Below are 65444 nucleotides of genomic sequence, written 5' to 3'. Positions count from 1 at the left end.
AGCAGCAGTTCGCAATCAAAATGTGGAAGTACCCATGTCCGAGCCCATGACCCAAAAGAGAAAAATTGTTCCACAGAGAAGGCTATTTTCTACGAAGAAGAGAAAAACGTCCCATCGCATACCTCTTGCCAAACCAGAAGCAGCGAAAACTCACGACACCGCCGTGTCTTTGTTGCAAGAGAGAGAACCAGCAGCTAGCTGCTCTGTGGATTGTGAATATCCGACGTGAAAGCGTGTACTATTTAAGTATTAATAATGATTATATCTGTACGATTATCTATGTGTTTGTGTGTTTATGCAAAAATTTATAATAACGTGGTAATTTATTCTAAATGCCACCTCGTCAAATTATTTTTTGGAACTCTGCGTTCTCCGCTGAGTAGGAAAATCTCAATTCACTACACTGGCGGGGGGAAACCTAGCTGACTTGGAGGCCAATTTTCCTCCAAGCCAGAGGAGAAACCCCCTCTTGGCGGTTAATTTGGAATAAAATGAATGTAAATTTAATAAAAGTGAAGAGGAAGAAGCTTTCCTTATGAAACGGCTAATTTCAGGGTAGAATTTTGAGTCATTTAGTAAATTGTGGTTCTATAATTTGGAATAAGCCGAAATTGTAATTTTAGACCAGGTCATAAGTGAGCCGCTGCCATTATTCCGTTAATTGTGCACACTGACCAATCCAGTCAGCGCGTCAGATTAGGGATCTAATAGCTTGACTACAATGATGAACCAGCGGGTTACATACCAGCAGTATCAGAAAATGTATGAGCCAGAAGAATGGTATGATAGAGAAAAAAGTTATCTAACTCCCCTGTTATTTCGCGCCAATATTCAGGCAAGCTGTTATACTCGGTACGCATCTGTAATCCCATCTATCGGAGATGAGTGGCAGCATAAGAGACAAAGAACATCGCATCAAACAATGGTGAACGTAATGTTATCGTTGATCAATTTTATAAGCCTTCGATATTGTAGGCCTTCACATTTAGTTTTCTTCCGACTCTCAAATACCACGCTTATTTGGATGACTGAAGCCGCAGGATTACGTCTGTCTATGATTAATTCATATTAATTGAAGCTCTCAAGCTGATAGACGTATTGGACATGAAAGTATGTAGCCTACAGTTTTCGTGTAATTTATTTAAATGTGTATAACATTGTTCAGTGACCAATTGGACTACGATTATATTAACAGAACGTGAATGTGATTAACAGAATATCATTCATCATAGCTCAAAAACTATATAATGGCGTATGGCCTCCGGAGAGGCCCGGTGCAAGTCTTTTTCTGTTAGATGGCCTATTAGGCGACCTGCATGTCTGTGAGGATGATTTCTAATGTTGAATACGCCACACACACCCAACCCCAATTAAGGTTAAAATCCCCGACCCGGCCGTGAATTGAACCCGGGACCCTCTGAACCGAAGGCCAGTACGCAGACCATTCAGCCGACGAGTCGGACAGCTCACAAACTTATAGCCGTACGATTCTAAAGGCGCTGCCTCTTTCATCATTATCTGGATTTCGACTTCCCCGTTGCTGTTCGGGAAATCGAAGTCACAGGACGACATTCGGCTTCCTCCACTGCTATTCGGGGACTTGCAGCCAAAGGACGGCTGCTCTCTGTAAGGGTAAGTCGAGGCTTCATGCGAACCGAGACGGGTATTCGGAGTCGATGGAGTCACAAGAGGCTAGCTCCCGAGGGAGCAACTGTTTCGTGTTTTGCCACATAGCGCTGTAAGAAAATAATCGGAACACTTAAAATCCTTCGGTGAGGGAGCTTTAGTTTCAAGCTGTAGCACTTCGTCGAGAGCGCGCTGGTGCAGTGGATCTTGTGAACCAGCTGTGAACCTGGTCGTTGTCTACGAGATAAGCAAAGGCCTCAGCTTTCGCGGTCTTTTCAAGTAGGCCTACTAAATTGACAGAGGTGCAGCAGTTAAAATAGTGCCGCTAAATATAAGACTATCGCTCCATTCCTCAGCACGATTCCAATTGGCATTACAAGAATGACTTGCACACAAAAGCAAATTCTTTTTCATCACCATCATCGTTATTACCGTCATTTCAATAGATTCTTCGAAGATGCAGGCGAGTATGAATGCCTGTGTTGCTGTAGAGACGAAGTATCGGTTCACTCCAACGTCCCAAGAATCCCCATAAAAGCACTTTAGAAAGATTTTGAAAAATGCGTTTTGATTAGAAAAGTGATATTCTTATAACGATTAATAAAGAAGAGTAAATGAATCACACAATAATTCAAGAAGAGATCATACGAGTCAGATCGTTGCGACTGGAAAGTTCACGTCCTTGTAGATATGAAAATACTCCATAGTGTATATATATTTACAATTGGCTTTACGTCACACCGATACAGATCTAAGACGATGGGATAGGGAAGGGCTAGGAGTGAGAAGGAGGTGGTAGTGGCCTTAATTAAGGTACAGCCCCGGGTGGTGGTAGTGATAATTGTTTTAAGAGGAAGTACAGCTAGGCAACCATCCTCTATATAACACTAAAAATAAAGAAAAATGGAAGGAATCCGACACTTCAAAAATGAAGGTATCGGCCAAAGGAAGATAAGGGCCACGAAGGGCGTGGAAATGAAAGACACCCTAGGCCTCGATTGCTCTAATACCGCCTAGGTCGGAAAAGAACAAGAGTTGACCAAGTCAGATGGGATAGATAAATGTGAGGAGCCTGGCACAAGTATGGTAGGACTCTGCCCTGGGCCCCGTGGTCGCCAATACACGCTCCGAAGTTATGAGCCCCTGTGGTCCCTTTTAGTCGCCTCTTACGGCAGGCAGGGGATACCGTGAGTGTTATTCTTAAGCCCCACAGTATTAACCAGGTGCGTAAAAGGGAAACAACGCAAAACCATCTTCCGGGCTGTCGACAGTGGAATTCGAACCTCCGAATGCAAGCTCATAGCTGCGCACCCCTAACCACATTGTTCTCACAACCAATTACTTTTTCTTCTTGGTCGCTATTGGAATCCGCATATACGGCATAGCCGCCGTCCAGCCACTGAACCTCTTTTATGTTATACTAGCTGATGTACCCGTGCTTCACTACGGAATTCTACATTGTATACGGAATTCTAGTGTACACGTTCTGAGCAAGATTGTCTTGAATTGTATAGCTCTTAACGTTACCCTAGAAACGCAACGGGAGGTCACCAAATATCTTTTCTCATATGAAGACTGAGGGAATTTTCACTGTAATGGTAGACCCAATTTCATACCACCAGTCACAATCAGGTTGGGATGTTTTCATTATAATGCCTTTTTACATACCCAGAAAGACTGTGTTAATGGTTTTCCCAACTGAAATGAACATACAATGACGTCAATAGGAATGGCGCGATTAAAAGCAATGCTTTCGTATTACGAAATACCCGTTCAAATGAAACACCACACATTTTCTCACTTTTAACGAACAGGACTACGCTGCCGATCTTACAGCCCAAAGTTCCAGAGCTGGAATGACCAAGCCGCAGGACAGCCGTGATTCGTGAACACTCTTCGTCTTTTTCCGGCGGGGAGAGGGTCGAATAGTGGAGACTCCCAGGTCAAAAAGTATGCCCTTTTAGTAATCTGTTTCCTAGGAGTACCCTATGAGTCGGAAAATATCAGTTCACTACACTGGCGGCGGAAAAATCTATCCGACTTGGAGGCAAATTTTCCCTCGAAGCCAGAGGAGAAACCCCTTCTTCACTGATAATTTGGAATACAATTAATATAGAATTTAATAAAAGTGAGGCGGAAGAAGCTTTTCTCAAGAAACGACTCTTTTCAGGGTTGAATTTCGAGTCATTTCGAGAATTGTGGTGCTATAATTTGGAATAGGCCTAAATTGTTATTCTAGACCAAGCCATACTACTACGAAATCAGCCTCTGCCTTAAGTATGCACACTGCTCATTCAAAACAGCGCGTCAGAGTAGGGATAGAATAACTGGAATACTATGGAGAAGAAGAAATGTGTTACGTACCAGCTGTATCAGAAAATATATGAACCAGAGGAATGGCATGCTAAAGAAGAAAGTTTTCTAACTTCCCGGCTATTTCCCGCCAATATTCAGCCAGGCTATTATACTCGGTACGCAGCAGTAATCCCATTTATCGGAGTTGAGAGGCAGCATAAGAGAAAAATAACATTACAACAAACAATGATCAATGTAATGTCATTGTTGAACAATGTTACGCGCTTTCGATATTGTAGGCCTTCACATTTAGTTTTCTTCCTACTCTGAAATGTCACTCTTATCATAGTCGGTACGGTAAAACTGAATAAAACATACATGATCAGAAATTGTATTCTCTGTAACTTTTGTTATGTAGTACTTTTCGATAGGACCAAATGCATAGGCATTTAAAAATTAAATTGTACGCACCTTCCCTTGAACTACAATTTCATCCAGGGTGAATTAAACTGTTTATGTATCTTACACTGTAGTTTCTTATACCTCGACTATATATACCGATTTTCATTAAATTCTGTTAACCCATTTTCTCGTGGCTCGGATTTGATATGGACTTGGCAACAAAAATACAAATTCATGAATATCTGTGTTATCATAACCGGTACGGTAAAAATGTATAAGATATAAATGGTCGGAAATATAATTCTATATAACTTCGTTTATGTAGTATTTATCAATACGACCACTAATATTATAAATATTTGAGAAGAAATTTTAGGCTTTCCCCTGAACTACCAATTCATTCAGCGTAAATAAAATAATTTATAGCCTAAATTGTAGTGACTCATTCTCCGATTTTGTATACCAGTTTTCAATGAGATAGGACCACTCATGACGTAAATATTTAAGAATTAAATTTATGGCCTTCCCCTAAACTACCATTTCACTCAGCGTGTATAAAATTATTTATAAGGTAGATTGTAGCGACTTATTTCCCGACTCCGCATACCACTTTGAAGTATAAACTTCGTCCACTTCCGCCCCCACTTTTCTACACTTTTACAGTTCTCGACTGTACCGTACTGGGAGCGGAGGGACGCTAGTTCTTTTTCGATGCACTCGCGGGAACAATTTTAGATTATTTCGAGTTCCTGGAAACTGTCGGCTTTCTTCGCTTTATCTCTGTATTCCTTTGATGAGACATCCCACAAAAAAGGCCTTTCTCTTATATCATTAATTAAGTCCAAAGTAATCTTGCTCCACTCCATTTCTGACTATACATTTTAGTAGGTACCGGTATAGTGCAGAGAGGACGACATACGTGCGTGTACTGTATTTGTAGCTTATAGCAAAGAGAATGAGTATTGCGGAGTGCTGTAACTATAATCCTGCTTCACGAGAAGTACGTCGTTTGTGTCGTTTAGGCTATCTGTTGGAATGGAAATAGCACGGAAGTTGGCGAAGCTGTGCCGACATCTCACGAACAACGAATTAACTTGACATGTTTTCTACTTGGAAACACGCCAACATGTTAAAAGTGTTAATCTTGGTAAAGGCCGGTCTCCACTGATTAACATGTAATACCAACATGTTAAATTTTACACGTTACAACTGACATGTATATTGTGAATGTGTCTTCCAATTGACTTTGCATGTTAACTCAGAATGTTGAGGTTAACACTTTTAATATGTTGGCGTGTTTTCCGCTCCATGTGGAAAACATGTCAAGTCAATTCGTTGTTCGTGAGATGTCGACACAGCTTCGGCAACTTCCATGCAGTTTCCATGTCAACAGATAGCCAGACGACACAAACGACGTGCTTCTCGTGAAGTAGGTTTATAGTTACAATATTCCACAACACTCATTATCTTTGTTATAAGCTACAAATACAATACCGGTACCGGAACGCGCACGTATGTCGTTCTCTCTGCACTATACTAAAATTTATAGTCAGAAATGGAGTGGAGCAAGATTACTTTGGACTTAATTAATGATGCAATAGAAAGGCCTTGTTTGTGGTATGTCTCATCAAAGGAATACAGAAATAAAGCGAAGAAAGCCGGCAGTTTCCAGGAACTCTAAATTATCTATAATTGTTCCCGCGAGTGCATTGAAAAAAACCTAGCGTCACTGCGCTCCCAGTACAGTCGAGTATTGCAAGAAAATCAGAAGTCGGGTGCGGGAGCGGACGAAGTTTATAGTTCAAAGTGGTTTGCTTTTGAAGCAATGAGCAGGATGAGGTGAGGAAATGTGTCTAATAAAACTGCATTTCTAAGTCATAACAAGAAGCAACAGTGGCAATAACAAAGGGCCAAATCCTCTTTATCTGAGTCCATTGGCCTTATTTCAAAATACTAGACACCACCTAAATGTATTACCACAAATTGATATGGTGAACTACTTAGGGCCTATATATAAACAAAGAAAGTCAAGTTTAACATGTTTACTAAGTGTGGACACAATGTTAAATGAAACAGTATTCAACATTTAACATTGAACATGTTGATGGTGTCACCAGTTAACATTTAACACTTTTAACATTTAACATGTTGTTAAATGTTAATCAGTGGAGACCGGCTTTTAACGTTCTGAGTTAACATGCAAAGTCAATTGGAAGACACGATCACAATATACATACCAATTGTAACATGTTAAATTTAACGTGTTGGTGTTAAATGTTAATCAGTGGAGACCGGCCTTTACCAGGGCCGTCCGTTCATTGGGTTAACATAATCATTTCGGGTGTACTTGGGCTGAGTGACTCAAGGCCGGTCTCAACTGATTAACATTTAACAACAACATGTTAAATGTTAAAAATGTTAAATGTTAACTGGTGACACCATCAACATGTTAAATGTTAAATGTTGAATACTGTTTCATTTAAAATCGTGTCCACACTTAATAAACATGTTAAACTTGACTTCCTTTTTCTATATACATGTAGTTCATTGTATCAATTTGTGGTAATACATTTAGGTGGTTTCTAGTATGTTCAAACAAGGACAATGGACTCAGATGAAGAGGATTACTGGGCGAGCTGGTCGTGCGGTTAGGGGCGCGCGGCTGTGAACTTGCATCCGGGAGATAGTGGGTTTGAATCCCACTGTCAGCAGCCCTGAAGATGGTTTACCGTGGTTTCCAATTTCACACTAGGTAAATGCTGGGGCTTACCTTAATTAAGGCCACGGTCGCTTCCTTCCAAATCCTAGGCCTTTCCTATCCCATCGTCGCCATAAGACCTATCTGTGTCGGTGCGACCAAAGCCACTCGCAAAAGAAACAGATGAAGAGGATTTGGCCTTCCTTATTGCCACGGTTTCTTCTTGTTGATTTAGAAATGCAGTTTTATTAGGCACATTTCCTCCCCTCATCCTGCTCATTGCTTCAAAAGCACACCCCTTTGAAGTATAAAGTTTGTCCGCACCCGCCCCCGACTTTTCTGAACGTTTTACAATTCTCGACTGTACTGAGAGCGGAGGGACGCTAGTTTTCTTTCGATGCACTCGCGGGAACAATTATAGATAATTTTGAGTTCCTAGAAACTGCCGGATTTCTTCGCTTTATATCTGTATTCCTTTGATTAGACAATCCACAGATAAGTCCTTTCTATTATATCATTAATTAATTAAGTCCAGAATAATCTCCTTGCTCCACTCCATTTCTGACTATAAATTTTAATATAGTGCAAAGAGAACGACACATGTGCGCGTACTATATTTGAGCTTATAACAAAGAGAATGAGTATTGCGGAGTGTTGTAACTATAAACCTACTTCACGAGAAGCACGTCGTTTGTGTCGTCTGGCTATCTGTTGACATGGAAACTGCATAGAAGTTGCTGAAGTTGTGTCGACATCTCACGAACAACGAATTGACTTGACATGTTTTCCACTTGGAGCGGAAAACACGCCAACATGTTAAAAGTATTAACCTTAACATTCTGAATTAACACACAAAGTCAATTGGAAGACACAATCACAATATACGTGTCAATTGTAACATGTTAAATTTAACATGTTGGTTTTAAATGTTAATCAGTGGAGACCGGCCTTCAGATGGCTAAGGCGCTGGCCTTCTGACTCCATGTTGGCAGATTCGATCCTGGCTCAGTCCGGTGTTATTTGAAGATGCTCAGATACGTCAGCCTCGTGCCGGTAGGTTTACTGGCACGTAAAAGAACTACTTCAGGACTAAATTTCGTCACTTCGACGCCTCCAAAAACCGTAACAAATGGAGTAAGTGGGACGTAAAGCTAATAACATTATTATTTCGGGTGTACTTTCCCATTCTTTGTGTGTTGAATTTAAGAAATTGTCCACCGTTTCAAATCTAAGGCAAGAAATTATGTTTCACAGTTGTCATGAGGGTGAATAAATTGAGGAATTTCGCACCTTAATTTACTTTGAAACATTCAAAATGATGTTAGAAATATCATGTTAACAGTTTTATCATGTATGTTTATCTATGCAGCGAAGTGAAATCTAAGAGAAGACGTTATTTGACTAATTGAAATTTCTAAATAATCAGCTTGTTTGTCTCTTTTCTAGTAGAATATATATGATTCTAGTTGATTATATGTGGTGCGTACTTGCTGACGAAGTGTTTTCATACGTGTAAAAGTGATTTTTTTTTCTATGATGTTACATTTATCATGTTAAATTACCGCTGTTTGTGTAATATGTACGTGATATTTTCGTGTTAGCCAATACCAGCAATTCGACTACTTCAGCCGCCATGCTCTTTAATATTACCGTCTGAGCAACGAGCTAGAATAACATAGAGGGGCTGTATGCCTGTCATCAGCGCTCCCTGCTTGAAGCAAGTTGATAAGAGGCAGCCATGTTAACGGTTGTCAAAACAAAGTGAATTGGCTCGAGAGCATATGTTGAGGTGACAGGGAGATCGTGCATGCCAATTTAATTCCCTAAGTTTTAAGAAGTGAAAACATAGATTCTGGCTTTCAAGAATGCCAGCCGTAAGCTCAGTGTATGGTTGTACTAATCGGAGTAATAGAACCAAGGATATATCGTACTTTAAGTATTACTGAATTATAGCCGAGATTCCTTTTTGTAATTTCTGTTTATAATTAAATCCATTTTATTGTTTACTTAGTGAAAGTACGGATAGCCACGGTAATTGTTTATCGAATTTTGTTTCATATTTCGTTTAAAGAACAAGGAATTAACGGAACAATGCGTTGTGAGAGCGAAAAGAGATAAATGGTATCCCACTCAATTCAGTTGCTTATGCTCTGTACATTTCCAGCCCTATTTAATTTTCATTCACGTTTACAAATAAAGGAAATGGAGCGCCCACCTCCAAGAAAATGTAACCACAAAAAAAAACTTATTTCGTTCAAACGTACACCAAGTATGGTAAATACAGTATTTTACTGCTATTTTTGAAATGTATACAGCCTTTATTGTAGATGTCTGTTGCCTTGGTTTTTAAAACTATGCCACAATTCATAATGGACAACTTTCAAGCTTACCTTTCAGCTAGTAATCCCAGTATGATATGGTAATGGGAGAAACATGATATCCCCCCTATATTATAATAAATAATTACACTAAACGATTATTGTGGTAAAGTATTCATGGGCCACCTCTGTGGTGTACTGGTTAGCGTGAGCAGCTGCCACCCCTGGAAGCCCGGGTTCGATTCCTGGCTCCGTCACGAAATTTGAAAAGGGGCACGAGGGCTGGAACGGGATTCTCTCAGCCTGAGGAGGTCAACTGAGTAGAAGTGGGTTCGACTCCCACCTCAGCCATCCTCGAAGTGATTTTCCGTGGTTTTCCACTTCTCCTCCAGGCAAATACCTAACTTAAGGCCACGGTCGCTTCCTTCTCCCACCCACAAGGTCCCTGTTCAGCATAGCAGGTGTAGCCCTCCCTCACAGTTGTATCCCCCGACCCAATGTCTCACGCTCCAGAACTCTGTCCTTGAGGTGGTAGAGGTGGGATCCGTCGCTGAGTCCGTAGGAAAAACCAAGGATAAACAGGGTAAACAGATTAAGAAAGGAACACAGTACTCATGAGGATGCAATAATTTTAAAAATATGAACAGAATGAGGTTGTAACCTATTGTAGGTCCCTATGATTTTAAGGCTTCCTGTCATAAATATTTATGTCCATCGTTTTTATTCTAATTTACGCTTAACCACAACAGCCAAGCAGGGTAACGCTCTTGTTCCGATTTCGAGGCCTATTCGTATGTCACTGTGCGATGTTTTCGAACTACCCTACAATCAACTGATCGTGATGTTGGCCTCGTGCCGCAATATGATGAAGTGGCGGTATTCGCTTTAATGCTTCAAGCTTTCGGCAACGGTCTTTAATTCTCCCCCAGTGATTCTAAAATGCGTATTTTCTACACTTTTCGTCATTTAAAGGCCATGCCCCCTTGCTTGTGTGACAACAGGAAACATGGCGGACGTTCGTTCTATTAGCTTCACCCAGGCAGCGCTTCCGCCTCTCTATGTTATTCTAGCTCGTTGCGTCTGAGGATTGGAGTCGGTCTTGCTTGCGCCCTTGCTACTCATTCTCTTTGCGCCCTTGCGGCTTCAGTCGCGCCCAACCCTCGTCCACGGAGCATATGGAAGTTCTATTCTCTCCTCTTGGGCTCTTTGGTTCATAGGTTCATAATCATAAGGCATAAGCAGTGTGTGATAGTTTTTGCGGTGATTACAACCGTACGTTATCGCAACTGATGAGAGGAACTTTTATTTGTCATACCATTCTCATATTATGAATTAGAGCTTACAGTCTTTTCTTATTTTGCCATTCGATTTATTCGTTTGCGATTGAAAATTATAAATATGGCATTTCGCCTTATAAGGTTATGTGCAATTTATGTATTCTGATAGATATTTTATTTTGCTTTTCCATGTAACTACAGTATAACAGAATTATTCATTCTTTTTTGCAGATTCGGAGCAAAGGTTGGAATTGCATATGGTGTAGTCTACTATACGGCTCAGGAAGGGATCTGGAGCGGCAGTGAAGGTTCATTACAAGCCTACAAGAAGTTATATGATGTAGCAGCGCCATACGTGATTGAATCTCCCCTTAAGGTAACATAATAATAATAATAATAATAATAATAATAATAATAATAATAATAATAATAATAATAATAATAATAATATTTGAGTCATCAGTCCATAGACTGGTTTGATGCAGCCCTCCATGTCACCCTATCCTGTGCTGACCTTTTCATTTCTACATAACTGCTGCATCCTACATCTGCTCTAATCTGCTTGTCATATTTATAATTTAGTCTACCCCTACCATTCTTGCCTCCTACACTTCCCTCAAAAACCAAATGCATAAGTCCTGCATGTCTTAAGATTTGTCCTATCATTCTATCTCTTCTTCTCATAAAATTTAGTCACAACGATCTCTTCTCACCAATTCGATTCAGTATCTCTTCATTCGTGATTCGATCTATCCCATCTCACCTTCAGTATTCTTCTGTAACACCACATTTCAAAAGCTTCTATTCTCTTTCTTGGTATAATTTTTCCTTCCGCAGCCCAGAGTTTATAACATTATAAGGAAGCAAAAATAATGCAAATCTCACTTGGAATTCCTTTTAGAGGAGAGATGTGTTCATTGCGATGTCTAGGAACCCACTATCCCACCCCCAGAAGTACATTTACTCTTATAACCTAATAAGAGCAGCACCCGCCATTGCCATGGCTAAAGTAACTACGTGAATTCTCATTGGTCAACGCGAACAGAATGTGATATCATTGCCATCACTGCTGACAAATACATTGCATTACCAACCCCGGCTGAATAAAAGCACAAAGAAAAACACCATGTAAAGGAAACAATGTGAAATACACAACAGCAGTAATTTAATTTAATACTTACGTTAATGTAGAGCCTCCTAAACAGTCCAGACCAATGGTCTTGTCCAGGTTCTATCCTAACCATCCGCACGTCCAGACCAATCGTGTTTCCACATGAAACTAGAGGTCTTGGGCCGCTTCGTGGCTTCCAACCGTCCAGACCAATGGTCTTGCCCACGGTAAGAATCCTAACCATCCAGGACAATAGTCTTGTCCATGGCAAGAATCCTAACCTTTCAGACCAATCGTGTTTCCTCACGAAACTAGGGGCCTAGGGCCACTTCATGGCTTCTAACCATCCAGACCAATGATCTTGTCCAGATCCTATCCTAACCGTCCGCACGGCAAGAACCAATCCAGACCAAAGGTCTAACCAATGTAACAATAATCACCGCCACCAGCTATCGAAGTACAACCCATTACTTCCTAAGTACACAGGTTGGCAGCAATGAGCGCCTCTTGACAACATCCTTCCTGAGCGTGTAAACAAACGACAGCTGAATGTAGCGAGTGCTGGGCTGCAGAAGGTAAAATTATAATTTCTTTTCTTTCTTTTTGTTCGAGTTATCATCCTTGTTTCACTTCCATACATTGCCATGCTCCAAACGAAAGTCTCAGAAACATAATAATGTTGATTTTATGTCCCCACTAACTACTTTTACGGTTTTTGGAGACGCCGAGGTGCCGAACTTTTCCTCGAAGCAGTTCTTTTAGTGCCGAGTAATATACCGACATGAGACTGACTGATTTGAGCACCAGACTGAGCCAGGTTCGAACCTGCCAACAACAGGTGCTAAATCATGCTACCATATTTAGAGAGATAGGAATGTGGAAAGGAATGAATAATATGATAAACACAATGCGCCCGCCATGGCAATTGAAAACTGTGCGGTTTCCTTCTTTTCTTTTCAATGAAGGTGGTAGTCTTGTGGACATGCATGATGCAAGGTCTATTGGGGCAGTAGAAAACTACTGTAATTTTCATGACAGCTGACGTAAGCCAGCCAGTAGGAACACAGAAAATTGTGGCAAATCTGAGATTTACAGTTCGTCCATTTTAATTCTTCTATATAGGTAATAATACTTCTAGGGGCAGGTTGGTGGGTCCCTAGCAACCAGAAAGAATCTCTCCTCTGTGCTACTTCAGATATTGCTTCATGTCATTTTAGTATTTTTTCCACCTATTTAATGTGTGAAGGGTCTACAGAACTTCCAACAGGCCTAAGCTTAAATGAATTTATAAAATTGAAAATTGAAATTGGGTACAAATAAATTCAGGACAATAAAATAAAATATTTTCATACTATCGTGCTTTTCAGGGTTCAGTTTGCAAACCTCTGTGAATTATATAAGTACCTTCAAAATTGTCTATTTGCAGCTATCACTGTGGCTTTGTTTGATTTCACAATTCCTATCTTTAAATAATTAAAAACAAAGTCCAACCAATGTTGCTTTGGTCTCCCCCATGCTTCTCTTATACTCCGTGGCCTCGTCCACTGTTCTCCTAAATAACCACCCTCTCCACCATTCGTGTTGCATTACCCCTCAACTGAACCTGAATTGTACAAACACCTTCTACCGTAGTGTTCATTATTAACGTAGCCTCTACCTTCCCATTGCGAGTGCCCACTTATGCCTACCACCTATATGTCAGCAGTCTTTTTCATTACTTTCATCTAAGTTACTTCCCACGATTTAAATAAGATAACCTGAGTCCACTCAGCCTTCTCTCCTGTATATCAAAAGCTGGGCTGAGTAGCTCAGGGAGTCGAGTGCTGGCTTCCTGAGCCCAAGTTGGCAGATTCAATCCCTGCTCAGTCCGGTGGTATTTGAAGGTGCTCAAATACATCAGCCTCATGTCATTGGATTTACCGGCACGTAAAATAACTACTGCGGAACAAAAATCTGGGACTTTATGGCATCTCCAAAAACTATAAAAGTAATTAGTCGAACATTAAACCAATATCATATTAAAGTTCAGGGGAGAAGTGTTAAAATGTTTCAGAATAAAAACTGGCAAGGTTTTGGATTACACTGATCATCATCATCATTTTACAGTTCCAGTTTCCCGGATACTGTTGGTGAGCCTCTTCCATTCTGTCATATTGAGATACATTCTGTTGTTAATGACGTCCTCCAGTGTCCTTCCCTGATCTGCAATGTCCATCCAGTGGGTTCTTGGTCTTCCCACCATCAGTTTCCCTGCCACATGTCACTCCAAGTTAATATATGCTGTTCTTGTTGGCTCCATCCTCATTACATGCCCAAACCACCTCAGTCTGGACATGCTGACTCGATCTAACAATGATGTAACAATCCCAGCTTCTTTCCTAACCACATCATTCCTCAACTTGTCCAGTTTGATTTCTTGAATTGTGGACCTAAGGAACTTCATCTCGAATGCCTGCAACCTTGATGAGTCTTTCTTAGTGAGGGTGCAGGTTTCAATATCATAGGTTAAGATTGGTATGAAGTACTAATTGAACATCACCAGCTTTGATTTTGTTGATACTTTGGGATCTGAGAGGAGGGTTCGTACTTGCTGGTAAAAGGAAGAGCTCTTCGGCACTCTAGTTGCCGCCTCTTTTGTGGCTACTTTATTTCGAGATATTACACTGCCGAGGTATGTAAAACTTTCCACACTTTCTAGTGGATGGTTTCCTAGCACGATGTTCGCTGGTCGTCCCTCTCTGTTTATTGCCATCACTACTGTTTTGAGTTCGCTTATCTTGAGATTGAACTCCTGGAACTTAACGTTCCATTCATTGGGTCTCGACTGTACTTATTCCTCAGTTTCTCCCCAGATCATAACATCATCAGCAAAGGCCGTTGCATTTAGTTCACCAAAAATTTTCTCTATGTTCTTCATTATGTCATCCATAATGGCGATAAACAATAATGGGGATAGTGCACTGCTTTGGTGGACTCCACTTTCGGTCTTGAACCTGGATGAATGTCCGTCACCCAGTCGCACACAGCTTGTACAGTTCTCATTCAGCATCTGAACTTTCCTCACCAGTCCCTCTGGCACATTCCTTTTTCTCAGGCATACCCATATCTTCTCTCTTGCAATGCTGTCATATGCCTTCTCAGTGTCAAGGAAAACCATAAACAGATCTTTCCCTTTTTCTCAATATTTTTCCATGAACTTACCAACACCAAAGATTAGGTCTGTTGTGGACCTGTTAGGCCTGAAGCCATTCTGTTCCTCTTCAAACTGTGGCTCTAAGATGACTTGCAATTTGTTCTCTAAGATTTTCTCAAGAATCTTAAGCCCATGAGAAAGGAGTGTTATTCCCCGGTAGTTGGAACATTTTCTGCGATTTCCTTTCTTAAACAGGGGGATATTGACACCCTTGCTCCAATCAGTAGGTTTCTTGCCATCTTTCCAAACTGCATTGAGCACTCTGTGTAGCCACTGTAAACTGTGGACACCTGCTGCTTTAATCATGTCCGTGCTGACTTCGATTCCCGGGGATTTCCCTTGCGGCATCTTCTTAAGGGCTGCTTCTGTTTCTGCCCATGTAGTGGGAGGTACCTCTGTGCAGTTTTCAACAGCTGGTTCTTTTGTTCTCTGATCTGCTTCTGTCCTGTTCAGTAGGTGATCAAAATGATTCCTCAGAACCTCTCTGATGTCCTCTTCTTTCCTGGCCAGGTTTCCATTAGGATCCTCAATTGCTTTGATGGTTTCAACTGATATGCATTTTAATTCTTTTCTGCCATAAGCAAAAATATTACTGATTCTTGTTTTAACTAAAGTGCCCTGAATCCATATGTGTTCAGATTTTCTGTATCGCATTAGTTTTTTTGTAATTTTGAAAAGAAAATCAAAAAAACATAAAAATTCACAAAGATCCTTGTTAAAAAGAATACGTAGAATTTAATAAGGCAATATATCTGAAATGACTGCTTAGGTATTGAGGGATGTAGAATCCATGTCTGTATTCAGATTTTCTCTCTTATGCTCCGTTTTATGTAATTTATAGATATAAGAATGAAATACTTCAAAAATTTGAACAAAAATGTCAATAACGTCAATTAGGTATATTGTTTTAAACGTGTTTGAACACTGCAGTATTAAATTCAAGTGTATAACTAACTATAAAACATTGAATTATATTATTAAAAAGTATATACAGCCATTCATATGATCAATTTGTTGGTCGAAATGTTGCACCGTTTTGATGTCCTGCTGTGACTTTAAGATGAACTCCTCTTTAAGCACCGGCAATAATCCGCTAACATTGCTTCATTCCACTTGTCCTGGGATCTTATTTCCATTGTTTTAATATCTTGATTAAATCTTTCACCCTGCTCCTCACTCATTGCTCCAAGATTTTGGGGGAAGTAGTCAATATGATTGTTTAGAAAATGAAGTTTCACACTCATGTTACAAACTACAGATTTGAAGTTAGCTAACATTTCCTTGGCAGTTTCCTTGTAATTTTCAGATTTTTTGTTACCTAGGAAATTTTGTCAAGCTTTTAAATGAACGCGATGCAGGTTTTTCTGTTTCATTCATTGGCTGAAAATTTAGATCCCTAATTAGATTGCGTATCTCTGGTCTATCAAATATATCCGCTTTAATTTTTGCTTAACTTTTTTCTGGAAATTCCCGTTTTAGAAATGGAATTACAGTAGTTTCACTGCTAAGGCCAGTAATAAATTGCTTCATAACCCCAAGCTTAAAATGGAGTGGGGGCAAAAGTACTTTGTCTTTTAGGGATAAGTGGCTCATACAACACACTTCTTACCTCAAGTGTCCTTGCAGTATTAAGCTAGAAAAAAATAATTATAGGATACTTTATTCATAATTTTTAATTTCAGTTGTTTTATGAGATTTTTGTGATTCCATTATGTCTAAGTGTACCAGCTTTAACACAATAATAATAGTATAATTGATGTAAAGATATATGTTAATTTCTGTATTTAGACATTTTCATGAATTTCTGAAAAAGTTGTTTAAAAAAAATTGGATGTGATGAAATGAAACTACGTATGGGCTTTGTAACTACCTATAGGGGGGAACTGAAAAACATAAAGTTTCTCTGTAGCAAAATGGCTGCATGTCAATGTTATCTCCACTGCTTCTCAATATGGCTCTCGATTACATCATGAAAATTTAGCAAAAGGAAAACCCACCTACAATTAAAATTGGAGTAAAACCCTCAATAAGAACAAATTGCCTGGTATTTGCAGATGATTTAGTTCTCTTAGCCCTTGATGTGGGAAAAGTTCGTACCCAGATCACCAGTCTCCAAAAAATCACCCTAAAAATATCACAAATATCCTTAGAGAAAACTGATATCATGCCAATGAAACCCCTGAGTATAAATGAAGTCTTCATAAATGATCAAAAAATTACCACAGTTCTACAATCTAAATATCTTGTAGTAATCATAATGTTTAACTAAATGAGAAACAGAACTAACAAAATGAAAAAAGCCCAAAAATCTTGTCAATGTATAATAATAAATGCCTGTCAATAGACACTAAGATCCAAGACTATAAAACTGTAACTCTCCCAGAAGCCACTTATGCCTGTGAAACACTGATCCAAATTAAAAACGAAAGAAGAACTGATCAGCTCCTCAATACTGAAAGAAGAATCATCCAAACTTACATAAATAAAAAATACCAGGTCAAGGGTGTCTGCAAAATTCTTCCTAATGAAACTCTCTATCGAGAGATTGACCCAATCAGCAGCACAATGAAGGAGAATAATAATAATAATAATAATAATAATAGAATCTCGTATTTCTTTCACAACTTGCAACTGCCAGGAAATCATCTTCTTCGACAACTAGTCATGATTAATCTTGGAAAGAAGACAAGAGGGCAATGGATGTATGAAATTCAGCAAGATCTCAAAGCAGTTGGACTCAAGGTTAATAGAGAACAGTAAGGTTAGTCATTCTGCGTTACGGGCTGCCATTGGCTGTCGCTGTGACATCACCATGGAACATCGCTGGTAGCCGCTAACGACAGATTGTATTAGCACGCGAGTAATGTTTCTCAATTTAATAATATACCAAAGTGATATTTTAGAATTTTTGAACGTCATCCAATGTATTCTATAGAAACATATATTCTGTACAAGGTAAAGTATAACATCGCAGCGCTACAAAATAAGAGATACTTCGAAATGCACGACATTTTAGGTTTAAGTCAACAGATTCGGGGCAAATAAATAAGGCTATATTAACTGTTATTCACTTCTACTTTAGTGAAGATGATGTTGACGAAATGCATGGAATCTGCACCTCACTGTGACTGACAGATGGGGTTTGTTTTATATCACAAACACTGTTAATTTGTTCAACACTTCACGGTGAAAACTTACAGGACACATTGTGATGTGTAATAAATTCAAGTCTTGGAACACTAGCATCAAATAAATGGTTTGTCTTTCTTTCCGTTCACATAAGTCAAGAAGAGTATCACAGTCTAGTATATTCACTACCTACTCGATTTTCATCAAAAGGGCTACAGTTCAAATCGTAGTCGATGAAAGCGAGGCAGGGTATGAAATAAGTTATTTTCCGAGTTCTGTGCAAAAAGCAAAGGTCTCATGGCTTTGCATATGAAGTTTAAAACAACAAATGCAATGGTCACGAACATTTCTTGACCTTGAAAACACTTACTTTGTTGATAAATGCCACATTTTCGCTTACGGGCAGCCTCTATTTTTTTTATTTCTGTTTTGCAGCCAACCAGCGCAAACGGAATAAGGTTCGGATCTTAGCATATGATTTCAAGACTTGTGGATGGACGTCAGGAAAGCGGCTTTTCAGCTTCACAAACATATTGTTCACAACTTCTGGTTCCCTGTTCAAATCTGTTCGTCCATGAACTTCAGCAAATATGAGTTTGAATTCAGTGATCATTTCCATGAAATCATCAGAAGGGACGAGCAAACCTCCCCGAGACAGCCAGTGTACCCACCCCAGACTTGGGTCATCAGGCGGTGTCAACAACTCTCCTCTAGGCGTGCACAAGGACCTGTCAAATTTTCGGCAGCGATATGCAATGAACCCCACAACGTATTTGAATCCTTCCACACTACAGTCAGTATCTTCCTGTAAGGATAGATCATCACTATCAACAGCTGGCAATTCAATGTCATTAATATCCTTGTCACCCTCAGTCATCGCCAGAGCTTCAGTCATGTCCGGGAGGATGCTGCCAAACATAGCCGACGTAACAAATTCCTCTCCTTCGGCAGGAGCTACAGGTGATACATTGGAAACAGGAATATAGCTGGAATTGGCTCCTAATAACAACAGTCTGATCCTATTTTTGACATCAGGTGGAGATGGGTGATCGTAAAAATGTACAAGACCTGTTAGACGCAAAAAGAAATTTTCCATGCAGTCTTGATTCAAACGTGATGTGAGAATGTATTTAATGCCGAAAGATTCCATGTCTTTGAAAAGGCCAAGCAGGTAATGGATACTTTTCAAAAATCCTTTTTGAAAGGGAAGCATAGCCTATGTTTCGCAGAGCCAACACGCATGTTCTCATAACATTCATAAAATTATGTGAGGCATTTCTCCTGTTCATAGTGATGAATGCCAAACCACATGCAAGTGGCTTGTCTCTCTCAGGTATTCTAGAATTCAAAACGTCAAGTGTCTCATCGGCAAGCTGTATGAATGCATTAACATGTTTTCGTCTGGCATCAAGTACCAGATAGCATGTGCTGTTGTGTTAGAAAACAACTCAGCTGCTAATCGTACACGCTGTCGCTGCCTGTCTGTCACATTAATATGATGCTGAGAAAGCTTAGGACACATTTTAAATTCACCACTATCCAGAACCAATAATTTTTCAATCACACTTTTTGTTGCTGGTTTTTTTGCAAGGTAGTACAATACCTTTGTCCAAGAAGTGATTTCATACATACATACATACATACATTATCATTATAGACTGTTATGCCTTTCAGCGTTCAGTCTCCAAGTCTCTGTGAATTTACTGAACGATGCCACAATCCACGATTTGCAACTAGTGTTGTGGCCTCATTTAGTTCTATACCTCTTATCTTTAAATCGTTAGAAACCGAATCTAACAATCGTCGTCTTGGTCTACCTCTACTTCTCTTACCCTCCATAACAAGGTCCATTATTCTCCTAGGAAACCTATCCTCCTCCATTCGCCTCACATGACCCCACCACCGAAGCTGGTTTATGCATACAGCTTCATCCATCGAGTTCATTCCTAAATTAGCCTTTATCTCCTCGTTCTGAGCACCCTCCTGCCATTGTTCCCACCTGTTTGTACCAACAATCATTCTTGCTACTTTCATGTCTGTTACTTCTAACTTATGAATAAGATATCCTGAGTCCACCCAGCTTTCGCTCCCGTAAAGCAAAGTTGGTCTGAAAACAGACCGGTGTAAAGATAGTTTTGTCTGGGAGCTGACTTCCTTCTTACAGAATACTGTTGATCGCAACTGCGAGCTCACTGCATTAGCTTTACGACACCTTGATTCAATCTCACTTACTATAATACCAACCTGGGAGAACACACAACCTAAATACTTGAAATTATCGACCTGTTCTAGCTTTGTATCACCAATCTGACATTCAATTCTGTTGAATTTCTTACCTACTGACATCAATTTAGTCTTCGAGAGGCTGATTTTCATACCATACTCATTGCACCTATTTTCAAGTTCCAAGATATTAGACTGCAGGCTTTCGGCACAATCTGCCATTAGGACCAAGTCGTCAGCATAGGCCAGACTGCTTACTACATTTCCACCTAACTGAATCCCTCCCTGCCATTTTATACCCTTCAGCAGATGATCCATGTAAACTACGAACAGTAAAGGTGAAAGATTACAGCCTTGTCTAACCCCTGTAAGTACCCTGAAACAAGAACTCATTCTACCATCAATTCTCACTGAAGCCCAATTGTCAACATAAATGCCTTTGATTTTAATAATCTACCTTTAATACCATAGTCCCCCAGTATAGCGAACATCTTTTCCCTTGGTACCCTGTCATATGCTTTTTCTAGATCTACGAAACATAAACAAAACTGCCTATTCCTCTCATAGCATTTTTCAATTACCTGGCGCATACTGAAAATCTGATCCTGACAGCCTCTCTGTGGTCTGAAACTACACTGGTTTTCATCCAACTTCCTCTCAACTACTGATCGCACCCTCCCTTCCAAGACGCCAGTGAATACCTTGCCTGGTACACTTATCAATGAGATACCTCGACAGTTGTTGCAATCCTTCCCATTCCCTTGCTTATAGATTACTGCTTTTGTCCAATCTGAAGGTACCTTACCAACACTCCATGCTAATTTTACTACTCTATGAAGCCATTTCATCCCTGCCTTCCCACTATACTTCACCATTTCAGGTCTAATTTCATCTATCCCTGCTGCTTTATGACAGTGGAGTTTATTTACCATTCTTTCCACTTCCTCAAGCGTAATTTCACCAACAACATTTTCCTCCTCCCCATGAGCTTGGCTGTTCGCAACACCACCAGGATGATTTCCTTTTACATTGAGAAGATGTTCAAAATATTCCCTCCACCTCTCCAGTGATTCCCTGGGATCTATTATGAGTTCACCTGAATTACTCAAAACACTGTTCATTTCCTTTTTCCCTCCCTTTCTAAGGTTCTTTATTACTGTCCAGAAAATTTTCCCTGCTGCTTGACCTAGCCTTTCCAGGTTATTACCAAAATCTTCCCACGACTTCTTTTTGGATTCAACAACTATTTGTTTCGCTCTGTTTCTTTCGTCTGAATACAAATCCCTGTCTGCCTCGGTCCTTGTTCGGAGCCATTTCTGATAAGCCTTCTTTTTACGTTTACAAGCTGCTCTCACTTCATCATTCCACCAAGATGTTCGCCTTTTCCCATCTTTACACACATCTGTTCCTAGGCATTTCCTTGCTGTTTCTATTACTGCATCCCTGTATGCCACCCATTCACTTTCTATATCCTGAACCTGCTTACGGTCTACTGTTCGAAACTTCTCACTAATCATATCCATGTACTTCTGTCTAATTTCTTCGTCCTGGAGATTTTCTCCCCTTATTCGTTTCCAGACAGATTTCACTTTCTCTACCCTAGGCCTAGAGATATAGTTCACTACAGATCAGATAGTGGTCTGTATCATCAAAAAATCCCCGGAAAACTCGTACATTCCTAACAGATTTCCTGAATTCGAAGTCTGTTAAGATATAGTCTATTATGGATCTGGTACCCCTAGCCTCCCATGTGTAGCGGTGAATAGCCTTATGCTTGAAGAATGTAATTCGTAACAGCTAAACCCATATTAGCACAGAAGTCCAGCAAACGCTTCCCATTCCCATTAGCTTCCATATCTTCCCCACATTTACCAAACACCCTTTCGTATCCTTCAGTTCTATTCCCAACTCTCGCATTGAAATCGCCCATTAGCACTATTCTATCCTTGCTGTTGACCCTGACCACGATGTCACTCAATGCTTCATAAAACTTGTCAACTTCATCCTCATCTGCACCCTCACATGGAGACAAATCTAGTCCTAATTCCTCCAACTGACAAATCTACCCACATCATTCGCTCATTTACGTGCCTAACAGAAACTATGTTGCGTGCAATGGTATTCCTGATAAACGGCCCTACCCCAGACTCTGCCCTTCCCTTTCTAACACCCGTCAAGTACACTTTATAATCTCCTATTTCTTCCTCGTTATCTCCCCTTACCTGAACATCACTTACTCCTAGCACATCCAGATCATCCTCTTAGCTGACTCAGCCAGTTCTACTTTCTTCCATAAGCCCCATTAATATTGATAGCTCCCCATCGAATTCCATTTCGTTCGCCAAGTTGTTTCCAAGGAGTCCCTCGCCTGTCAAATGGGAGTGGGACTCTGTTAGTCCCATAGGTCCGAGGCCTGCTTAAAATGTTCTGAGCTCGGTAAATTCATGAAGCAGGATGCTACCCTACTTGCACATAGTCCAAGTGAGGATCTCTCCTCTAACGGGTTATGGACCACCGGTGAATTGTATAGTCATAGCCGCCTGAGCACAAGGAGGGCCATGACTCAGAATATGTCCGAGATGCCCCCTCCGATTCCATAGCAACTGGTATCCCGACTCTCAGGACCACTTACTAGGCCACTCAGCCGTTGCTCATGGTTCACGAACTAGGACGTGGCTGCAGTAACCCACACCATGAACCCCTTGTACCATAACAACGAGAAAATTGCTATGTGGGCCTACTATTCTGTCTTCTTCTTGGTCATAAATTCTGCTATCGATGTTCTTTTCATCGAATAATACAACGCAGATTCGTTCTTTGTTGCTCAGTCTTTCAGCTTGCATTTTCATCAGAAGTAGAACTTCTTGCAATATCCCTGGCCGACAGCTAAAGAAGCGGTTTATCCAGGTTCTTGGCGTTGAAACTGCAGGCAGTAGGTATTCCATTTTTTCTCGCAAGTAAATGTAGGATTTCTGCGAAACAGCACGTAGAGTAATCGCTTTACAAATGTCCTTATTCCATTAAACTCGTTTAGAACCATTTAGCAGACATCTTATTTGGCAGGGTGAAAATATTTTCCTCAATATTCGTTTAACTTCATCAGACACTAAAGTACTCGTGTTCTTCTTTAGTTTGTGAACATGTCTTTATGAAAGTGACAGCTTATTCGCAAGTCCTTTGTTTCGTAATTTTAATTTCATATTCACATCAGACAACCAAGCGTTTCTTGCTTCAAGAGATGCAATAGTTCTTAATAGGTTGTCCTTTTCTGAAGTGGCAGTAGGATTACCTTGTGTGTCAGTACATTTGTCAGCTGTTCTCTTAATGGGTGATAATCAGGGGTAGAAGAAAATAGAAATAATTCAGTAGCCAGCCCCTTTTCATCAGGAGCCAGCACATTTTTCACAAATATACATTATGAACACCACAGGTTAGACTAGGATAAAGCTACGTATTATTTTTGAAATATGACCTTAAGTAGTATAGTCTCATTTCATATAAGAATGTAAATTTATATTTTAAGATATACTAACCCAAATAATCACCAGTCACCTTCAAGGGCAGCATCTTTTAAAATTACACTACATGTGCCTGTTTGATTTCCCACCAGTAACATTCAACATGCTTAACAATGCAAACAAACCTTCAAAATCAGTGTAGGGTCTGTTTTTTTTTTTTAGCATTCATTTTCTTGACGCACCTCGCTAAAAGTGCACATTCAGGATTTTTCATGAAACTTTCAGCCTCCTGCCGACCCCGCGGTGTAGTGGTAGCGTGCCTGCCTCTTACCTGGAGGCCCCGGGTTCGATTTCCGGCCAGGTTACGGATTTTGACCTGGATCTGAGGGCTGGTTCGAGGTCCACTCAGCCTACATGATTACAGTTGAGGAGCTATCTGACGGTGAGATGGCGACCCCGGTCAAGAAAACCAAGGATAACGGCCGAGAGGATTCGTCGTGCTAACCGCACGATACCTCATAATCTCCAGGCCTCCGGGCTGAGCAGCGGTCGCTTGGTAGGCCAAGGCACTTTGGGGCTGTTACGCCAATTTTTCAACCTCCTAACATTTCGAGTGAGGATAGAATTTTTCGTTTGCTTTAAACATTTCCAGTTTAAATGGTCCTGAAAATCCGGATACACCTTTAGAATGTTTGTCGGCAATACTACGAAAGTTAATGCATAATTTACACTTCGCAATTCCTTCTTCATAGCACAGCCACGGTAGTCATTCAAGCTACAATTCTCTGCATTGTGTATCATTCTCATACTTCTCTGAATCAGTAACATTCAGATTGCTTAACAATGTAACCAAACCTTCAATATCAGTGTAGGATCTGTTATTTTTTGCAATATAATAAGATGCCATGAACAATGCATTCATATGCTGTAACATTAGCATTCATTTTCTTTACGCACTTCGCTGAAAGTGCTGAAATTTCCGTTTGCCTGAAAATTAAAATTTTGACGTATTTTTGATGTTTGACCTATCATTGTCTTGAACACCATAAATTTCACGCTGGTCATTGTCGTCCTGAACTCTACAGTCGGCATTTCCATCAAGTGTTTTCTCACATTCACGCCCTTTCGTACCACTTAGTGTTACATTTACGGGCCCTACTTATGAAGAAATCTGAAAGAAGACACTGTTACTCACATCAGTCAATTTGTGCGGTTTTGTTCGTTTCATTTTGCCGATTTTCTCAAGTATAGCATAGAAACGTAAAATACACCAGCGGTAAATGGCTTCCGAGTTCGCAAGCTTCGATATCTGATGCTCCGTTGCAAATTTTCCGTAAACGCACAGGAATAAACACAACCGTATTTATAAAGTGCAAACCGTTCAATACTAAGATGCTGTAATTAAATTAAAAGTATAAATATTGTTCGGTGAAAATACAAGAACTGATAAACACGTCATTCCATATGTTCTAAATGCAAAGAATGAATTCCACGGGAATTTATCAGCACTGCTTAGGCGGCAATAGTTGAGGAACGGCTAGTCACGGGAAGGATGGCGGTAATGTAGTGTTTGTGGAATTGTTTCACTTAGTAGTTCTTTGCATTTCTCCACAACTCTGGTCTGATCTTTGTAATTGGCTACCGATAGCTGATCATCTGTAATGGAACTCGATGTCCACATGTAAGGATACTTGTTGGACGGGGACCGCTAGGCAGCTCCCGCGCATAACTGAAACGTCCAGTTCCAAGGTACGAAGAGCAATTACAGAATTCAAGACTGCCAGAAGCACAGAAAATGTTTATTGCACATATTAAAATATATGAGGTACAGAAAACAACGTGAAACACCACACGCCTTGTTACTTTATAAAGTGATGGGAACGTACATGTAAGGGAACTCCGGATTTCAAAAAAATAAATTTTCAAAACCGAATTTGAAAATTTAGGCGCCAGGTAAAAATTTTCAGGCGCCATGGCGACTGGGCGCCCGGTATTTTTCGACCCCTGGTGATAATTGTTTCAAAGTCTCAAGAGCTCATTTCTGCACTAGTCTTTTGTCGTACCGCTCCTTCCTTTCTTCTGCAGTAGCCAAAATCAAGCAGGCACTAACTACAGGCATGTTATCCTTCCTATTCACTGAAACAGCATTCGTGTTAATGCATGGCAACATAAGTGAGGGAACAGCCCCGGGTTTGAGCACCTACTTCCTAGGCAAATTCAACAATTCAGACCTCAAGTCTCTTACGTTGTCTGGCTGCTGAAAATAAAGAGAGCATATTCGAGCATTTTAAATATTTACCGAATCTTTTCTGCAGCACTTTGATACCCACACCTTTTGTAGTTTAATATCATGCGGGAAAGCATGCTAAACTATTTCACTTTCTTTGGTGTTTCGGATTATTATTATTATTATTATTATTATTATTATTATTATTATTATTATCATCATCATCATCCTCTCTGAGAATACTCATCCTGGGAAGTACTTGAAAAGATAAAGCTCATTCTATTTCAATTCAATATGCCCTATTGTACCAGACATTTGTTCCCCTTACATTTCTTCCTTACTTACAACTCTAAATTTAATTGGAAATATCATCCTCACTGCACATTGCTTTTAGATATTCACTCACTCCCTTTTCATGGCACTTCTAGGTGTTCAAGACACAAGAACTTCTTTTCTAAAATGGTATTTTGTTTTCCTGATTTACATCTAATTACACATTTGCCATTATCCAAAAACATGTACCTACAGGCTGACCATGCGTAAACTATGATGGAACTTAAAAAAGACAAACTGGGACCATTACAGATCAGAAGTAGATAGTAACCTGCGACAGGTTCCCCCAGAGGCAGAAAATGATGAGAGGTTTATAGGCATTGTCATCGGTGCAGATCAAGTTACTAATACAATATAATTAAAAAACTACTTCCATATAGCCTTCTCTATGTATAATACTAATAGCCATAATTTTTGTAATCATAACTCAATATTATCCCTAAAAGTAACAATTTCTTAACTCAGGAATATACAAACTGAAATGCTATTTGCTTTACGTCCTACCGACACAGATAGGTCTCATGGCGATGATGGGACAGGAAAGGCCTGGGAATGGAAAGCTAGCGGCCGTGGCCTTAAGGTACAGTCCCAGCATTTGCCTGGTGTTAAAATGGGAAACGACGGAATACCATCTTCAGGGCTGCCGACAGTGGGGTTCGAACCCACTATCTCATGGATGTGAGCTCACAGCTGCGCGCTCCTAACCGCACGGCCAACTCGCCTGGTCAAACTGAAATGTTCAAAATGTGAAACAACCTGTATCGATCAAACAGGGAGAAATTATTTCAGTAGATAACAAGAACACATAAGTGCAAAATGATATACAGTAGAACCCCGTTTATCCGAAATAAAGGGGGCGGAGCCACTTGGGTTGACACGTTTTTTCGGATGACACGTGGTAAATATTTTTGGAAGTTAAATGTCGAAGTAAAAATGCATAAACTCCGTTAAGCAAAGGTGCATACTGTATATTAACATTAAAATGTTTACATAATGTCACTTATTGTATAAAATCAATGATTTCCTTCTGAATTTTTTTTTGTGCAGCGCTTTCGTGCAGCGTGTCACATCACCGTTTAATCAACAGTACATGAGCTGGTGTAGATTCATTACTTTGTTCAACGAAGAGCCAAGCAATCTGAAATAATGAAACAATTTATTTTGCAATGGGTAAGAAAAGCATTGTAACTACAGTCGCAAGGCTAGTGGAACGACCTTGGGTGAAAGAAAAACATGAATGGAGAAGGGTCGCTGGACTTCTGATTTCCTAACAGAAGCTGCAGTACCGTCCAAGCAGTAAACAAGATGAAACTCCTTCAACTGAAGCAATGTTAACCACAGTCTACATAATCTTAATGACGAATAATACAGTAATAATAATAATAATAATAATAATAATTCCTGCTTGTTCAAGAACGAGAGGGTAAAAACAAAATATTAAAATTCAGTTTTGCCAGAGGGTTTCGGTTAAGCGGGGTTCTACTGTATAGTTTGTATGTTGGGTATTCAGCCCGAAGGCTGGTTTGATCCTCCACAGCTCCACCAAAAGCTATCATAGTCAGCATAGGCGTCACTGAAGAGGCATACTAGAGAAATGAGGAGTGAGATAGTTTCCCATTGCTTTCCTCAACTGTATAGTAAAACTTCTTTAAAAAACATTTCTGTAGGTAACAAGGGAAAAAAACGTGTTGAGCGAGAAAATGCACTACTGAATATACAAACTATCCAACAGTGATATGAAAATGCTAGATACAATTTTTTTCCAATATGAGGGCATTTGCATACTATAAACTTCTTTTTTGGGTCCGTATTTTGAGGATTGTCCTCACTCCAGACATGGCTGTTGAAAACACCATAACGGGGTGAATGCGGGACTCAAAATCTGTTGGTCCCAGTGCTAGCACACGTTCTTTATGATAGGGGTGTATATCTGTTCTGTCAGTACTCTTCACACTGTACCCTTTGAAGTGTGCGTTTCACGGACAAGTTGACTGTTGCTTATTGCTGGGTGGTCGGCCACATGATCCAACACCATCTCTTCAAAGTCTGGTTTTCGGACATGTCTGGTGGGAACCTTGGCCGGCCCTCTGTGGTGTGAACAACCCCATATCTCATAAGTTGGTATCCACAGTGATAAACTTCTTCCAATTAGGATGACGTCTGTTGGGAAAGGGCTCTCTGTACATTCATGCTGCTTTACCGCCACTACATCCTGCTGCACGATACTTTAAATGCACGTCTGCCAACTCTCATGGCGAGTAATGTTCCATCTTTGATTACGCGTCATGCACTGTACACAGTAACACACCTCACCATGGACACATCACAAGCTGTCTGATGCAGTGGACAACTGACACCAGGGATAGAGGGTGTGGGGGGGGGGGGGTCACAGGGTAATGCACCGGTGCGATGCATGCGGTCGTCACATGATACACATGCTATGAGCTAAGTTGTGTACAGTATGTCTGTTTGGTGGTCAGGGGTGTACGCTGTTTATCACCTGCTGCAGTGTACAGGAGACATCCGGAATCTTTGCGGGAGTGCAGCAGAACTGCTTGTGCCATTGCAATACATGCATTGAGACTGGCAGTTGTCATTTTGAACAATTACTATGAGTTAAGTTATCGTTATGTGGTGTGTGCTGTGTATGTCAATAACACAATAAATATGCATTTCTGACCATTGGTTCCCTATCTCAGTATAATCGGTTGTGGACCCACTATCACCCGAAAGGTTTGAGACACCCTGTAGATCACAAGTTTGATGCACATGATACTGTTAAAACTAAAACTTTAACCATTTAAAAATTATATTTGCAAAAATAATTTTAAGTGATATCCTTTTCATTTATTCTAAGTCCTATAAGGAACTGATGATATCTCCATAGGAGAATCACCATTCTATTTTAACTTCATCTAACTTTAGATCATACCTTTAAAGATTAAAAAAAAAAAAAAAAAAATGTATCTCATATAGATTATAAATTTGATGCTCATGTTATTAAGACTAAAGACTTTAACCAAGTAATTTCAAGTGTTATCCTTGTCATTTTATGCTCTTTCAAGGAACTGAAGATGTTTCCATAGGAGACAAAACATGTATTCCATAAAAATAACACATGATGATGATGATAATAATAATAATAATAATAATAATAATAATAATAATAATTTAGTGTGGCTATTTCTGGCCGAGTGCAGCACTTGTAAGGCAGACCCTCCGATGAGGGTGGGCGGCATCTGCCATGTGTAGGTAACTGCGTGTTATTGTGGTGGAGGATAGTCTTACGTGTGGTGTGTGAGTTGCAGAGATGTTGGGGACAGCACAAACACCCAGCCCCCGGGCCATTGGAATTAACCAATGAAGGTTAAAATCCCCGACCTGGCCGGGAATCGAACCCAGGACCCTATGAACCGAAGGCCAGTACGCTGACCATTCAGTCAACGAGTCGGACATAACACATGATTAAATGTTGATATAAAAAATGTTATATAGGTGGACCTTTCCACTTGACAACTGGATATTTTGTCAACACAGATATTGGAATAAGGTGAAATTCATCAATTTTAGTACTAAAAGCCATATGCTAAATATAAAATCAAGAATAGATTCCATTGATATGGAGAGGAATGATGTATATTGTTAGTAATAGACCATTTTGAATAATTCATTCTACAAACATCACAAGAAATTATAAGATTTTTTTTTTTCCTTCTTCACCAGCTCTACTTCTATTGTCTAGACCAGCCCTGTCCAACGCGGTGCCCGAGGTACCCTTTTATGGCGCCCTTCGCAATTAATTTCCAAATTAAATTTTACTTAATATTTGAAAACAATACTTTTGCATTTCAATAAATATTCTTACTTTTCTCTTAAAAATACTGTCCTCAAAGTCAGGAAATTTGTTATATCCATACCTCCAAATACACAAAGAGCTTTGAGTAAGCCATAAATGTGATCTAGGCCTAACTGACTCGTGTCCACAATTAGTGAAGAGATAGAAGAAAGGTTCAGAAAGAGAGCTATTCAACATGTAAGTAGTTGCGACAAAGGGAAATACTCCACAAACCTCTCACTGTGGGGGGGGGGGGGGCTAGCGCCAGGTATAAGGCCCTCTGCTCACGGAGCCAAATATAGCCGCATATTTCTTCTGCCAAACAGAACCACTTCCTTATGATTCACTTGATTGCAATGCTATAAACTACCTACCATGACAGAGTTTCACCAGGACGACAATGGGACACCCAATTTGCCCACAAAGTAACTTGAATCCCAACAGAGTTGTGCCGTAAACAATGAACAAACGATTTATGAAAGTCTTGCAATTGGAATGTTTCCAGTTCCTAGCTTTCAGGCGAACGTTCAGTATTACTTGTGAGCTTATGCAGGGCTTTTGGAATACGTTTTGAGTGCCTTGTGTTGTGATAAGTTGTACATTCAACATGTTTTGTGTGCTTTTTTTCATTACTATTTAAACTTTTGATTATTCAGTTTATAATCAGTTATATTTCATTGAACATAGCTCTTCTTAACATGGCTAAAAGGCAAAGAATTTATAACTTTAACAGTGAATGGGAGGACCAGTATTGCATTATTGAAAAAAGTCTGTGTGTTTATTGTGTAATGCTAGCGTGTCTGTTTCTAAAAGAAGTAATGTACAGCGACATTTTTTGACTAATCACAAAAAATTCGACAGTTAATTTCCTGTTAATTCTGAACTAAGAAAACACAAAGTGAAAGACCTAAAATCTAAATTAGCATTGCGACAATGTATGTTTAAGAAGCCAGTTCAGCAAATGTTTAACGTGACAATAGCTTCTTACAAAGTTTGTTACGTCCTAGCTAAAAGGAAAAAAGCTTTCAGTGATGGGGAAGTAGTGAAAGAAGCTGTGCTAAATGTCGCTGAATCTCTGTTTGAATCTCACAAAGATAAATCTGAATTGATATCTTCAATCAAAGGACTTCAGTTGTCTCACCAAACTGTTGCTAGGCAGGTTAAACAGATTTCTAATAATATGGAATCTCAATTACATCAGGATTTGAAATTGTAGGAACATTTTTCACTCCAGTTTGATGAAAGTGCTGATATGTCTGACACTACTGAGTTGTGTGTATTTGCTAGAATGGTTTTTAATGATTTTACAGTAAAGGAAGAATTTACAGATCCACCTTATTCAATACATAAAAACTGTTGTTTTGATGAAATTAGAACATATATTTCAATCAGAACTAGTTTCGACGCCCCTCTGCGTCATCATCAGCTGATATAGGTTCTTGGAAAAATCGGCAATCACATAAGTTTATCTACGTCAAATTGAACCCAATTTAAAACCATATTAACATCTTAAAACTGTGTTACGATTATACTGTCTCATAGTCCATATTATCTACAAGTCCGAGACTTGCTAGTCTTAAACCATAAATTGATGAAAACATATGCTAACCGGTTTGCTCACTTATAAAATAATGTGGATTTAAAAGAACAACAACTTAAAAATCAAATAGTCTTGAAGAAACATTAGCTTAATTTATCACACTTCTTAAAACGTGACGTAGAATCGTAGTAAAATACTTCAATAAAATCTTCCGAGTCGCTTTAATGGAGCAATCCTAGTGAGGTGGAAACGAGCAATCGGTCTTTTAAGATGTTAACAAGTACAACGTTCCCAGTTCAGTGCGGACCTGTAATAATAGGAATGTAATAATCTATCACTTAACTGAATAGGCAATATATAAAACTACGTCTTATAACGTAAACGTTTTTACGTGACTCACCTCAACAGATCGCTGTCCATGCGAAGCACAATGAAGCCTAGGGAGCAGTGTTGTGATAGTAATCAAGTGTCCAAGGTTGGTCGGGATTGAAGGGGGGGAATAGGGGAAAGTGGGAGGAACAACCGAGGAACAGCAACTTGTTGGAGCTCCGGAGGGCGTGGTCGTAAAAAGCAACTAGTAAAGCTATTATGCATAATATGAAACACCATCCTATTGACCGGGATATGTACATTTAAAAAAAAACTCAATACACCTGGAACAGTATTATAATCCAAACCTTAATTTAAATGAAATTTCTGAAAAATCAAATATTCTATTTGATTTCCTTATTGAGTTTTTTAAAAATGTACATATCCCGGTCAATAGGACGGTGTTTCATATTATGCGTAATAGCTTTACTACTTGCTTTTTACGACCACACCCTCCGGAGCTCCAACAAGTGGCCATTCCTCAGTTGGTCCTCCCACTTTCCCCTGTTTTCCCCCTTCGGTCCCGACCAACCTTGGACACTTGATTACTATCACAACACTGCTCGCTAGGCTTCATTGTGCTTCGCATGGACAGCGATCTGTTGAGGTGAGTCACGTAAAAACGGATTGCCTCTTCAGTTAAATTTATTACATTCCTATTATTACAGGTCCGCATTGAACTGGGAACGTTGTACTAGTTAACATCTTAAAAGACCGATTGCTCGTTTCCACCTCAGTAGGATTGCTCCATTAAAGCGACTCGGAAGATTTTATTGAAGTATTTTACTACGATTCTACGTCACGTTTTAAGAAGTGTGATAAATTAAGCTAATGTTTCTTCAAGACTATTTGATTTTTAAGTTGTTGTTCTTTTAAATCCACATTATTTTATAAGTGAGTAAACCGGTTTGCATATCTTTTCATCAATTTATGGTGTAAGACTCGCAAGCCTCGGACTTGTAGAAAATGTGGACTTTGAGACAGTATAATCGTAACACAGTTTTAAGTTGTTAGTATGATTTTAAATTGTGTTCAATTTGACGTAGATAAACTTATGTGATTGCCAATTTTTCCAAGAACCTATATCAGCTGATGATGACGCAGAGGGGTGTCGAAACTAGTTCTGATTGAAATATGTTGTAATTTCATCTAAACAACAGTTTTTATGTATTGAATAAGGTGGATCCAAATTATAATAAAAGTTGTAATCTTGGTTCAATACGGACAAACAATGAAATTTATTAATTTAACCAAAGGAAGAATTTGTCAAGCTATTGCCACTTCATAGATGTACTTGGGGAGAAGACATATTTAATGCTTTAGTTAAATTCACCAAAGAGAGTAACTTAGCACTGTCAAAGCTTGTCGCTATAACAACAGATGGGGCACCGTCTGTGACTGGTAGAAATAATGGATTTCTTTCTCTTTGAGCTAAGGATGAATCATTTCCAAAATTTCTTTCTTATCATTGTATTATTTACCAAGAAGCTTTATGTGCAAAGGTTTTAAAGTTCGATCATGTCATTAAAATTGTAACTCGTCATGAATTATATAAGATCGTCATCTACTTGTCATCGATTGTTCAGAAATATTTAAGTATGTAGATTCGGAGTATGGTGATGTCATCCTTCATGCAGACGTAAGGTGGCTTAATAGGGAGAAAACACTTGAACGGTTTTGCTGTCTGTTGGATGAGATACAAGACTTTATGAAATCATCTCCTGGAAAATATTATCACGAACTGGATGTTATATCTTGGTTAATCGAATTAGCATTCTTGGCAGACATCACCTCAAAATTAAATGTGTTAAATCTTGAATTGCATGGAAAATATCATAATATTTCAGGTATGATAAGTATTGTCAATGCGTTTGAAAAGAAACTTAAGGTATGGATTGTCCATTTAAATAGAAATTCCCTTTCACATTTTCCAAATTTGAAATCTATGGCAGATACAGTAACTGGCGCTAGCGGCAAGCGTGATTTTTCATCTCTTGCTGAACATCTTGAAACTCTTGGGTCCGAATATGGTAGCATATTTAGCCAGTTTTCAATGCTTGAACCAGTGATCATGTTTGTCAATAATCCCTTTGCTTCTGTTGACTTTGTGAGCTTGGAGGGAGGGTGTGTGACATATTAAAAAATTATAATCCTGAAGAATTAGAAATGGAAATTTTAAGCCTTCAGTCAGACCTTTCTTTGAAATCCTCCTACGCAACATGTGGCAATTTCTGGACTCTGGTAGACAGTAAAAAATATCCCATTACTCGCAGTGTTGCTCTGAACAGGCAATCTTGGTTTGGTTTAACCTATCTTTGTGAAGTCGCGTTTTCGACTATGAACATAATAAAAAACAAATACCGATCCTGCCTGACAGACTCACACCTGGATGACGCGTTAAGGGCAGCCTGCTCCAGTTACACACCAGGCTTTCCTCAACTTGCAGCACATTAATTGTGTGAGTAAATATATTTTCATATAATTTTTAATTCTAGATTTTTTTATTATTATTACTATTATTATTATTATTATTATTATATAGTCGTTGTAGTACCGATAACAGTAGTCGGATTAGTGGAATCGTACCTGGCGCCCGCATACCCTTAGTTATCATGTGAATGTGCTCGCGTAGAAACGAACGTTGGACAGCCCTGCTCTAGACTCTTCAGTGATCGTGTCAACAGAAAAATCTTTAATATGTATCCTGTTACAAACTGTGGAAATGCTTATTCTATAATCACCATCAGCAGTTTTAATATTCACACTTTTATTTGAAAAATGACCCCTAACTTCTCCTGCATGTGCCGGGCTGAGTGGCTCAGACGGTTAAGGCGCTGGCCTTCTAACCCCAACTTGGCAGGTTCGATCCTGGCTCAGTCCGGTGGTATTTGAAGGTGCTCAAATACGACAGGCTCGTGTCGGCAGATTTACTGGCACGTAAAAGAACTCCTGCGGGACTAAATTCCGGCACCTTGGCGTCTCCGAAGACCGTAAAAGTCGTTAGTGGGACGTAAAGCAAATAACATTATTTATTCTCCTGCGTGCTGACCTCTGCCTCATTCCTTTATAACATTTCAGACAGGTAGACCTTGCTACCAAAGGCAATGGTGATTAGGGTTGCCAGATATTTTTCATTGTAAAAAGGGAAATTGACTAGATTTGATATTTGAAATTCCATATCCATAATACACTTGAACCAAAAGATGTGGGTTTTTTTTGTGTGTGTGTGTTATGAAAGATGAAAATTAAATTAGTATATACTCTTCTTGAGAAATTGTATCTAAATTTTCATCATGTCATTCACCACCATGTCCAGTAGCAAATTCTTTCTTGCATAAAACACAACAGGTATTGTGAGATATGACATCTAGTTACAAGCCAATTATACACCCCCCCCCCCCCCCACTTCTTCAAATGTTGCATAATGGTTTTTTTCTCTTATGCGATGGATTGTGAATATCACGTTTAAAATTGTATTTTTCTGAATGTTTGCAGAACATGAACGTGACTAAACAAAACCAATATGCTGATCCACACCAGAAACCTCAAAGCAACCAACTATTCCAACAAATGCATTTTCAGATTTTTGCTTTCTCATCATGCCGTCATTCAACTATTGATTAGCGTGCATGCTTAATTGCTTGTACCTAGTTGAAGTTGTGACGCAGAATCGATTGTTCCAACAAAGTTTGTTGCTGTGCTTAACAATGATACATTGACAACCCAAGAGATAGTACAAACACAGTGATCGGAGCAGGTCACTAAGTGAATACAATCTGGTCTCCAGTTAAATGAGGTTGGGATTATGTTGTTAGTTTTAGAGGATGATTTGAAATGATGTTCTTTGAGTCTTAAAAGATTACTGTATTCATTATAGTTCACATGCAATGTTACATTAAGTTTATGTAGAACATTAAATATTGATTTTTATGATTTTTTTTTTTCAATGGCTTTATTTCGCACCGACACAGACAGGCCGTATGGTGACGATGGGATAGGACAGGGCTAGAAGTTGGAAGGAAGCGGCCGTGGCCTTAATTAAGATACAGCTCCAGCATTTGCCTGGTGTGAAAATGGGAAACCACGGAAAACCATCTTCACGGCTATCGTGGGGTTTGTGAACCCACTGTCTCCCAAATGCATGCTCACAGCTGCGCGCCCCTAACTGCACGGGCAACTTGCTTGGTTTTTGTGATAGTAAAATATTTTATTGCACTTTTGATATTCACTGAAATCTGTTTTGTATAATTGGGATATGCGAGTTCTTAGAGAATGTCCATCTACTCCCATTTCCTATTTTCCACCAGGTTTTCAAATCTTACTTGTCATGGCATTCTCAGAAATACTGATCTTCATAAATTGAATATTTTTTAAGCTTTAAAGCCCTTTGAACTTTAAAGGTCTGTTGGTCTTCAAAAATTGTGGGAAAATGGGTTAGTTATTTCATTATTATCTCAGTCTTTGATATTTGTGATTACCATTGTTTTCCAGCTTTGATCTTTGAATGAAAATGAAAATCCACAGCTTGTTTCCAGTCGTTCAACCGGGTGAGGAATGGAACGAATGAAGCCCCCATCTTGCGGCGAGGATAGGAAGTGTGCTGGCTGCTGAAGCCTGTCGTACTCCTGGGTGAATGACAGATGAAATGATATTGGAGATTGTTGCTGGAATGAAACAGGACAGGAAAAATCGTAGTACCCGGAGAAAAACTTATTCCACCGCTTTGTCCAGCACAAGTCTAATGGAGTGACTGGGATTTGAACCACGGAACCCAGTGGTGAGAGGCTGCCGCCTGAGCCACAGAGGTTGTTGATCTTTGAATGCCTTAAATATTATTTTGTGATATTTTATTCTTCCCATTTGATTTTCATAATTTTTTTATATTTATACAGAACGGAATAATTTTATTATTAAGAGAGAGTTACTGTATACATAAAGGCTCCCCCGATACACGCCCAGACTTAGTTGGAGGTAAGTCTCTTCAGACATGTTTCTGATTTTATGGACATAAAGTCTGCAGGCAAGTCTCTGACATTCTGGCGTTGCTTGAATTATGCCGGAGACTTTGCGACAAAAGCGCTATCTCAGAGTTCTGGCAGAAAATATAAACGTGGTAACCTACAAATTTGAAACTGCAATCTGTTTTTGCGCGTAGTCTTTGTGCAGAGCGCTATATTGTGTCCAAGTAACTATTCATCTTCTATACCGACTATCTAATTAATTGCAATCCGCATACATTTTTCACCCATCCGAAGTGCATAATCTTAAACAGAAAACAGCCGAGCACGTCGTATTCAACTCCCTCGGTAAATAATAATTTAGTCTGAGTGTGTAGGCAACTGCATACTTCTGACTTATGTCCTGGAGGCAAGTCTGTGCAGGTAAATATTCCAGAAGTCTGCACGTGAATGGGACTCTTAATAGTTCTCATTTCATATTAACAATTTTTTTTTTCTTATAATTCATTTTGGTTGTGTATTGATGTCATTAAACATGTAGTTTAGTTCTCATACAATGTTATATTATGTTAAACATATAATATGGATTGGTGGTGTGCAATTCATTTCAGCTCATTTTAAAATTTTTAAAAATGAGTACCGGTATGTCAATTTTTGGACTACTAGATGGAGGAAGTTTGCAGGCTGATTATGGAATAAGCACTCGCTTATTAACTTCGGATTCTTAGTCAGTCACCTTGGTTTGACTGATGCAGAATGTATTTAGTGTGTTGCAGTGGAATGAAAATGTTAAACAGTGGTATGTTACTAATTCTTACAGACTACTCTACTTGAATTAATTGTAATATTCCCTACTTCACTGTCAAATTGCATTATTATGACCACCTGATAGAAGTGCCATCTGTAATCGTGTTGCACATATGATATATGCCCTGTGACGTGTTGGTGAAGCGGGTATACAGTACAACCCAACAGGCTGGCTGTACATATTGCACTTCTTGCCGTCATAGGTTAGGGAAATTATTTAAGAGTTGCAAATAGGAGTGATCATTGGCTTTCAGGCCAAGGAGGAAAGCAGTCTGAAATGGCAATGTTTGGGAACTGTTCTCTTACCTCTTTGGTAAAGGTGTATTATGATTGGACAAATGCCACCATTAAGGAATATCTGTTGTAGACCTAATGGGCTATAGTGGAACAGCTCACAGACCAAATGAACCAGGGGACACCAGGCATGTTTCTACTCCCAACATTATAGTGAACCCTTCTGTGAATAGGGCTTCAGAGTAGACAGAGTGACTGCATCCATATTAACTCGGATGCATTGACAAAAAACAACTGGAATTTGCTGGGCATTATGACAACTGCGCTGCTGCTGATTGGCACTGGGTGGCCTTTTCCAACAAGTCTCGTTTTCAGCTTCATAGAACAGATGGTTCCTAGCGTGTCCAGTAAGAAACATCAGAGAACGAACACTCTGCAATCATTGTTGGACAAACACAAGACGGTGGGGGCAGTGTTATGATCTGGGGAATGTTCTCGTGTAATTCTCTAGATATGATCATCTGTGTGGAGGGCACTCTTTATTGATTTAATTATGAATCCATCCTCGGCAATCGTGTCTGTCCGTACATGATGGTTGTCTTTCCTCAGGAGGATGGGATCTGCCAGCACGATAATGAGCTTTGCCACACAGATAGATGTGTCCGCACATGGCTGTAAGAGCACGATCAAGACTTCAAAGTTCTTCCCTGTTCCCCAATGGTCATGTCATCCGGTTGAAAATCTATGGGATCATCTTCGATTGTCGAGTTCGCTGTCTGTGACCTTTGCCACGCACTCTTCAATAGTTGTAGGATGCACTGCAGAAAGCATGGCTGACGTTACTCATGGAGACCTATCAGAACCTGATTGATTCACTGCCAGCATGTCTAGCTGCTGTCTGTGCTGCAAAGTTATGTGCATCTCAACTTGATTGAGGGAATGAGCCCTAGGGTTATCAGATTTGTTTCTATGATTGATAAGCAGTAGTCCCAAGTCCATTACACTCAGATGAAAACCTATTCAAATATCTTAAGGACAATGAAAGAGTGCATTATCAAACCACTAGGTTTTGGATATATTTGTATGCCTACAAGTGGAGAGGTTCTTTGCTATGACACTGAGATAGATGAGGTGCACCAATTTTGTTGTATATTGATAACAACACAGGTATGAGTACAACCCCGCAGTGTAGGGAGCAATGAGTCCGCCTGTCACCGGCGGCCCCGGGTTCGATTTCCGGCCAGGTCAGGGGTTTTTAATTGTAAATGATTAATATCCCTGGCCTGGGGACTGGGTGTTTGTGTCATCCTTAACGTTCCTTTTCTCACATTCAACACTTGACACTTCCGCCATTTACAAAATACACGCAGTTTCCTCACATAGGGTGCAAGTAGGGGCAAAAGATCTTTCTAGGTCGGCGCCCCAAACAAATAGCATTTATAGAAAGAAAAAAAATACAGCCGTGAGATTTTATTTTTATTTTTCCAGGTTCCTGATCTACCAAAGACAGACCAGATATCATTCCTTACTCAGCATTATTGGAATAAAGGCGTCATAGCTGCCTTCGCCTTTCTCATGCAGATCCCAGATAAAACAGTGGAGTGGTCTAAATTAGGGTATGAAATGGCAAAAGAACAACTGCAACAGAAGGATGTCAAATAGAGAATTGAATGTAATTTCTCATTGAGGTTGCACCATCAAGAAATATAAATATAAGATAGTCAAACAGAAGTATATTCACACGTGTGTGAATGTATTATAGAACAAATGCAGAGCAATTACTTTGAAATCTTATTGTCTTGAAATTGTCATTGCTGTAGTACCCAAATCTTAGAAAATATTTTTAAACTGATCTAAAAGTATAGAAAGAAATCCAATTTCGAATCTGGTAAATTAAACTGTTACTATGTTGAATAGTTTTTATCTGGTTATACACAGTGAATTTTATATTGTTTTAATTTATTTGCACACATTGGTATCTGTAGCAGTTCCTGGAGTATAGGTGTATGGTACCTTTATTGTTTCTCTTTGTGTGTTTCTGACATGAATGGTAGTGATATTCAACTTCTGTATGATTAGATTTTCTATGAATTAGCATTGTAAATATTGTACAAATGTTTTAAGTGTTATTTAATGGTACTTCTTGGAAATTAAAAAACTTGTTCATTGGCTCTTGTTAGGCATTTTTAATTTTCGAGGTGGAAAACAAAAAATATATGAATGTTAAAACATCTGATTGTTATTACCAAATAGCATTTGTAATTTTCCTTCAGGGTACATTACTGACATTCTTACCTACTTACCTTCTTAGGGATCCAGTCTTGCAACACGAGAAACAGGAAGCTAAAGCTGAATCGTACTGTCAAATGGGGTAATAATAATTTTTTAAGGGGATTTTCCTGGATATGTCCCATGTTATTTAAGTAGTGCTAACGAAAATAAATTATACAATTTATGATTCTTTAGCATTTATTTGATGTAATAAATTCGAAGTAGTTGATAATATCACAAAAGAAAAAAAAATGACTGATTGGTGCAACCTAATAGAGTGGGGTAATTCCAATCAGTTCTATATTTTGCTTTCTCATTGGTATTTGACTGTCGTATGTGTAATACTGATCATTCTTACTTAAGTAGTATAATACAGGGATTCTGCGGCCTCCTCCTCCTCCCGTGGGAAATTTGAATTTTGGCGGGAAATTTGAATTTGTAAACAAAGCCAAGTGCTTTTTGACAGCTGTCATCGACAACAACGCATCGCTAACCTCAGTACTGCCATCTTGATGGGCCTAAACTCAGTAGTGCCAACTTAACCTAACTAGCGCGAGATTTGAATCGGTAAACAAATCCATGTGTTTTTTGACAGACAACATATCGCAAACCTCAGTGCAACCATCTTGACGGACCTAAACCTTAGTGGTACCAACTTAACCTCACTAGCGCGAGATTTGAATCGGTGAACAAATCCACGTGCTTTTTTGACAGCTGTCATCCGCCATCTTTAAACTACAGAGCACCGTGCTGCCCTCTGTATCGCAGTAGCTGCAAATTCGTCACCTGTCATCCACAGTGCTGCCATCTTAACGGGCCTAAACCTTAGTGCTACCAACTTAACCTCCCTAGCGTGAGAAACAAATCCACGTGCAGCTGTCATCCGCCATCTGTAATCAAGAGAGCGCCGTGCTGCATTCTATGTGGTGGCGGCAAATTCGAAGTGCTTTACAAACTCACGTGCTTTTGTCATCCGCCATCTTTATTCCAGAGAGGACCGTGCTGCCCTCTTTGTGGCGGTGGCAAATTCCACGTGCTCTTGTTTGGAAACAAACTCACATGCTTTTTTCTGACAGCTGTCATCCGAACAGAGCACCGTGCTGCCCTCATGCGTGGCAATTTCGTTAGCTGTCATCCGCCATCTTTAATGAACAGAGCACCGTGCTGCCATCTTTGTGGTGGTGGCGAATTCCACGTGCGCACTCCTTGTGGTGGTAGCAAATTCCACATCTGCCATCTTTAATCTACAGAGCACCGTGACGCACTATTTGTTGTGGCGGACAATTTAAAAGAACATGTCAAGGAATACCTGTGTTCTGAAAGAAAAAAATAATAAGACTACAGTTCTGAACAGCTTGCGTAAGATAGCGATTGTTATAACCTCCTTTTTCCCTGCTCTGTCAAGGCATAGCTTTATCGGGCATACAACGTGATCTTATGCATAAGACAACACACATATTGCATACCCGCAGTGATGCATGTTTAGACTTGAATACACATACTACTGTTCAAAACTTATTAAAACTTGATCCGCATACTAGAGTTCGATGTTGTTGAACACTGCACTGTATGACTAGAATCAAACACTGTTTAGAAAGAAAAAATTATCTCCTCAACATACTTACTAAGCTGCTCTTCCTCCTCTATCAAGGTACATCTCTATCGAACGTGCATCGCAAAAGCAAGAGTATTGCAAGTATAGACTTGAACACATACTACCGTTCAAAAACATATATACATACTAGAGTTCGATGTTGAACACTGTATTGTAAGACTAGAATCAAACACTGTTTAGAAAAAGAAAAAAATTATTTTCTCAACATACTTACCGAACTAGACAATAACATACTTACGAATCTGCTCAACACCTTTTTCTTGCTTTTCTTCTTTGAGTAATAAACAAAACTCTATCTTGCAAATGAGGAGCGGGAAGAAGGTAATACCTAATCTAAAATAACAGAATATGCCAATTCTACATTATTTATTTACATCTTGTATGTACAAGTTTTATCTCGAATCATTTTACCGTAGTGATGTTTGCGTACTTCTCCTATCCTCGACGCAATTCTTGAATGTACAAGTTTAAACTTGCCGTACTACGCTCTCAGCGTACCTCTCCCTACCGTTATACAATATGTACAGTGAATTGTGATGTAAGACAGCTTAACGTATATATTACAAAGCACGCACCTCTAGCATAATGTTTTTCACACACACACGCGCGCATCTGCTTTATGTAAAGCAACTATGCCCCCAGGCTAGAGTGTTGGTAGAATTTGGAATGACAAACCGTTTGCAATCAACATTATTAAGGGCTACCTTACTAATTAAATGAGTGTACAACTGGTGCTTCTTGCATCTAATGACAGACATTTGCTTATGCAAAATAGGTGGATTGATTACTTTTAATGTAATTGTTATAGTTTTCAAAACTTAGCTGATTCTGAACGACATTCTTTTTAACCCCCTTCAATCTCTTTATTTTTAGTTCATTTAAGAGTTTTATGCAATATGACTTGGATTTAGTACCTACAAATGAATCGATAATATTTCCAGCACATTCATCTTTCATTTTACCTAGAACCTTTTTGTTCACTAGCGGTAGATTATATTGTTTATTTGCAGGATAGTTACTAGTATCAAACCTACCCAAGTCTGGCTTTATATCATTGTAATAGTTATAAGTTTTGATTTGATAAATAAACGAATCGGTATCTGTGTAGAGCAATTGCGCATTATGCGCGTACTTCTTCATCATATAATCGTAATGGAATTCATACACGAGTGTTTTAGCCAATTCAAGTACTGCAAAGCCGACGTAGGTAGGTTTGTCGTACTTAACCCTAACACGATTCATCTGTATAATAACTAAATTCTCATGTATGATGGTACAGCTGTGGAAATTTGGTTTACTTATTAAATAGTTAGCACCATATCTTTTCTTAATATTTTCCCAGTTTGTAATCAATTTTACATCAACGCGTTTGTCAACATTTGCCATAGTCTTACCAAACACACTGTTACTCATGAGCTTGTAGAAATCTTTCTCAAACTCGTTAACTGCATTTGTTCTTAAATTATTATTTAGATTGATATATGGCTTTAGCCACGGTGACTGATTAAATTCTAGTACGCGATAAATTTTGGATAACTTCAAACCATGCTGCAAACACTGTTTTAAATTTCGGTGATGAATGATATACTTAGATTTATCACACACATTAGCAATTAGCATTTTCGTCGTTGATGTGATGTACGGGGGCTTCATATTTACAGGGCAGAACGGTAAGTCATTATGAGAAGTGTGTAACTCTTTAGGATACTGTAAGTCAACTTCGAGGAAATAGCCTTTATCAGCTTCATCGCCTAGGGCGTGCAGCTGTAAAGCATCAATTTCGTACTGCGTTAGCCAGCGGAAACCGCTCACTGGTAGATGCTGACTCATTGCCCACCCATACTGATTGTTAGCATCGAGATAAACAATATACTGAGATTCCTGACCAGAATCGAAACTCGGCATGTACTTATTATTTGCCTTAAAATACCGCCCGCTGCACTGACTTAGACCGCCTCGAATAGACGATTTTATAAAGTGCACCATATCAATATCAGTTAGCAGTTCCAAATTCACCTGCGTGTATTTTAACATCGCACCCCAACTTAACCCAGGCGCAGTAAAATACTGACATGGGTCAAGGCTGTAGGTTTTTTTGCAAACACAGCGAAAGTTTTCAAAAACATCAGCTAACAAAAGTACATCCGTTTTTAAATATAAATCTGAGTATTCACCTAGCGTTTGAATGTGGAACTGCTCCCAGATATGTTGTGCATGTAAATATTCATCATCACTAATATCTGCTGAATTCAGCGAGTTGTAAAAGGATTGTTTCGATGGTAAGGCACGTTCTTCGAGGAGTTCTAAGCAGTCAAGATATTCATAACAAAAAACACCCTTACGTCCTGCGCTTCTTCAGGAAAAACGCGTCGAATTTCCGTAAATTGTTCTGGCTGTAAATGACTAGAAAGTTTATCGAGGCTACTCGCCATAAAGCGAAACGAGTCAAGGAATCTCAGTTTTATAGAATGCTCCGCATCTACTTTTACAGACTTTGTAAACGCAATGTACTGCTCTTTATTCTGAGGGATTATATCTACTTTTTCATCTGAAGCTCCAAATTGTGAAATGATGAAATGTGAGTCGTAACCAGATAAGTTATGAAAAATTACAGGGATAAATTTTGGAACTCTGTACTTAAGATTACAGCTATAATGAGCGGCACATCTGTAGAAACCAGTTTAATGATCATGATCAAAAACTGTAGGGTCATTTTCGGAAAATTCCCCATCACAAATGCTACACTTTGTAGCACGTTCATAATCATTTAACTGAATTTCGGTGAGTGGCTTCATAGGAATATTACTATTTAGAATACGACCAAGACGTACTGCATCACTTTCAAGTCTTTCTAAAAATACTTTAGCAGCATCAGGTCCTCGATACAGCTCTAACTTGTTAAGCGTACTATCATAACTACACTTGATGTAATACGCGAAGCTATACGGGACATGCAAGTGTGTAGTATTAGTGAAAGAGTTGTCAGGATTAGGCGAGCATGTGCTGGATGGCTTCAAAGTCTGCATAAATCACAAAAGGTACCCACATCTGCTTGTGAAAATTTGTAAATTAAAAAAAAAATTGCCCGTAGTAGGTATCTCTGTATATGCATGATTGCAGTCATTCTTGGAATGCTTCGTTAACTGATCTTCAGTTCTATAATACTGCAAGCATCCATCACATAGCCACTTTTTACACCTTTCTTTGGACAACTGACTACCAACAAGTCTACTCAGATTTTTAATCCAGCAAAAGTGGCTATTCTCACTGTTTTCGATATAGAGTAAGTTAACATGAGTACTCTTCTTATGACATGTATAATACAGAGGGCCTACTACAGACTTTTCTCTACACTATACACATTAATGCTAATGTTATTTAGTTCTTCAAAGCGCTTAATATATTTTAACTGCACAGGAAATTCTATACTATCGAAATTTAGCTGCGTTGAATAGTGTGGATACGATGATGTTCTCTTAGCTACGTCTGATTTAGCAGGATTTAAAGCCGACATCACCGCCCATGCAAAACATGCTTCGCCATTGTTTTGGATGTTTACAACAGCTTTTCTTTGCTGAATCCATGTCGGCAGCTCGATGTGCGAAGATCCTCGCATAGGATTGTACTTATTGATGTTAACTTCTAGATACATTATTTCAACTAAAGCCCACCCTGATTCCTTTTCCTGAAATTCCTCGCTCTTAGTTGAAATAATGTTCGAGACATCCCTAAGTACATCACCAAAATTAGATGACTGACTTATGACGAAATTTTTCGTATTAAATGATTTAATGTCCGTTATTTCCGATTCATCCGTGCTTTTAATGTACAAGCCGAAAAGTTCAAAATTAACTTTAAATAAATTATGATTGGACAAAGATTTAGCAAGAAGTTGTTGTACATCCGGTTGAACACAATTTAAAAAGCGTTCAGTACTCTGAAACTTTTGACTAACACGAATTCTATAACTAGAAATCCTACTTTTAAATGCTGTATTAATTTCCTCGATGTTTGTGTTACTACCACTTCTACACGCATTATTTTTATGCGCATTACTCCGTAAGTGTCCCTGAAAATGTGAAGATGGTACATCAGTGTTACAGTGCTCGCAGTGAACAGTTTGAAGTTCATGATTTTTTCTAGGTTTTTTACTACTAGTACTTTCTACAGCTACATCCGTTTTTTTACGCTTTTCTCCTATTACCTGAGGGTTATAGTTGCAAGCAGATACCTGATGCGCTTCTACTAAGTGAGCCTCGTATCGCTCTACGTTAGCGAAATACACACCACAAACTTTACATAAAGCAGATGTTATGCTAGGGTGTTTTGATTTCATATGGCGCATGAAGTTATCTCGCCTTGTAAACGTTACATTGCATTCCTCACAGCAGGGGGACATCTGAAAAGAGAACAACCAATAGAGATTAGGCGAAAGTTGCTATGTTCGAAAGAAACGAAGTTTCAACCTATAGAAGTCAGACATTGCTGAAAGTTTGAAATTATAAGATTAACTTCTTCTACAGCATGCTGATTGAAGAGAACAACTATTTATGATTAGACTAAAGTTACGATGTTCGGAAGAAACCAAGTTTCAACGTATAGAGGTCGGACATGGCTGAAAGTTTGAAATTATAAGATTAACCTCTTCTACAGCATAACGATTGAAAAGAACAACTATTTATCATTAGACTAAAGTTGTGATGTTCGGAAGAAACCAAGTTTCAACATATAGAGGTCGGACATGGCTGTGAGTTCGAAATTATAAGATTAACCTCTTCTACAGCATGCTGATTGAAGAGAATAACTATCAATAGACTAAAGTTACGATGTTCAGAAGAAACGAAGTTTCAACCTATTGAGGTCGGACATTGCTGAAAGTTTGAAATTATAAGATTAACCTCTTCTACAGCATGAAAGATTGAAGAGAATAACTATTTATGAATGGAGATTAGCGTAAAGTTACGATGTTCGGAGGAAACCAAGTTTCAGCCTATTGAGGTCGGACATTGCTGAAAGTTTGAAATTATAAGATTAACCTCTTCTATAGCGTGCAGATTGAAGAGAACAACCATTTACCAATAGACTAAAGTTACTATGTTCGGAAGAAACCAAGTTTCAACGTATAGAGGTTAGACATTGCTGTAAGTTTGAAATTATAAGATTAACATCTTCTATAGCATGAGGATTGAAGAGAACAACTATTTATCAATAGACTAAAGTTGCTATGTTCGGAAGAAACCAAGTTTGAACCTGTACAGGTCAGACATTGCTGTGAGTTTGAAATTATAAGATTAACATCTTCTATGACATGCAGATTAAAGAAAATAACTATTTATCAATAGACTAAAGTTACGATGTTCAGAAGAAACCAAGTTTCAACCTATTGAGGTCGGACGTTGCTGAAAGTTTGAAATTCTAAGATTAACCTCTTCTACAGCATGAAAGATTGAAGAGAACAACTATATATGAATGGAGATTAGCCTAAAGTTACCATGTTCGGAGGAAACCAAGTTTCAGCCTATTGAGGTCGGACATTGCTGAAAGTTTGCAATTATAAGATCAACCTCTTCTATAGCGTGCAGATTGAAGAGAACAACTATTTACCAATAGACTAAAGGTACAATGTTCGGAAGAAACCAAGTTTCAACCTATAGAGGTCAGACATACCTTAAAATCTTCGCGCTGCAAACTGTTACTCGGATGAATAAAATGCGTGCGTTCAAGCCTGAAACTCGTATGATAATATTCTGGTCGTACCTAAAAAAGAAGAAACATATATGAATGTAGTGTAGGGTACATCAGCTAGTCTAGCTATCTTTACAACTCAAAGTTCGAAACACACCTTAAAATGTTCGCGCTGCAGACTGTTACTCGGATGAATAAAATGCGTACTTTCAAGCCTGTAACTCGAATGATAATATTCTAGTTGTACCTAAAAAAGAAAAGAAAATATATGAATGTAGATGTTTATTACCTAGCGTAGAAGTTGCTTTGCAAACAGTAACTAACAGTTCAGGCTTACCTTAAGTTGAAGGCTGAAGAATAATATTCACAGCAGACAGTACTTAGAAGGGAGATGTGCACGTAATAAACACACACAAAGAACTGTGAGCGCTTCACGCAGACTGAAGCGAGTAAATATGCTCCTTGTTACCAAGCGGATATCAAGAATTGCAGACGTTTGCAGTACAGTTGGAACGAAATGTTTATGCAACAAGAGCTCTCCTGAGGGTCTTACGCTGAGTTCTGCAGGCTGACGTATTTAAGACGGGATCGAACCTGCTGTTGATGCCGAGGTGTCAGAATTTAAGAGTTCTGCAGCGGATCGAGCCTTGGAAAGTTAGCGCGCGATCCTCGACCTCTGGACTTAAACGGGAGAGTACTAAGCTAAGCAAGAAGCCGACATCCGCGGTATTCCTTACCTGTAGGCACTTAAAGGTATTGAGCTAAGACCACATCCGGCTAGATCATGTAATTACACGTTATGACGATCGCGCAGGTCCCTCGCCTAGCATTTGCTATTTTTACGGCTTCCGACAGTAGGAGTTCGAACCCGCTATCTCCCGAAGTAGCGAGAATGATTGCGGGTACAAGATGTTGATGGTGATTCATCTGTCGGATGGGGGGCGATCCTACTGTTATTTATTACATTCTCTGGTAGTTTCGAATAACCAGAGGGTGTGCAAAAAGCCGGCATTAAGTAAGAGCTGTTGATGGGGACGTTAAACCTTGTGCAGGCTTCCCCGAAACTGATTGCGAGTACAAGATGTTGATGGTGATTCATCTGTCGGATGGAGGCGATAAGCCTTGTGCAGGCTTCATCGGAAGGAATAGGCTATGTACCGGCACCGGGTTTTACCCTCTCCCTACTGTAGTATATTACATTCTTAGGCAGTTACCAATAACCAGAGGGTGTGCAAAAAGCCAGCATTAAGTAAGGGCTGTTGATGGGGACGCTAAACCTTGTGCAGGCTTCCCCGAAACTGATTGCGGGTACAAGATGTTGATGGTGATTCATCTGTCGGATGGAGGCGATAAGCCTTGTGCAGGCTTCATCGGAAGGAGTAGGCTATGTACCGGCACCGGGTTTTACGCTCTCCCTACTGTAGTATATTACATTCTTAGGCAGTTTCGAATAACCAGAGGGTGTGCAAAAAGCCAGCATTAAGTAAGGGCTGTTGATGGGGACGTTAAACCTTGTGCAGGCTTCTCCGAAACTGATTGCGGGTACAAGATGTTGATGGTGATTCATCTGTCGGATGGAGGCGTTAAGCCTTGTGCAGGCTCTTTAAGCAAGAGTAGGCTATGTGCCGGCACCGGGTTTTACCCTCTCCCTACTGTAGTATATTACATTCTTAGGCAGTTTCGAATAACCAGAGGGTGTGCAAAAAGCCAGCATTAAGTAAGGGCTGTTGATGGGGGTGTTAAACCTTGTACAGACTCCTTCAACAGGAGTAGCCTATGTGCCGGCGCCGTGTAAGCTCTTTCGATAGGAGTAGGCTATGTGCTGGCACTGTGTTTTAACCTCTCCGCACAATCATAATATTTTATGTTAGGAACTTACACTAGAAGGAATTACCTACCCGATTAAGAAAATGTTCCGTGAGTTACAAGTAGCTTATCAGCACGCAGTGTCCTCGTTCAAGGTTAGTACAGCCGGAAGACGGGTGTACAATTTCAGTCAACGCATGCATTCTTTACCTCGCTCTGACTGACTGCGCCGATACAACTTCAAAGACAGTGTTCTATGCGGTGGAACAAAAAATGTAACCCGGTGTGAGCACATAGCCTGCTACTAAAGCTTAACACTGTAAATGTTTGGAGCTCCTTTTTTACAGCTAGATGTGGTTCCTAACGTAACAGGGCCGGGATTAAAAATATGTTTTACAGCCGAGTGCCCCTTCCTAACATGAGATTTTAAATCGCAAGAATCTGTTTTACGGCCGGTTGCCCTTCCTGACGCTGAAAGACCAGGATTTAGCCAGTTACCCCTCCTGATGTAACAAGACTAGGATTTATTTTTAGACTGCAATTGGCTAGAAATATCTACACGAAATTATTATATAGAAAGAGAATTACCGGCTCCTACAGTTTGGTTTAGTGTGCTTGCCTCTCACCCGGCAGTCTCGGGTTCGATTCTCTTGGGATTAAATATATGTTTAAAGCCGAGTGCCCCCTCCTGACGCAAGAGTTTAAATCGCAAGAGTCTTTTTTACAGCCGATTGCCCTTCCTGACGCTGAAAGACCAGGATTTAGCCAGTTACCCTCCCTGATGCAACAAGACTAGGATTTATTTTTAGACTACACTTGGCTAGAAATAGCCACACGAAATTATTATATAGAAAGAGAATTGCCGGCTCCTACGGTTTGGTTTAGTGTGCTTGCCTCTCACCCGGCACTCTCGGGTTCGATTCTCTTAGAACGAAGGTGCACCACAAACACACCATTCAATGTTCTGATCATATTTTGTATCGAGTAGAGTGTTCGATTATATTCTTAATCACTTATTTTGTAATATAATCTTCAAGTATTCGATAAAGCTATACCTTAACAGAGCAGGGAAAAGGAGGTTATAACAATCGCTCTTACGCAAGCCGTTCAGAACTGTAGTCTTTTCTTCTCCTAGAACAACGGTATTCCTTGACATGTTCTTTTAAATTGTCCGCCACGAAGAGTACGTCACGATGCTCTCAGATTTGGATGTGGAATTTGCCGCCACCACATGTCAAAGAATAAAGATGGCAGCACGGTGCTCTGTTCATTAAAGATGGCGGATGACAGCTAACGAAATTGCCCCGCATGAGGGCAGCACGGTGCTCTGTTCATTAAAGATGGCGGATGACAGCTAACGAAATTGCCCGCATGAGGGCAGCACGGTGCTCAGTTCATTAAAGATGGCGGATGACAGCTAACGAAATTGCCCCGCATGAGGGCAGCACGGTGCTCTGTTCATTAAAGATAGCGGATGACAGCTAACGAAATTGCCCCGCATGAGGGCAGCACGGTGCTCTGTTCATTAAAGATGGCGGATGACAGCTAACGAAATTGCCCGCATGAGGGCAGCACGGTGCTCTGTTCATTAAAGATGGCGGATGACAGCTAACGAAATTGCCCACATGAGGGCAGCACGGTGCTCTGTTCATTAAAGATGGCGGATGACAGCTAACGAAATTGCCCGCATGATAGCAGCATAGTGCTCTGTTGGTTAAAGATGGCGGATGACAGCTGTCAAAAAAGCATGTGGCTTTGTTTCCAAACAAGAGCACGTGGAATTTGCCGCCACCACATTTCGAAGGTATCTAGCTAAAGAGGGCAGCACTGTACTCTGTTGCTTAAAGATGGCGGATGATGGCTGTCAAAAAAGCGCGTGGGTTTGTTTCCAAACAAGAGCATGCAGAATTTTTCAAATTGCAGACACCACATAGAGGGCAGCACGGTGCACAGAGATGGCTGTTGTCACGTAGAATTGCCTGCCACCACAGGTATCTAGCTAAAGAGGGCAGCACTGTGTTCTATAGATTAAAGATGGCGGATGACAGCTGCACGTGGATTTGTTTATCTCACGCTAGTGAGGTTAAGTTGGTAGCACTAAGGTTTAGGCCCATTAAGATGGCAGCACTGCGGATGACAGGTGACGAATTTGCAGCTTACTGCGATAAAGAGGGCAGCACGGTGCTCTGTAGTTTAAAGATGGCGGATGACAGCTGTCAAAAAAGCACGTGGCTGTCAAAAAACACGTGGATTTGTTTACCGATTCAAATCTCGCGCTAGTTAGGTTAAGTTGGTACCACTGAGGTTTAGGCCTGTCAAGATGGCAGTATTGAGGTTAGCGATGCGTTGTCTGTCAAAAAGCACGTGGCTGTCAAAAACACGTGGATTTGTTTACAGATTCAAATCTCGCGCTAAAATTCAAATTTCCCGCAGGAGGAGGTCGCAGAATCCCTGTATTATACTACTTACTTACATTTTTATTAACATATCCACCTAAAACAAAAAGTAATGTAAATCATAAAAATAAAAAATATTGATAGAATTACACAGATGATTACCCTAAACACATTCTATTTTCAAGCTATTTAGTTAGACTGTTCTAATCATTTGTATAGAAGTTTTGGAACACCGTATTTACGCGAATAATCCCTGCATATTTTAAAAAAAAATTTGAGGCTCGAAATTGGGGTGCGGGCTTTATTTGTGTCAAGGTTGCCAACACGCTCCTGGCTCACCTAGTTTTCGATGCTGAGTGTAGAGTTATGCTTTGTGCAACTGTAGATGGAAGAAAACTGTCCCCATATGTCATATTTAAACAGAAAACACTTCAGAATTTGAATTCTAAACTGACTTTACATTTTTTTAAATAGTACCATACTTTACAGAGTAATTTAAATTCAAAATTTCTCCGCCTCACTATAGAACGCGTCTTCCGGAACGTGCGGGGGTAGCTTTCCGCACTTTCACTCCGGTGTGTGTACAGTGTGTTTCATAGTTTAAAATAATGAAATCGTAATTCTTTTGTATTCAGCGTTTTAAGGAACGCCACAATATCACTTAGCAGGCAGTACGCGGAAAAGCAGAATCTGCGAAAGCTGGCGAGGGTTGGCATTTCTGAATTAATAGATGGCTGTTAATTCAAAATCACGTAATAGGAACACCCGATTTCTGTATTACAAAGACTTCGAATTTACGAGGTTTTACTGTATCGCAAAACTAACATCAGATTTCGCCAGTGTGTCTATTTCAAGTGTTTACATTGCACAAAAAGAATTATCCACCACCGGTCGTGTTACTGTCCAGTAAGGGTTTACGCACTGTATTACTATACAACACGTATACACTCGTTCGAAGTCACAGGAATCTCTTCCTGCAGTTCACTGACGTATTTTTCATGTTTACTGCTTTTATGATCTCTTTTGCTTGTTATCTACGAGCAAAACTTTCCAAAAAGTCGCGCAGTCGCACGTAGTGATGGGCAGTGCGAGACGAGGACTCGAGATTTCTCGCGAGAAATTTCGAGAGATCTCGAGAGCATTGTCCCTACATTGTGCGGCGAGCAGCGTGTCGTAGGCCTACAGGTAGTCAGAGCTGAATGTTTGTGCCGAGTATGTGAATGGCCAACCACGGACCTTCTCCATTTCATAAATACTTGTTAACAAGTGACTAGGGCGTTCATTTCTACAGAGGTCTATTTTGACGCAGTATTCTGGTATTGTATGCACTGCTAGGTACACGAATGAGTGGTTCAAGTACAGAACCTGACGGCTACTGTAGGTACACGTACCTGGATACTAGAGGCGTGCGTTATTCGAACTCGAGACGAGGCAAGATACGCCCTGTTGCATACGCAACCACCATTACGCATGAGTGGAATGTGTAGTCTAAAATGCTTGAGTTTGCTCTAATTCTTTCGATAGGTTGGTGTGCATCGTTATCAGACCCCACATTCAATAACATATGACCCTTGCTTATGTTTACCGATATTTTGGTGACGAAGGAAATAATTCCTTACAATGTTATAGAATATTCGCGTCAAAATTAGGTACTTCGATATATGACGGTGCAATGTGAAATTGTCTAGTTGTACGCGACAACTTGAAGACGATGTCCGAAACGCAACGTAAGTCGTGGATGTCGGTTATTTTGAAGAGATGTCACATTGCACAGCCCGCTGTGTTGGTTGTTCAAAAGGAGTAAAATACTTCTGGGATGATTCGGCACTTACTAACGCATTATATCAATGAAGAGGAATCGTCACACCGAGCTCGATAGCTGCAGTCGCTTAAGTGCGGCCAGTATTCGGGAGATAGTGGGTTCGAACCCCACTGTCGGCAGCCCCGAAGATGGTTTTCTGTGGTTTCCCATTTTCACACCAGGCAAATGCTGGAGTTGTACCTTAACTAAGGCCACGGACGCTTCCTTCCCACTCCTAGGCCTTTCTTGTCCCATCGTCGCCATAAGATATATATGTGTCGGTGCGACGTAAAACAAATTGCAAAAAAAAAAAACGAAACGTCACAGAACACATCCGGCCCGGTCTGCATCACAAGAATCTAACCTGTCGAATAGCATTATTACCAACAACAACAAGAGTACAACAAGCAATTCCATGGAAAGGAAATATTACAAGAAGTACTACTAATTTAACATTCTAAATCCAGCATCATCATACACAAAATCAGTATTTCCAGCGCTTAACACTACCGCTTACAATATGATAGGTTGAACTTTCTACTAGCTTAATATTACAAGTGATAATAAAGTGAAGTTCAACCAGCATTACCCTACAACTATAACGACAACGAAAGAAAATATGACAAGAAGCTTAACTTTCGAAATCCAGCATCATCGTATACAAATTCACACACATTATTTAACACTATGGCTTACAATACTATAGGTTGAAATTACTACTAGCTTAACACTACAAGTGATATTAAAGTTGAAACATTACTACCCAACAACAACGAGAGTACAACAAGCAGTTCCATGGAGATAAAATATTAGAAGAAATACTACTAGTTTAACACTCTAAATCCAGCAGAAAATCACCAATTCAGAGTCCGTCTTTTACAGCTTTTACTTTTCACTTTACACTAGCACTAATCATCTTCTTAAACGATTTGATACCGGAAGAGTATCTATCAAAGATTGCTGCAGGTAATTTATTCCAATCCCTTATGGTCCTGTTCAGGAAGGAAAACTTGCCCACATCAGTATGCTGGTTATTATTATACTACTGTAAGTGACCATTGCCACCGGGATATTTCCCATTTGCGAAGTATTTGTTAGTAATAATAATAATTAGGTGCTTTGGTATATGACAGTGCAATGTGTAATTGTGTCTAGTTGTACGCGACAACTTGAAGACGATGTCCGAAATGCAACGTAAGTCGTAGATGTCGGTTATTTTGAAGGGATGTCACACAGCACAGCCCGCTGTGTTGTTTATTCAAAAGAAGTGAAATACGTCTGGGATGATCTGACACTTAAAACCACATAATATAAATGAAGAGGAATAGTCACAGAACACCTCCGGCCCGGCCTGAATCACAGGAAGCTACCCTGTCGACAACGATTGCGAGGCGTCCAGGTAGGTTTACATCCTAATAACAGTTATTAACATATTATAAGGGTTATGCAGCTAAGAAGTCCACCTGAAATAACTCGTGAACAGTTTAAGATACTGGCATTCTGTCTTCACTTTCGTTAATTCTATTAAGGAGCTCATAGTTCAAAATGCAGTGCTTTCCTAGGCCTTTGGCAAAATTTATCGTCACACACGTTTCTATATGAGAACTGCTGATAACTATCAAGCTAACACTCGTAGTAACTGGGACGTCGCACAGCTCGCAACACACGAGAATCGGTCTCAAGAGCGTTGCTCATCACCTCCGCTGAAAGAATTTGAGCAAAATCGGGCATTTTAGATTACACGTGCCACTCATGTGTATTGGGGGTTGCATATGTAGCAAAGTACATCTTCCCCGTTCCAAGTTCGAATAATGCACCCCTCTAGTATCCGGGGTAGATGCCATCCTATCTACAGTTATTCACAAATTATACAAGATTATTCAGCTAAGATGTCCACCCCAAATAAGTCGTGAACCATAAGATACTGACATTCTGTTTTCACTTTCGTTAATGGTATTAAGGGGTCGTAGTTGAACATGCAGTACTTTTCCAGACTTTTGACAAAATGTATTAGCTCACACGTTTTCATATCAGAACGTTATTTCGCGCAATAACTGCCAATGATATGCTATCAAGTTTACAGTTTACGTCCCACAGCTTGCACTTCAGGAGGCTTGGTCTCGAGATCTGCGACGTCAGTGTGGAGAGTCTCGAGCGAGAGTGTTGCCCATCACTAGCAGCACGGCATATTGAAAAGGCAGTGGCAACACAAAGTGAGACAGCTGGAAATTGGCTAATATCAACATTTCTTCAGCTTGGAAAAGCATAAGAAAAGATCAAGAACTCCTAACTGGGATAGTACGGAAAACATAAGCAATTGTAATTGAATCTGTATTGAAAAGGAAAAACAGTTTCTAGCTAAAAGAAAGGTTTGATCAAAAAAGTTTCTATTAGGCATTTATACATCATATACCTGCGTATTCAACTGCAAAGTATGGAAATCATATTACGTACGGTTTTCAAGTTACAGTATACCATTTTTTGTGTCAAGGAATGTGTCCCTTTTTATACTCAAATTTGAGAAAGAGGCAAATGATGTATAATAAACTTGTAATTTCAAAAGTCTGTTAAGCACTAACACATTATTACACACAAATTCGCCCAACCATCATTTCTTTTATAGTTATTCATTGCCATTCCATCTCTTTAAAAGTGTTTTACTTTACGAAAATGTCTAGCCTCCATAACCCCTGAATGGGGTATGACTTCTATGTTTAAAATATCGAGGTCATCGTTATCATCCATTCCTTCAATGTTGAATGGATGAGTCGAATATTTCACCACGATTATATTAGTGCAGACAGTAAATACCACGAAAATAAACTGCTCACTCGTTTCTTTTTCCGCTACTCGCTGCTATACAACACTTATTCAAGGGTCGTGATCTGTATAAGCAGTTCAGTGAATAACTATAACAAATGTATACACAGGAGGTTTATACACGGTTTATTTGTAACAAATTTCACATAAACGGTTTATAAACCTTGTATAAAAGTTATACACCGTTTATTAGTAAGACGGGTGGTTTGGACGAATTTGTAAGTAATTTAGGAGAGGTTTCTAGTGATGCAAGAGACAACGAATTTTTCCATCTACAGGGAATCGAGCCTATTGCAAGTTCAGATTAATGAAATATCTGTCACGTAAGTAGGCCTACTTTCTCATTTTCCTGGAAAATATATTTCGTAGCAGTGATAATGTATTTTTTCATCTCAGGCAAAGCAGCTATATCCGTATATCGTGAACGTCGGAAGGCTAAATTCGAGTATGAACTGACTCAATATGAATATTTTTACCAAAGGAGGAAAGCAATTAGAAAAATTTTAAGTGGCAAAAGAACTAATGATTTGAAACTAGAGAAAGATGTTGAAGGATATTTTAGCAACAGATTTGAAACTCCTAATGATTGCATGAGAGACTCCTATATTGATTATACGAATGAAACCTTAGATGATACAATTTCAATATCTCAAGAGTTAGTTTTCTCTATTACCAAGAGCATAGCAATTGACACTAGCCCAGGTCCGGATAAGGTTTTATTGAAATCTGTTTATGATCCACTTGCTGCTAATATTTTAGCCCATATCATCAGAAGAATATTTGAAAGTGGGTATATTCCTGAGGTTCTTAAGGCAGCGAGGACTGTTCTTATACATAAAGGCGGTGAAGAGAATGATCTGTCCAAATGGAGACCGATTAGTATTTGCTCCATTATTCGGCGCATGTTAAGTAAGATCCTTGATAAAATTGTAAGGGAGTACATCCCTTTGAACCAGTTCCAAAGAGGTTTTGTCATGACCCCTGGCTCTTTCATTAACGTGAATATTGTTGATGGCATTTTACGAACAGCTGTAATGAAAAAAGATTTCAGGCTGCGTAGTATTCCTCGACATCAGCAAAGCGTTCGATAGTATTGGACACAATCACTTAAAGGCGACAATAGAGAACTCTATACTACCCAGATCCATTAAGAAGTTACTAGTCAACCTTCTCACAGAAAACACAACACAAGTTCAAACTGCTCCTGGTCATACAGATAAGATAAACATCAAATGTGGAGTGATGCAAGGAGATCCCATTTCACCTTTCTTATTTAACTGGGGTATAAACCACATCCTTGATGAACTCACAGACATCAAAGTATCAGAAATGTATGGTTTTCAATTGAGTCCTAACACTGTACCTTTAACATCCCTATGCTTTGCCGACGATCTGGTGATCATAGCTAATGACCAAGCAGCAGCTTCAATCCTAGTCACTTCTGTCATAAATCTGCTTCAAGAAATAGGTTTGCATATAAATGCAGACAAATCGAATGTCATTATTATAGAAAATGGTAAACTTCATTCTGATGATATCGTGACGGTCTCTGGAAACATTAGAAGTATAAATGATAGTGAAGAAATAATATATTTAGGGGCAACTTTCAGACAGACTTTAGTCTTCAATGAACATCAGGTACTTGAAAAATTGAAAGCTAACTTAGATCAGATTACCAGGACTCACTTACTCCAACCGCATCAAAAATTGACTGTAATAAATCAGTTTATTGGCCCTACACTGATATACCCCTTCCAGACTGTTTCGGTTGAGAAAATTCCCAAATCAAGTCTGTTAAAAGCCGACAACATGATCAGAAGCGCACTTAAAGAAATTCTACAACTTCCGAGTGACACACCGACAAGTATGATCTATTCGAGCCACAAATATAAAGGGTTAGCACTAATGCGCGCTACTTGGGAAGCGTACCTTCAACAGCTGAACATCAATCTTAAGCTAGAAGCTGTGAATGATTCGCACGTAAATACTGTTCGAAATTTCACAGCAATAAAAACTCGCTGCCTATCTGAACTTCAACTCAATGAAGAGACATCAACGAAATCTGATAGACAACTGCGCGATATACTTAGAACACCTGAATTTGAAGCTTGGTGTGCATATCCACAAAAAGGAAGAGGTGTTGAGTTATTTGCTCAAGTTCCTGCTGCTAATTCTTGGGTTACCGGAACAGATGGTTTAACTTGTTCGGAATGGAGGGAGATGTTGAAGAAGACCGCGATGGTTGCACTATTACGTACTCTGCCGGGACGTTCTACCAGCACAGGCCACTGCAGTGAGTATGAAACCTTACCACATGTGCTGGAGATTTGCCCTCAAGGAGAACTGCTTAAGATCAAACGCCATAACATCATCAGAAACCTGATTGCTAATGCTCTTCGTCTCAAAAATCTAGAAGTATACGAAGAAGTCCACTGCCTCGCCGAAGGAGGCAGCACTCGCAGGATTGATATTATAGCGATTGACAGACGGAGGAACGAAGCAGAAATTATTGATCCTACGGTACGCTTTGAATCTTCAGCCTCTCAGCCGACTGACGTAGACAATGAGAAAAAGGATATCTATAATCCAACCATCCCTTTCTTTCTTGAGTCGTATAACCTTAAAAAAATTACGGTGACTAGACTTTTCTTTGGCGCGAGGGGAACAATTCCCAAATCTTTCGTCACATGGCGACAAAAATATAAACTAGTGAGAAGCCTACAAGATGAGATAGTCGTCTCACTCATCAAATACTCCGTTTCGATTCTTCGTCAGCATTTATAAGTTCATGCCATTTAACATGGTTAATTGTAACCTATCATTTTTTTAAAACATTAATCTTTTTTATCTTCCCTCAAAATTGTTATTGTGTATTATTCTGTGTCTTATGGCAAATGTAGGGTGTCCTGGATCAGACTAAATAAATAAATAAAAATTCATATTTGCGTAAAGACCACGTGGACCGTGCAGAGTAATATGAAATGTTTCTTTATGCCTACGTTACTCTTTCGATGGAAGGAATTTTAGTTCATTTCATTTTTTTTTCAAAATGAGCCTTCCTAAAATGCGGATGCGGGGATTATTCGGGTAAATACGGTATTAATATTGCTAATAGTAAAACATAATAAAACCATGTTAAGTATGTCAGATATATTAAATAGATTAAACAGATAAAAATGTTACATTTAAGAGGCACCAATCACAATTTTTCTACACAATAACATAGTAACTTTCTACTCCACATCAATATGTTTTATATCAGAGAAAACGAACTACACTTGTTTGCAGAATGCTGGTGTAAGTTTTCTCTCAGTTTGCTCCTCTTGAATTTCCATTACATCTGAATTGTCTGGATTACAAAATATGTTGTGCCAGCCATGATCCTCTTCGTCAGAAAATTTGCTTATATGCCCAGACTAATTTTCCTCGTTTGGCCAATGAAACGCCAAATCCTTTTCTTCATCAGAAATGTAACGAGAAAAAATGTATAGACAACTCATCTTCCCCATCTCATGAGAAGCTAGAGGTTTACAGTGGAGATGGCGTGACATGTTTCGCTCGCCTCGAAACTCGAATTGTCTCTTCCTGATGAAGTTGATTCTTATCGAAAGTGACTTTCAACCTATTAGGTCGTGTTACGTACATTTAGTACGTGATGAAGAGATGTTAACTACAGAACAAAAATGGCCAACCAGACACCAGTGGGATCCGAACCCACAACCTCCCGATTTCGCGTCGGTTGCTCTACCAATTGAGCTATGGTGGCCTAGGCCATCTTTGTTCTGTTGGAAAGGATCTAAGCTACAGGTCTGGTACTACTACCATCACACTGTAGAGTGCGTTTAAGTTGCCCGTTGAGGGCCAAGTCAATGAATATTGAATTTTCACGACCACATTGTAATCGAAAGCGACTTTCAACCTATTAGGTCGGGAGGTTGTGGGTTCGGATCCCACTGGTGTCTGGTTGGCCATTTTTGTTCTGTAGTTAACATCTTTTCATCACGTACTAAATGTACGTAACACGACCTAATAGGTTGAAAGTCGCTTTCGATTACAATGTGGTCGTGAAAATTCAATATTCATCAAGTTGATTCTTCTTCTGAAGTTACTTCAGTCTTTTTACTTTCCTCATCATTCTTGTCAGCACCATTGGTGGCCAAATCTCTCACCACAATCCCTTTGCCAGGAGGAACAGTCAGGCGCTTTGCACGGTGCACTTGTATTTGCCTCTGAAACGTGAGCCCCTTCAAGACGTTGAACATACTAGTGATGGGCAGTCTGAAACAAGGTCTTGAGATTTCTCGAGACTAGCACAGGCATTGTTTCTCGCGAGAAATTTTGAGAGATCTCGAGAGGGTTATCCCCGCATTGTGTGGTGAACAGCGTGTCGTAGGCCTACATGTAGACGGAGCTGAATGTTGTCTGTGCCGAGTATGCGAATGGCCAACCACGTGCCTTCTTCATTCCGTAAATACGTGTCAACAAGCGACTAGGGCGTTCATTTCTACCGAGGTCTATTTTGATGCAGTATAACATAATTATAAAGGATACAGAGAAAGATGCGCCGTGCTGCATATGCAACCATCACTACGCAGGAGTGGAACGTATAATCTAAAATGCCTGAGTTTGCTCCAGTTCTCTCGACAGGTTGTTGTACATCAGTCCCCGTATTCAATTTCATATGACCACTGCTTGTGTTTGCCGATATTTTGGTGATGAAGGAAATAATTCCTTACAATGTTATAGAGTATTCGTATCTTCGTATTTTTGGAGTTGAGAAACTTATGATACAGTTGAGAGAAAAGCTCTGAAACATTTTATACAAAAAAAATCTCAAGTAAGAAAGTGCATTGTCGCCTTTATTGTTTATTATATTGATACATAAAATCATAAAACGTGTAGAACCGAGTATCAGTAGGAATGAAGTGAATGCTTTGGTATTTACAGATGATGTGGTGATTTGGGGAAGGGGGAGAAAAGGAAGTACAAAGAAGACTGGACATTTGGAATGAAAATCTGAAGGAGTTTGGAATGGTAATTAGTAAAAAGAAAAATGTAGTCGTGCACTGTGGAAAAGAGAAAAAGAGAAGCCAAGTGAGCATAGACGGAGAACGGTTAGAGAATGTAGAATAGTTTACAGATCTGGGTAGCATTATTAATGGAAGTAATGAAATCAATCCTGGAATTGGTAAGAGAATAAGTAAAGGTACAACATTTTATCATCAAGTCAGAGAGCTTTTATGGGTTGACAAAGTAGCCAAGAGAACAAAATTAAATAATTTATTGCAGCCGAATGACCAAATCGGTACATGCATGACATATATTACACTTCCTTAGGAGCTTATTCTGTATAATAGTATCTAATTATAATATTCAATATGTAGTATTCAGTTTTATCCGTCCTCATTTCTCCCTATTATACTCGTTTAACTGTGTGGTTCCTTTTAAGTGTGCACAGTTATGTCTTGCTATACTCAAAAAATAGACTTTTGCCTCTTATTACATATGGTTAAGTGGTACCTGTCACAGAGTTGGTTACACAGTGCGCATACACAGGTTTTGGATGATTCGTGGTATTTTTTGTTCTGGCAGATTTTATGGTAAAATCCATGGATTGCCAGTCTGATGAGTATGTTCCTTAATTTCTGGTTTTCGTTCACCCATCTGTCTATCATAGCGTCTGTTGCATAGAAGTCTAGGGATATTTCTCGTCGTCTCTTTTCTCTAATCTCGATAAATGTCTTCGCTGGCTTGGTGTATGGCAGGAATAACTGGAGTCGTAGGTCCTCTATATAGAATGTCTCTTTTGCTAGTTCGTAAACAAGTCTGGATGGGGCCGTTTTTGCTACTCCTAATGCTCTTTTTAAATATCGGGCTTTCACTTTCTCTATGGTCATTAAGTCTGTCAGGGATAATTTTTCCCATATTACTTCTAGACCGTATGTTAGGACTGGGCTTATTTTCTCATGGAAAAGGGTAATGGCTGTTTGTAGTGATCTTCTTGAGGCGCCTTCTCGTAGCGGAGGTTGGCGGTCCACATAGCCAGCTCCGGATGTGATGTTGCAGCATGGAAAGCATCTTCTGAAGTGCAGTTGTGCCTTCTTCGGATGTCCTTCAGCCATGAATTCCTCTTCCTGCCAACAGACCTTTTCCCCTGTATTTTACTTTCAATGATGAGTTGTAATGGTTGGTACTTCTCACCTTACATAATGTGCCCTAGATATTGGGTTTTTCTTTTTTTTACAGTAAGTAATAGTTCACCAGTTCAGCCTAAGCCACTGACGAGTGCAGACGTACGGAGTGGAAGGTCCCAGGAGTGGGAGAAAGGAGTGCAGGTGCTGAGTGCAGGAAGGTAGTGAGGAGTTTGCTGGCAATGATTGGTGTGGAGCAATACAGAGCGACCATAGGAGGATGGCAGGGAAGGAAAAAGAAAGAAGAAATGAAACAAGGAGGGTGTAATAAGGAAATGGAAACGAAAGGAAAATTAATGCTAGCAGCGGCGGTTATAATAATATTGCTATGGTTTGGGGGGGTCGAGCTGAACCCAGATCCGGCTTCCAGCGGAAATATGAGCCGGGAAGACATGGAAGCAATTAGAACAATTGTAAAAGAGGTGGTCGCAGAAGTCTGCCCCTTTGAGCAACTCAAAAATATGATCCAAGAGCAAACGAGGGAATTTGAAAAAATGAAGGGATGGTTCCGAGAAAGGGCAGACGACACAACATCGCAAGTGAGAAAAAATACTGAAGAAGTTGCAGCATTAAGGGAGAGAATAGGTCGCTTAGAAGAGGAGACGCTGAAACTGAAAGCAGAAGTGGAAGCCAACACTCTAAATCGAAGGAAGAAATGCCTCTTTATATATGGAGTGCCTGAGGAGAAGAGTGAGGACAAAGTGCTTAGAATTTATAAAGTAGTGGACCTAATTCAGGGGAAAATGAAAATTTTAGTCAAGTAGATATAGACGATGTGCAGAGAGTGGGAAGACTTAGAGGCAACAGGCCTATCAAGGTACAACTATTTTCTACGTTGATGGCGGATATTGTGGTTAGAAATGCGGGTAATATGCAGAGGGGAAAAATATGGGTTAAGAGGGACGTAGGAGCTGAAACGATCAGGAATGAAAAAAATTTGAAAAACATATGATACGTGCTAGACTACAAGGGTTGAGAGCAGTTATCAGAGGACAAGATGTAGTGGTTTCAAGCAGCAACTGGAGCAGAACCTCGTCTGTGAATAGATTGATAGACCTAGAAACGAAGATAAAACAAGATGAAGAAAAAGAGAGAAGTGTAGTGAATAGCGGTGATGATAGGCAAGTGAACAGTAAAGTGGGTGAAGAAGGACATGGAGACAAAGAAAGCGCCAAAGAAAATAAGGCACTGCATCCTAACTCGCAGCAAGAAAAAATTAACTTGACAGAGGAAGACGTGAATGCTATTTTCAATTCGATCGAAGAAGGAGCCAGGGAGGTAGCGGCTGAGATGAGGAGGGAGATAAGGAAGGAAACCAGAGAGACCAAGGCATTAATTAAGGAGCTGAGGACGGAGGCCTGTGTGAGAGAAGAAAATACGGCTAGGAGGCAGGAAGAAGAAACAAGAGGTGCCCTGGCGAAAGGGAGAAGTTTGAGCCTAAGAGAGATGTGGGCTAAGAAGAACAAATTGGACGAAGGCATAGTGACAAGAAGCAAAAAAGGCAATCTGCAGTAGATACAAGTGATGGCGTTTTTAGATATAAGATGGATGGATTAAGTAATGGTGTCTGTATGTATATTGTATGTTGGATGAAGTTTAGATGGTATTTATTCAAGCGATGGCGTCTGTATGTGTATTGTAATGGTTAAGGAATGGTGTCTGTATGTGTATTGTAGTGTACTGTAATTATATGGTATTTATTCAAGTGATGATATGAGGACTGGATTTGAAGTGTTAAGAATGAAAGGCGATGATGAGGGATGGATAATAAGAGATGTAACGAAGTTTAAATGGTATTGATGAAAAGAGAGGTAGCGAAGTTTAGATGGTATTTAGTCAAGTGATGGTGTCTGTATGTATGGATGAAGGATAAGAGAGGTAACGAGGTGATAAGGTGTTTTTAAGTGTATTGTAATTGTATGGTATTTATTCAAGTGATGGTGTCTTTAGGTATAAGATGGATGAATTGTGGAGTTCGATAGATGGATGATAAGAGAGGTAGAGAAGTTTAGATGATGGATGGAAATGAGGAGAGGTAACGAAGTTTAGATGGTATATATTCGAGTGGTGGTGTCTGTATGTGTATTCTAATTGTTGAAGTAAATGTGGCCCGGAATAAGATGGATGGTTTGTGGAGTTCGATAGATGGATGATAAGAAAGGTAGCGAAGTTTAGATGGCATTTATTCAGGTGAAGGTATCTTAATGTGTATTATAAATGTAAAGTAATTGAGGACTGGAATTGAAGTGTTAAGTATGAAAGGTGGTGATGGATGGATGATGAGAGAGACAGCGCAGTTTAAATGGTATTGGTAAGTGATTTATTAGTTAATGGTAGATCGGTAAGCAAAGTCGATTGTAGATGATTATTTAAATTAGATTAAGCATGGTTGAATAAGACGAGCAGGAACAGATAAGTAGTGTAGTGATAAAGTTGCAACGTGAGCAGAGTACGTAGTAGCAGAATGTGAGTGCAACGGAAGTATGGAATCAGCAACCCAGAGGGAGTCAAGTAGAGGAAATGTAGGAGGAATGGAATGTGCAAAGGTTTGCGTGTTTACTCAGCAGGGGTACGAAGGTCTGTGACATTAATAATACCGCTTAAATTGCATATTCTGGGATAACAATAGAAATATTCAGGAGAGAAGTTGGACGTGACATGAAGAGGCCGAGGATGACTACCGTGGTGACCTTCATTTGGGGCATCACGTTTCCGGAGTATCCGAGGAGATTCATGCCATGTTCAAGTAGTATCATTGTATTACTAAATTGTTCTATTCATTTTCTGTTCATTTCGTGTATTACTTTCATTTTTTCTGTACAGTAC

General features: G+C 39.6%; 1 protein-coding gene across 1 annotated transcript; it reads left to right on the top strand.

The window, feature by feature from the left end:
* Positions 1-10481: 10481 nt before the first annotated feature.
* QIL1 (MICOS complex subunit MIC13 homolog QIL1) lies at positions 10482-40210 on the top strand. Its single transcript, XM_067150397.2, has 3 exons — positions 10482-10757; positions 10848-10992; positions 39522-40210. The coding sequence occupies exons 1-3, from the start codon at positions 10738-10740 to the stop codon at positions 39693-39695; spliced, it is 339 nt and encodes a 112-aa protein (XP_067006498.1). The 5' UTR covers positions 10482-10737; the 3' UTR covers positions 39696-40210.
* Positions 40211-65444: the final 25234 nt, after the last annotated feature.

The sequence above is a fragment of the Anabrus simplex genome, chromosome 1 (assembly GCF_040414725.1).
Source record: "Anabrus simplex isolate iqAnaSimp1 chromosome 1, ASM4041472v1, whole genome shotgun sequence".
Classification (NCBI taxonomy): Eukaryota; Metazoa; Arthropoda; class Insecta; order Orthoptera; family Tettigoniidae; genus Anabrus; species Anabrus simplex.
The sequence above is the reverse complement of the archived record's forward strand: the minus strand, read 5'-3'. Positions and strand labels throughout refer to the sequence as shown.

Bases quoted from the DNA above. Each gene is read 5' to 3' on its own strand.
- QIL1 (XM_067150397.2), top strand. From the start codon at position 10,738: ATGGCATTTCGCCTTATAAG. The intron at 10,758-10,847 runs GTTATGTGCAAT...TCTTTTTTGCAG, and splicing joins ATGGCATTTCGCCTTATAAG to ATTCGGAGCAAAGGTTGGAA. The intron at 10,993-39,521 runs GTAACATAATAA...TTATTTTTCCAG, and splicing joins TGATTGAATCTCCCCTTAAG to GTTCCTGATCTACCAAAGAC.